This window comes from Ursus americanus, chromosome 10 (genome assembly GCF_024610735.1).
Source record: "Ursus americanus isolate L20-20 chromosome 10, mUrsAme1.1.p, whole genome shotgun sequence".
Classification (NCBI taxonomy): domain Eukaryota; kingdom Metazoa; phylum Chordata; class Mammalia; order Carnivora; family Ursidae; genus Ursus; species Ursus americanus.
This window is the reverse complement of record NC_142136.1, coordinates 56428944-56501032: the sequence shown is the minus strand read 5'-3', so window position 1 is coordinate 56501032 and position 72089 is coordinate 56428944. Positions and strand designations below refer to the sequence as shown.

General features: G+C 43.2%; 1 protein-coding gene and 1 pseudogene across 6 annotated transcripts; one reads left to right on the top strand and one right to left on the bottom strand.

Moving 5' to 3' along the window:
* Window positions 1-22875: 22875 nt before the first annotated feature.
* CYSLTR2 (cysteinyl leukotriene receptor 2) lies at window positions 22876-52954 on the bottom strand. 6 transcript variants are annotated; one of them, XM_087865152.1, is made up of 6 exons: window positions 52666-52954; window positions 41516-41616; window positions 40860-40987; window positions 40501-40646; window positions 30250-30318; window positions 22876-27080 (listed from the first exon to the last, which is right to left on the bottom strand). In XM_087865152.1, the coding sequence occupies exon 6, from the start codon at window positions 27077-27079 to the stop codon at window positions 26042-26044; it is 1038 nt and encodes a 345-aa protein (XP_087721278.1). In that variant the 5' UTR covers window position 27080; window positions 30250-30318; window positions 40501-40646; window positions 40860-40987; window positions 41516-41616; window positions 52666-52954; the 3' UTR covers window positions 22876-26041. The 6 variants fall into 6 exon arrangements, 5 of the variants coding, with proteins under 5 accessions (XP_087721278.1, XP_087721279.1, XP_087721280.1 ...); XM_087865153.1 differs by lacking the exon at window positions 41516-41616; XR_006779516.2 differs by lacking the exons at window positions 22876-27080; window positions 30250-30318 and adding an exon at window positions 37124-37567.
* Window positions 52955-56716: 3762 nt separating this feature from the next.
* Window positions 56717-56947, top strand: LOC123791761 (NADH dehydrogenase [ubiquinone] 1 subunit C1, mitochondrial pseudogene; annotated as a pseudogene).
* The last annotated feature ends 15142 nt before the right edge of the window (window positions 56948-72089 follow it).

Genomic DNA, 72089 nt, shown 5'->3' with positions numbered 1-72089 from the left:
GTTCGCAGCAGCAGCATTCCTTCACAGTGACTTCCGCAAGACTCGAGAAAGCCCACAGGACAGTGTGCCCGCTCCCCACTCATTCCTCCTACTCGACCAAATACGCTCTAGTTTCTCTAGGGCCACCTTCCAAAGGCCCAGCTGAAGACTGTTCTGGGTCTTGTGCCCATTTCATCTTTGGTGTTAGTTCTGAGCCCTCTCAAGTAATCTCGAATAGTAGATGTAACTAGTTTATGTTAGATGGTGTTCTATTAGAATTTGTAATTTATGCTCCTGTAGACCAACATTCTAGTGTGCCATTTTCCACGTTTTGGTCCTGCAGTCTGCTGCACTCATTTGTGGGTTTCTGAATGGAATTGGGATAGATGTCTCTGTTGGTGTTCCCCATTTATTGCATAAACCTGAACAAAAACCTGACATAGCACTGTATGCCCATTATTCCCTTCTCTTCAGGAATGGCTCTGTGCAACAATAAAATGCTATTGTTTCTTAGCGATTTATTTGTGACAAAAGAGCCCAAAATTATATCCTGCTGGAGAAAGATAATATTTGCCTTTAAAAACAAAATTCTATTTCTTTCAGATATAATATAGTTTGATCTGTCATTTTCTTTATGGATATTGCATTTTCATCTTTGTTTTTCTGTATTCTAATATTCTGGTTCTCTCTGTTTATCATGGAGAAGATGAGAATTGAAAGCAAAAACTCTCAACACTTGAGCTCTGCTTTACTTTTATCTTTGCAAAAGTGTAAGAGATAAATGGCTTTTCCTGTTGCTCACTCCCCTGCCCTGTAGGAGGGACCACTGTAGACTTAACTGGAGTCCGTGTCCTGGTGACTTTCAGCTAAGGACTGGTAAGAGTAAGTAATGGCACCTTTGTTCACTGCCACAGCTGTTGGCAACAAGGAGAAATACTCTGAGCTATTACGAGGAGTCCTTAACACAGTGCATGTGACATCTGAGCAGGTTGCCATAGGCACACTTTCAAGGACTGAGTCCCCTAGTCATTGGGTGGTTTCAAATTCATAACACTAGCTTTCCATCATTACATGGGAAACTGAGACTCTCATATAGGGCCTCCTTGGCAAAAGGGCTCCATGCCTCACCCTGAGCTGGTGGTGGCCCTGGGCGCTCCTTGACAGCACACTGCAGTAGGTGGAGGTCTTGCTCCTCCACATCCCTCTCAGGGCCCCTTCGTCCCATTCTGGGCTCCCTACTCCTGTGCAGTCAGGGGCTGCCCAGAGCCCTTTGTTGTTGGGCCTTACCTTTGGCAACTCTTACTTCTTTCGCTTCTTTCTTGCTGCCTTGGAGAGAAAAGATAAATATGGAACATTTGCTTTTGACACCTAATTCCATTTCAAAACCCTTTGTCACAGTACTTATAATCTATATCAATGATTTAAAAACTACTTTATTGGATTTTTCCAATAAAATAAAATATGCATAGGACTTGCATGCTGAAAACTACAACTTACCAATGAATGAAATCAAACAATACTTAAACAAGTAGAGAGACATATCATGTTCATGGATTGGAAGATTCAACATAATAAAGATGTCAGTTCTGTCCCAACTGATTTATTAACACAATTCCTATCAAAATCCCAGCAAGAATTTTTTTGTAGATATAGACAAGTTTATTCTAAAATTTATATGAAAAGACAAAAGAAGTAGAATAACTAGAACAATTTTGCAAAAGAACGAAGTGGGAGTCACTCTACTCAACTTTAAGACTTCCTACGTACTATGGTAATCGACCGTGTGGTATTGGTGAAAAGGCAGAAACAGATCAATGGAATAGAAGAGAGAATCAAGAAAGACACCTACACATATACTCATCTGAGTTTTTTATAAAGATGCAAAAATAATTCAATGGAAGAAGGATAGTCTTTTCAACAAATGGTACTGGAACAATCAGGCATCCATAAGCAAAAAAAGACAGAAAGACGGAAGGAAGGAAGGAAGGAAGGAAGGAAGGAAGGAAGGAAGGAAGGAAGGAAGGAACCTTGACCCAAACCTCATACTTTAAATGAAAATTAGCTCAAAATAGATCATAGATTTAAATATAAAACATAAAACTATAAAACGTTTAGAAGAAAATATAGGAGAAAATCTTCAGGACCTAGGGCTAGATGTGAAGTTCTTAGATGTGATACCAAAAAGCACAATTCATAAAAGAAAAAAAAGCAATACATTGGACTTCATCAAAATGAAAAACTTTTACTCTGCGAAAGATTCTATTAAAATGATGAAAACCGAAGATCCAGTCCGGAAGGAAATATTTGCAAACCACATATCTGACAAAAGATTTACATCTAGAATAAATAATCTCAAAACTGAAGAACAAAAAATACAAAAAGTCTGATTAGAAAATGAGCAAAAGACATGAACAGACATTTCACTAAAGAAGATATACAGATGGCAAATAAGAACATGAAAATCTGTTCACTATAATTAACCATTAGGGAAATGTAAATTAAATATCACTGCACACCTATTAGAAAAGCTAAAAAGAAAAAACAGTGAAATCAAATGTTGGCAAGGATGCCTAGCAGCTGTATTACTTGAACATTGCTGGTAGGAATGCAAATGATACAGTCACCCTGGAAAATAGTTTGACGGTTTCTTATAAAACTAAACATATACTTAACTTGTAACGCAGCAATCACAAACCTGGACATTTATCCCAGAGAAATGAAAAATTATGTCCACACAGAAATGTGTACACAAATGTTGATAAAAACTTTCTTTGTAATAGCCCCACATTGGAAACAACCCGTATATCCTTCGGTGGGTGAATGGTGGTTCATTCATACCAAGGACTACTCGTCAGCAAAAAAAAGGAATTAACTACTGTTACATGCAACAACTTGAATGAATCTCAAGGAAGTCAGGCTGAACAACAACAACAAAAAGCCAATCTCAAGAAGTTACATGTGATTCCATTTACAAAACATTCTTGAAATGACAAAATTACAGAACTGGAGAACAGATTACTGGTTGCCAGGTATCAGGCAGTGGAAGGAGGGGCAGGAAATGGGTGTGACAATGGAGGGGTAGCATGAGGGAACCATGGTGTATCTTGATTGTGATGGTGATTACACAAATCTACACATGTGATAAAATTGCATAGAACTATATACATAGACACCCGCATACACAAGCGCTTATAAAACTAGTGAGAACTGAATATTGTCTATGGATTGTGCCAATGTAAATTTCCTGGCTTTGATATCGTACTATCATTATGTTAAGACATTACTATTGGGGGAAAGTAGATATATGGAACACAGGATTCTCTGCACTATTTTTGCAACTTCTGATGAATCTATAGTTATTTTCAAATAAATATAAAAGGAAAAATACTGGCTCAGAGTAACCACTTAAATACTATGAAAGCATCTCTTAAAACTGTGATAATTTCCTACCTTCCTTCGGTTCCAGTCTCTGAAGAAGCCAAAGTCTACTGTGTAAACTTCCCTATCTCGCTTATCAACACGAATAAAAACACGCGCTTCTGTTTCTTTGGATTGGAGGGGGTAGGTGTCTTTTTGCTTTTTGTTTGTTTGTTTACAAGGATACATACCACACGCATAATTCTGAAACTTGTTTCTAGCCCTTAAGAACATCGCTCTGCTGTGAGGACAATTTATACACATAGGTCTAGCTGATTATGTTTAATGGCTGTGGTGTTTGGGGCACAATAGTTCTGCCACTGTTTCTTCGATTGTTCTTTTAATGATTGACTTTCAGTTCGTCTCCAGTTTTTTGTCACTAGCAATAGTAATGCCTCTGTTTTTATTTCTGGTGGGCCAGATCCCCCACCAGTGATTTTCAAACTTTATTTTAGTAGTGAAGCCTTCTTTTCAAAATTAAATCCTATCACAAAACTCAATAAATAAAACCCAAAAACCTGCTCAGGTTGAATGGGGGTGGGGAGCTTGGAGCCCTTGAAGCCTCGCTGAACCATTAGGGCTTAGGAAACAAAAACAGAAAACCAGAGTCTTACATCTTGTGATTCCTGGGCCATCACCTGCTCTTCTCCGACCTGAATTCTGACCCTGTCCATATCCCCACTTCCTTCTGGGGTCCTGTTTTCTCGGACAGACGAGCTGAAGCCTGGATGCTTCAGCTCCAGCTCCTGATTCCATGGGTCCCGCCTCCACCCAACCTCCCGGGACACCCTCACACCATCATCAGCCCGAGCTCGTCCTCCATTTGCCACAACTCTTGGAGCACCCTACTTAGGAGGCCAGCCTCGCAGCCAAAATAGTTTTGTAGCCTGCTTTCTTTTCCTGACTTCCTGCCCTCTCTCTCCCCACCCGCACCCCGTGCTGCCGCCAAGGGCCCAGCGTGCCTTGCCGTGAAGCCCTCCTTTTCAAGGTTAATGCCTTGGCCTATTTTCTTCGTCCCATCCTTCTGGCTTTTCCTCCCTGCTCCTTCCATTACTCTGATCTCTCTGAAGACTTTCAGTATCTCCTCAGTCTTCTCCTCTGCCTTGAATCTCACACAGGCACACACAATCTAGAAAAAAGCCAACATAAAACGTCACCATCCGCTCCATGCAAATGCCACCCAAATCATGTTTGCAGCCCAGAATTCATTCTCAACCCCTGTCTCTTATCTCCAGTAACTTGCTGACCATTTTCACCTTTACTTGCTGGTCATATCACCAGACCTCAGATTTAACTCGGTTAAGCAGACGAGGCATTGCCTGTAGACAAGCTCCAATTTTCTGCTTTCACCACAGGATGCTATCACTTCTCCTATCATCTAAGTCCCTAACTTTTTGCCCTCCAATTTGTATTAAACTTGCCCCTTATTCCCCTTTCCCTCCACAGGTATCCTAGCTCAGGTTCTTATGACTTTATATCAGCTCCTGGCAGTAGACCTCAAATTACTCCCCCACCCCCGGTCTCCTCTTGTGCTCCTTGATGACACCCCTCCACACCCCGCTGCCAACATCACTTTCCTCAAACACCACTTCGAGTATGCCCTTTGTCTGCTTGAAACCTTGCAGTGACTTCACTACCTAAAGGAATAAACCTACACTCCCCGGCGTAGAACTCAACCTCCCTTTCACTGACCCCAATTTACCTTGACCAGCTTGATTCCCACTATTCTAAAAGAAAGGAAGCCAAGACGCAGGCACCCTCTCCACGCCCTAAACACAGTGGGCGAGTTCTCACTTTGGTGCCTTCACTTGACCTGTTTCTTCCACCCAGAATGCTTCCCCACGCCGGTGTTGGTTTCCTCGATTCCTGTAGATCCTTGAATACCCCTCACGTAAGTCTTAGTTTCCAGATACCGTCCCCGGACCTGCACGTGTGTTGCTTTATCTCTCAGTTTGCACACCGCAAACACGGATCAGGTTTGCCTTCTCCGCTTCCACGTGTCACATCTGTGTCCACACCCTATCACAGGTGCCTGAGGTCGGGAACCACACCGAACAGAAACACAGTCACCACCTTGCCCAGCGCAGCCCTCTGCGTGTAACCAGAGCTCAGGACATAGCCCCCGCTCACTGATGTGCCTCAATGATAGACATTATCTCAGGGCAAACTGCTGCGTCCTGTTTCAGTTCTTCCTCAAACTTGAGGCCAAAGTCATGCAGACGATGATGAAACCACAGAAAACCGGGTATGAAGTGAGGGACACTCAGGCTGATGAGGCTGCTTCCCAGAAATTATTTCAACACTGCTTCTCAAGCAGCGCCACGGTTCGGCCACACGGCGTCTGCCTCCGTCCAGCCGGAGAGCTGGCAACTGGCGTTCACACGGCATTGGCAAGGGAAGCAAAGCCTCTTCCAGAAATCAGTTCGATGAAGATGTAGGACTTAAAAATTGCACTTCCAGCCATTGAGTAGACAGAGGCTGAGTCAGCATTATCAGCTCGGAAGCAGCAAGTGGACACTTCAGGAGAGGCGACGAGGGAAAACCCAACATCAGACACAAGAGGGTCCCTAGGATGTGGCACAGAAACACTATGATGAGGGCCTCTCTGTGACCTCTGACACACCGGGCAGTCCCCCCGTCCTGAGGGAAAATGGGAGTTTGATGCCAGCATCCACTAGGGCTCACCACACAGCCGTGTCCGAATTAATACAGGTGCGATCTCATTAATACAGGTGCGTTTGGCCCTCTTCGGCAAATCCCTTAGTCATCTTCATAACCTGTCCAATCTGGGCGGAATATCTGAACAGGGTGGACCCAGGCGACTCTTCCAGAGTGGACAGAGCCCAGGAAGGATCCCCTCCCACAGGCTTTCTTCATCCGCTGCACTTTCGCCCTTGCGTCTGTTCCAGATGCATACCTCTAAACGTGGGCGTGAGGGAGGGCGCAGGGGCGGGGGTGGGGGACAGAGAGAGGGGGAAAGAGAATCCCAAGCAGACTCCCCGCTGAGGGTAGAGCCTGAGGCACGGAGCTCCATCTCCTGAACCTGAGATCGTGACCTGAGCCCAGATCAAGAGCTGGACGCTTAACCGACGGAGCCCCCCGGGCGCCCCCAGACAACCCTTACTAACGACCCACTATATTCTGGGCATTTTGTTAGGCAGTTCATTCACATTATCTGCCGTCCTACAGGTGTCCTGAAAGGTGGCCAACTGTTAAGTTCATTATGTAAATAAGGACACTGAGGCTTAGAGAGGCAAGGCCAGCTGGGCTGATAGTCCTGCTGGGAGACTACGGAGCTGGACTCCACCGATCTCAGAAGCTCACACTGTGTGGCCTCCTGTCCCTCGAGTCCTGAAAATCTGCACGCAGCCTTCCTCCTCCATGCCCTCGGGGCCTGTAGAACGGGAGCTGTTCCTGAGATTAGCTGAGTCGTTTCTTAACACAAACAACAGCTATTTTTTGAGTCGTTTCTTAACACAAACAACAGCTATTTCACGTAAGGGAGCTTCTTGATGAAGAGGTTTGGAACTCCCGCAGGAAATGACACGTCCCGGCAGAGCACAAGCCTGCCAGGAGGCCGCGGGAGAAAGCCGCTGATCGTGGGCCTGCCCGGCCCTCAGTACTGTGTCGCTCCGAGGGCTCCGAGGGCTTGCTCAGAGACTGAGCCCAACATCTAGTTTAATTCGTGTTTTCCTTACCCGAGAGGGTAAGGAAGTCGTCAAGGCCACACAGCTCCTAAAGCACAGGGCCCCTCACACTCAAGTGTTCGTCTCTAGAACTCATGGGTTCTCTGCTGTGGGGAAGATGCAGCACTGTTCACCTTCCCAGAGTTGAAGTTGCGCCCCCGGGAGCCTCAGGCTGGTCAGCTATCTGGCGTGATTCAGACACTAAGGGAGCTGTCCGCTGACCCTCCGACTCTCCGTGCCACCCATCTCCTGAGGCTTGGATTTTTTTTTTCTATTAAGGAACAAGTCCTTTTATTCTGTAACTAGACATGTTGCAAAAGGCAATACTGCTCTAGGAGGTAGCAACCTCAATTTAAATTTGCAAGAACGTGCAAAGAGGTTAGCCAGTCAAAAGAGAAGAGCATGGGCTTTGGAGTCAGAACAGAGTTCAAGCTTGGCTCTACCAGACGTAAGCTGTGTGGCCTCAGGCTTGCTGGTTCCCCTCTCTGAGCCGGAGATGCCTCATCTCTAAAGTGAGCAGGAAGATCACTTGAGATGTGCGCAGAAGTGCCCAGTGCAAAGCCCGGGGGACAGCAATATGTCGAGTCAGTGATAATCATTCTTTTTAGGGCCATCACAACGTCTTGATATTTTTGAGTTCCAGAAAGGTGTCACCATACGGAAAAAATGGCAAATCTTGTTTGCTGACTTCAGCTCCACCGTTTGGTAGGTCTGTCATCTCGGGCACAGAACTTACCTGCTTGGCCTCAGGTTCCTCACTTTAAAACCAGACTGTTGTGAGGACCGAGGGAGATCATGCATGTGAAAGGGCCTTGTCACGCGGGAAAGCCTGCGTCAGTCTGCAGCTGTGGTAGATATTCGAAGTGCAGGGTGAGCCCAGAGTTTGTGGCAGTTTACAGTTAACAACGCTATTGATCCGAGTACTAATCACCGGTTCTAGAATGTTGATGGCAGATTCTTACTGGAGCAAAGAAATTTTGCCTCAAATTCTCTATATGTCTAGCAGTGTGTATATATGTAAATAGACATGTAAATTTTCTAGGTAAGTGTAATAATATGTTATATGATGATATCAGTCTAATTATGCATCATGTAAATCCAGCAATAGACTGGTTCTTCTGTGTTGAAGCATTTTCCCGCACTACCCTCAGGCCAATCTGGGAATAAGTCCTGCTCTCTATGCTGATTCACAAAAATAAACCATGACACTGCAAGCTGGGTCACCAGACACCCTGACAGAGCCCCGAGGTCACAGCTAGCCTTGAAGGCAACATGTCCCTGAACAGGAGAGCTCAAATGGGCACGATTGGTATGAAGGCATTCACAGACATGAGCTTCCTCCGAGGTAACTGGAAAACAAGTATGTAAAATCCAGTTGCAAGTTTCCCCAGATAAATAAGCTCAGGCATAGGCTCCGCAGAGCGAAAAGCACCTTTGAGGTTGCTGGCAGATGCTGGTGGCAGCGGTTTCTGCTCGGCGGCCTGGCAGCCCAGCTCCACCCGCGGGAACCTCACAGAGCCTAAAGGGAAAGACGCTGTGCCCTTCCCGGAATGCCTTCCCTGCGCCACCCTCTTCCATCAGCTAACACAGCGCTCTTACTGTTCATCGGTTTGCCACACATTCTTGATCTGTGTTTTACTAGAGGGTTCTTGTCCCACCAGAGAATTTGCCAGTATGGCCTGGCATACAGAGCAGTTTTACTCTAGAGAAGTCAACATAGCCTTTCAGAATGCAAATAAACGCAAGAGGGAAAAACCCCAGATGGTTTATGGAGCTATTGGCCAAGTGGATATAGTTAGCAGCTATCAGGCCCTTGAAATGTGAAAATTAATTAAATTCAATTTGATGAATGACAATAATCACCTCAAATGAGATAATGTGATAAATAACCCCTTACATAAGGAAAGGAATCATTTTAGTCCTACCGATGCCTAATTTTGAGGATGGCTGAAATGCAAAAAAAAAAAAAAAGAAAAATAGAGTTTATGATGTGAATATGGTGTTAATAATTATAAAGTGCTGCCCTGAAGTCCCCATCGGTGAGACTCCTGCTTCTCGACACCGGGTTGGTTCTCACAGTCCAGCCACCTGGGCTGTTCTGATCTCCAGAAGCATACACTTCTCCGAGTATTCGATTCCTGTGATGGCTGTGCCAAATTACCATAAATCTGTTAACAACACAGACTTTCTCTCCCTTTCGCTTCTGTAGATCACAAGTCCTGGTACGAGTCTCCCTGGGCTAAAATCAAGGCAAAGCTGTGTTCCTTCCGGAGACTCTAGGGGAGAATCTTTTCCTTGCCTTCCCAGCTTCTAGACGCCGTCTACATTTCTGGCTCATGGCCCCCTCTTCCTTCTTCCTCCTACAGCTTCCACTCTCTTCTCATTCTGACCCCCTGCTTCCAGTTTGGCCCACACGCATCTAGTGGACACACATCTGCCCAAACCCATAGAAGGTACGACAGTAAGAGCGAATCCTGAGGTAAAGTGTGGACCTTGGGTGATTCTGACGTGCCCATGCAGCTTCATCAGTGGTAACAAATGCGCCATGTTGGTGCCGGGTGTCGGTGGGGGGGGCAGCCATCCGTGTCTGAGCGAAGGGAATAAATAGGAACTCCCTGTACTTCCTGCTCAGTTTTGCTGTGAACCTAAAGCTGCTTTAAAAAAATAAAAAATAGGGGCGCCTGGGTGGCGTAGTCGTTAAGCGTCTGCCTTCGGTTCAGGGCGTGATCCCAGCGTTCTGGGATCAAGCCCCACATCGGGCTCCTTCCTAAGAGCCTGCTTCTTCCTCTCCCACTCCCCCTGCTTGTGTTCCCTCTCTCGCTGGCTGTCTCTGTCAAATTAAAAAAAAAAAAAGAAAAAAAAAACTTAAAAAAAAAATAAGTTAAGTCTTTTAAGGAAAGAATGATCTGAGCAATGTTCCCGTAAGGGTTTATGGGCACTAAACTGTAAGCTCCTTGAGAAAGGAGACCTAATAATTCGACTTTACATCCTGGGAGCCACACTCCTGTGTGGGGGGAACTAAATCCATGAGTGACGACCAGAGGGTGACTGGGTGGTGGTGAAGCTTCACGCAGCCCACGGCCGCCTCAGTGACAGTGACTCCTTTTGCAGTGTGACAGCTCCTTCTGCAGCCCAGACCGGAAGTGGGAAACCAGAACCCAGCACTGTTCCTTCAGCCCTGTGCCAGGGGCTTCGGACTGTCCCACGTCAGGCTCAAAAGAACCCCACGACGTAAATTTTAACATCTCTATTTTGAAAATGAGAAGAGTGGGGTCCAGAAAGTTTCAGTAATTTGCTGAGCTACAGGTTGAAGGGCCTGGATTCAAATCCAGGTTTGTGTGGGTCCAAAGCTCATGCCACGCAGAGTAGAGAAGAGCAGTTCTTTGTATGTTTTGAGCTTCGGATGCGGGGAAACGATGAGGCAAGATGGCCCGGCAAACCAGGAGAGGTTCCGAGGGAAGGTTCGCTGTTGAAGGCAGCCTCGTGTGGTCACATAAAAGACTGGTTGCCACTGGAGGCATTCCCAGCCTTGTAAGAGGCCAGCCGCCGTCCCTGAGGGCTCTCCCCCTAAAGGGGAGCCAGAGCTGGGGCCGCCGGACCAGACCCAGCAGTGCTGGAGCCGAGAGGGGCCAGCAGAGGGCACTGTGCAGATGCGGTGGCCCGGGTCTGTCCCAGGCCTAGCCCGGCGCAGACCCAGCAATGTGCAGAGCAGGGGCTCAGAGCGGAGCCAGGGATGGAGAAATGTCTTTTTGAACTAAATTGGTTTCCCTCCCTTGAGACAAAGTAACACAGAGAATATTTTTCGGAAGCAGTGGAGAGTGAAGTTTGTCTCTTGCAAATCACGAATTGTGGTTTTCTTGCTCTGACTTAAAATGTCTTTTCTCTGCAGTAGACGCTGGGGGCAGGGCGGAGAAATGAGCACGTGCACTCCCAGATCTGTCTCTTATTAGAGGCGTGGGTTTTGTTTTTCTGACACTCCTTTTTGTTTTCTGTATGCTGGAAATCAAAGGCTTTATCATAGGCGTCTGTTCTGAAGACTAAAGATAATGTGCAGAAAAGGTAAGTCCACGACCTTAGGCACTTGGAATCATTTTGGTCTTACAGTCCTTTTCCACTCTTACAAGTTACTGAAGACTCAAAAAGCTGTGTTTATGCAGATTCTACCACTCAATATTTACCCCATTAAAAACTAAAATTTACTCTTCAATTAAATTTCTCATTAAAATATTCATTTCATTAGAAAAATATAACAATAATAAGCCCATCACACGCTAACTCTAAGTTTTTTTGAAAAATAAATATATTTCAAAATAAAAAAAACTAGGGGCGCCTGGGTGGCTCCGTCGTTAAGCGCCTGCCTTCCGCTCAGGTCATGATCCCAGGGTCCTGGGATCGAGCCCTGCATCGGGCTCCTGGGAGCCTGCTTCTTCCTCTCCCACTCTCCCTGCTTGTGTTCCCTCTCTCACTGGCTGTCTCTCTCTCTGTCAAATAAATAAATAAAATCTTTAAAAAAATAAAAATAAATAAAAATAAATTTAAATAACTAGAAGAGTGACAGTGTTTTCCATTTTTGCAAATCTCTTTAAAATCTGGCATTCACATATATGTGCTCATTCAGACTGTGATATCACACATCATATAGCCTCTAGAAAACTCTTCCATACAGTCATGGAAGAATGAGAGTGAAAAATGCAAATAACATCTTCGTGTTCTATGAAAATAGTTTCGATCTAGAACTCAGTAAGTGATAGTGATTACATTGTTCCCCGAGCAAGTTCATTCCAAATTTCTGGGTGGCAACTCCAGCCTGTAACATGGGATGTTCCTAAGAGGTAACCTGGTCCTTGGACAAAGCGTCTGACCACAGGGTTATGAGGATTATCACTCAGCACGAGAGGCGGACTCATCTATGAGATGCGTCAGACGTTGCAGAGTTGGACAAGCCTGAGCTCACGGGCCTTCTAGCGTATGCCAAGGTGAGGTCCCTCTTGAACGTACAAAATCAAGAAGTCCCCGGAGAGCAATGGGTTAACCAAACACTTTATTTCAAATTTACATAAAGTCTGTCTTTCAGTGACTTCCAAAATGTTTCATTTCCTTCCTGCTTTTGATGATGAGACGCATTAACTGTGTTTCCATCTCCTCCCCAGCAGGCATCTAAGCCTGATGAATCCTTGCTAACGAACTTCTGCCTCCTGCAGAGACCTGTGAGACTTCCCTGGGCCTTCATTGCCCTGCGTCTGCCCAGGTGGGCGCAGGGCTTCTCCAGGCACCTTCAGCAGGGGGGGTGACACCAGCCAGCAGAGCCAGGAGGCAGGGGTGTGACGCCAGCCTGCAGAGCCAGCCCTGCAGTAGTGTCCGTGGGTCTCTGCCAGATTCTCTCTTCCTCCCTCTCCGCTCCGCTCCACTCCTCCTCGACGGCTCCGTCCTGGCCATCCCTGTACCAAGCCCCCTCTTCTTGAGCCTTTGGAGGCTCAGCCCTCTTTGTGACCCTCATTTCTCCAGAGTTTCTTCCGTCTGCCCTACCCGAATCCTCCGTACTGACCCACTGCTCTCTCCCCGTCCAGTCCCACCTGTCCGTTTAGACCTTTCTTCTCTCCTCTGTGCTTTCATGCACTGCAAAGCACTCCTTCCTGTGCTGGGGCCGTGCGGGACCCTCAGCGTGATTCGGATACAATCTACCAAGACAGGAGCATTCGTAGTCCCTTTCCAGATGAGAGAACTAAGGCACGGAAGAAGTAATTAGCTTGCCCACGTTCCCATAAACAGTTACTGCTGGGACCAGGGCCGCCTGGCTTTCCGTCGCATCCCTGATCTCACCTTCTAAGTCGCTTCTTCATTTGATGCCGTCCATGTTCACGGTCTTTCCCATGCGCCGTGTTTGCTAGGTCTCACCACACACGCGCCTACGATGTGCTCTCTGGACGCATCTTGAAGGAAACGACAATTTCACCGGGTAGCTGTGATGCGCCAGGAACCGCTCTAGTCCCCAGGGAGAGGGCAGTGAGCAGGCCTTGCCTCATGGAGCTGTCACCCTCTCCTTCTGCACTGACAGTGGGGCTCGTCCAGGCTCCTTTGCTTCATCTGTCTTCTGCCTTTAGCCCCGAAACACTTTCATCTTGAGCACAGAGTTCAGCAGACCCCTTCCAGCCTTTCTTCTTGCAAAGGCCACTCTGCATGCAATGCCCTATTTGGTTCCCAGCCTTTAAGATATTAGCCGTCCCTGAGCCACTCTGCTTTTCCTCACCTATACCCTCTGCACCATTTGGGGGCAGCTGTCCTTTCTGGAACCTCTCATGTGCTCGTGGCAGCCTGGCCCCCCACCGTCTGCTGCAAGCTGAAAGCTACCGCAGCTGGCATGGCTGTGGGAGCTGCAGGGTGGTGGCACCTTGGGGGGCCAGTGAGATGCCCGCACCCATGAGGCCAAGAACAGGCCGAGGCCCCCCTTACTAGGCCTGAGTAAGGAAGAGCCAAGTTAGGGAAGCAGAAACTAAGGTTAGGTGCCTCATTCATTCATAGTCATTCATTGAAAATATGTACTGAGTGGCTTCTTTGCTTCTGGGCTGTTCTTGGCATGGACTGCAGCACCAAATGAAACTATGAGCTGCCCTGGTGGAGTTTGCAATATATTGGGGAAAACAAGCCACAAACAAATAAATGTATATGATAACATCAGATGGTGATAAATATTGTACAGCGGAATCAAGCAGTCTCAGGGGATGGACCGGATGGAAGGGAGGAGTGGCAGCCTTTTAGATAGTATGGCCAGAGAAGAGCTTTCTGGGAGGGGCAGCATTTAAGTAAAGTAAGAAATGAAGTGAGAGAATGGTCCAAGCGAATACCTGAGGGAGCGATTTCCAGACAGAGGAAACAGCTGTAGCAAAAGCCCTGAGGTAAGAGTGTGCTTGTTTGTTTTGAGTAGAAGTAGGGAGCCGGCATTCCTGGACGGGGTAAGAGAGGAGGGGGATAGGGAGTGAGGAGGGGAGAGCCAGAGCTCCAATCATAAGGGAGCTTGCAGGCCATGATAAGCTGCTGGGATTTGAACCCGGGACTTCTGAGTCCAGATATAAAGCTCTTTATGTTGCACCACACTGCTTCTTGAAGGAGTTTTCCTAAGAGATAGTCCAGTTTTGAAGGTCAGCACAAGTGATGGTTTGGACTGTCTTGACGTTTGCTTCCCTTCAGTTCCCTTGCAAGCCAACCAACAATCAGCGGGAAGGTCATGCACAAGATCAAGCATACAGAGGACAAAGCTTCCTAACACCTCCTAACGTCCTTCCTAACGTCTTCCTGTGGGTGTTCCCCAGGGTCTGAGTTCACATAGCCCATGAGGAGACAGGAATTTGACCTGAGGAGAGCCCGGAACCATTGGTCCGAGGAGGGTCAGGTTGCCTCAGAGGCATCGCTGCGTTCTTCTGTGGACTGAACTGTGGCACCCCCCAAAATTTATGCTGCGGCCCTAACCCTCAGTGCGACTATTTGGAGATGGGGTCTTTAGTGAGGTCATTAAGTCATAAAGGCAGGGCCTTAATCTGATAGGACTGGTGTCCTCATAAGAAGAAGAGGCACCAGAGAGACTTCTCTCTGTCTCTCTGTCTGCCTTTCTGGTCTGTGCTTACAGAGAAAAGGCCATGTGAGGACACAGGGAGGTGGTAGCTCTCTACAAGTCTGGTAAAGAGACCTCATCAGTAACCAACCCCAAGGGCACTTTGATCTTGGACTTCTAGCCTCTGAAACTGTGAGAAAATAAATGTCTACGTTTGAAGCTGCACCGGCTGTGGTATTTGTGAGGCGCTCTGAGCAGACTCACGTACACTCCAACGAGTTACTTCTGTTTTCCATCGCATCGCTGGACCTCGAGCAGGCCTGGCCATGCCTACCTCACCTTAGACTGGAGAGGAGCATTCCCGCTGACGCCTGCGAGAGGCAGTCTTGCTTGCAGAAGGGCTGGAGGGGATAGTTCAGAACCCAAGATGCCTTAACTTGTCCGTGGCTCTGTATCTTCATCTGCAAAATGGAGTTGATCCTACCAAGCTGTGGGGGAGACTTAAGTATAAAATTCAACGGAATAAATAGTTGCTGACATTATATATGCATAAGCGTTGTACTGGCGAGGATTTAAGGGTGCACGTGTTTGATCCATTATTGGAAATTTTTCTCAATTAATACTGTATGTGTATAAAATAGTTATGAAAGCATTTTGGGAGCGTCACATTTTTAGATGAGGAGGGTTTTTTCCTATAACGTTAATAATCTTGTTACTGCGTTTAATGTAAATGCACTGATTTTTGTAATCGTTATCGCCTTCTAAGTATTGTCTCTTAAGGTGGTAAAATATTTACAAGACTCTAATATATTTGTGAATTTAATTAAACATTTAAAAGTATTGGATTAGGTTTGCAATGTTGAAATATTTAGAAAAAATCACTTCGTTCAATTTATATATTTTATTCGTTATGTACGAAGTCCGAGAATATTTGGGAAGCTGTTGATTATTTAGTGTTCGAGGAAATGCTAATCATTTAATAAATGTATACGTAAGATTACAACATATGCACCACCCCAAGGTAACAAAACGATGGGAAGAAGTGGGGGGCTGTTAACAGCGCAGAGTAGGGGTGCATAGAGAAGAGAGACTCTGGAGCAGAGGCCAGATGTTTGAGAGATAATGACACAGAGAAAGATGGGGGGAGCCTTGCTGTGTGCTAAGAAAGCAAATCCCCTCGGGCATTTTCTTGGAGGGATGTAATAAAGATTCTAATTGCTTAATTACTCCTTCTGGCGTTTCTTTGAATGTGCCCCCATGCTGTAACTGGGCCACACGAGTACCTGACGTCACACATGTTACAGGAACAAATGTGCAAGGTAAATGCACAGAATTATTAAAATGAAGCAGTCTTCTCTACAGTATTATTCAAATAGCCCCAAGGCTTCCCTTCTGGGAAGTACAAACAGACTAAACTTAAAAGGTCTGCAAACCGACGTGTCCAAGTTGGCTTATGGATGAAGGATGGCGGTGTTTAGCAGAGAGCATCTCAGGGAGGCCTACCTGTACCCAGTATTTTGCTAGATGATTTACGTAGGGGGTCTTATGTAATCTTCACAAGCGCTATGAGATAGATCTTAATATTTTCAGGCTTACCGACTAGAAAATTGAAACTTTGAAAGAGTGCCTTCCCTGCCTGAGAACTCCAGAGCCAGCGTTTGGACAGAGGACTCCCAGACTTCGAGCCCACGGCCTCCCTGTTGCACTAAACTGCTTCCCAAAACCTTAGCCTTGACTCTTGTTTGTGACCCGTAGCCTGGTCCTCACCATTCTGTGGCTTTCTCTTTCTTGTGGCCTTGTGGCAAAGTGAAACAAACCACCACAAGGTAAAACCCCTCACCTTTAGTTTAAGCTTGTGAATTTCAACCATCCCTAAACAACAGGTGGTCAGGACTGAGTTCAGGTTTTGGGTTATTCTTGATTTCTTTTTTTTTTTTTTAAGATTTTATTTATTTATTTGACAGAGAGAGACAGCCAGCGAGAGAGGGAACACAAGCAGGGGGAGTGGGAGAGGAAGAAGCAGGCTCCCAGCAGAGGAGCCTGATGGGCTCGATCCCAGAACCCCAAGATCACGCCCTGAGCCGAAGGCAGACACTCAACGACTGCGCCACCCAGGCACCCCTGGGTTATTCTTGATTTCTAGCACACATCTTTGATCATCTAACCTTTATCTTTTGAGACTGGCTTTGTCCCCATATTTCTAGAAGTAACAAAATATATTTATGTAAGAAGTTGTTTATGGATGTCTGCATTTGAGAGGTTAAGGAGACCCAGAGTTGGTTTGAGTCACGATGAATTTGGCTTCCATGACATCACTTCTTACGCAGAGGATTAAAGTCCTTTTTTCTGACAGCCTCGGGGTGGGGGTGGAGGGCCACCTGGAGCAGTTCCAGGATGCTTGCGTCTCCCTCATCACAAGGGCCCTGGCTGTCTTCTGGGCTCCCTACCGTCCAGCACTGCATTTTGCTCAGCATAATCACTGCATTCTTTCAAGCAGGAGCGTGAGTATGCGGTTTCAGAACACTCAAAAGAGCAAAATTCAACTATGAAGAACAAATTAGGGACTGACTCATAATTAATTAAAAGTAAATAATTAATAAAAGCTCACAGTTTACACAAAACATCTAGTAGCACATGATAGGTTGCATTTCTGTAGGGTTTTATAGGTTCCAAGCATGTGTTTTCAGATTTTATTTTGTCCTCACCACTACTTTGCAAGACGGGGCAAGTATGTCACTCCCATGTTACAGATGAGAAAACTAAGGCAAAGACAGCTAAGTCCTTTGCCCAAGGTCACATAGCTGGAAAGTGTCAGAGCTGAGGCTCGGTCTCAGCTCATTTGACTCGGTGTTAGAACACTCTACCCTTTATAAGCATCCTTCTTTTTCAGATTTGTATTTTCCTTTGAAAGAGATCTCGATACTCAGGAGCTATTTTGGCATATATTCAAATCCGAAATGGAGAACTGTTTCTACAAAATGATTTGACTTTTTCCAAAGAGGGCAGTTGGAGATTTGCAACATTCTGAAAAGAGTATCTGAAGATATACACCATCAGAAGCATTGGCGAAGCTTTTAAAAACACAGATAATCAAGCATGACTACAAATATATTCAATAAGAATTTCCAGGTGTGGGTTTGTTTATTTGTTTGTTTGTTTGTTTGTTTTACAAGCTGAAGAGTTGATTCAGCCCAAACTAAAGAGCACAAGTTCAAATGTGACCAATGTTACCCAATCTGACTGTTAAAGAGAATCTTTGATTTGCAAAGTGAATGGTTCTTTTGCTCAAAGACTTATACCATTTCATGGGAGGCCTGGGTGACTCAGTCGATTAAGTGTCTGCCTTCCACTTGGGTCATGATTCTGGGGTTCTGGGATCGAGCCCTGTGTTGGGCTCTCTGCTGGGGGAGAGTCTGCTTCTCCCTCTTCCTCTCCCTCTGCCCCTCCCCCTGCTTGCACACTCTCTTTCAAATATGAAAATCTTAAAAAAACAAAAACAAAAAACGACTTATGCCATTTCCTTGCAGGCAAACCTAATAAAATTAATTTGTAACTTATCTCCTCCAGCAGGGAAGACAGAATGAATCATATACAATTAAAGATAATCAAGAATAAACTCCCCTTGGCTGTAGGGCATTGTTCTAAATTTATATTGAAGATCTAGTCTACATGTTCCTTATAGAGAAATGTTTCTCATATGCAGATGACTCTAGTCATTATGTAGTCTTCCTCAGAAATCTTCCACGACTCCCCAGTGCCTCTTGAATCATGTTCACAATCATCTGTGATCCCGCCCAACCTGCTTTTACAGCCTTTACGCACTTCCTCTGCCCCCTCCCCCAGGAAGCTATATGCCCACCAGTCCACATCAGAGTGCTTACAATTTTCAAAAAGCACTAGGTTTTGTTGGGTTGGGTTTTATCCATGTCCCTCAACTGAAATGCCCTTCCCTTTTCCCTTCCTCGATGTCTGTTAAACTCTGCCTTTTCTTTAAGGGTTAAGATAAATAGTTCATTTTCCATAAAACCATCATTTGAACTAGAATTCTTTCTTCTTGGTGTTCCGTTGGTGGTTCATCTGTCTGTTCCTTGCTTATAACACCTATCAGTTTCTGACTTACGTCTTGGTGTTCTGTGGTATAAAAAAAATCAAGTGGTGAATTTAATTTAATGTGGTCCCAGGATTGGAATGCATCCAAGAACCTGGCAGAAATAATCATAAAACCTCTCTGGAGGAAAGCCATATAAGCCTCAAAAAATTCCCACTCGTCAAGTTCCAAAGAACAGGGGCCCAGAGTCAAAAATCACAAAACATACCAAATCACCATGGATGAGAGGCAGCAAAAATGATATACATTAAAGTAATATTTCAGAATACGAAAGATAGAGAGAAGATCTCAAGACCAACCAGAAAGTAAGTCAACTTACCTATGAAGTAATATCACACTATAGTTTAGTGCAGTACCAAAGAAAATAAGGTCTAAGTGGCAAGTGTAGTGGCCAAGGGCACGAGCTCTGGAATGTGCTGACTGGGTTTCAATACCGGTTCTATCCTTTGCAAGTACATTTTGACAAGTTACTTTACCTCTCTCTGACTTAATTTTTTCATCTATAAAATATGATTAATACCATTTTCAATTTCTTGTACTACATGAAAAATGTACATAGATTTCCTAGAAGAGTATCTAGCATTCATAAATGGTAGCTATTATTACTAAAAGAATTGGACAGCTGACTTCTCATTAGCAACAACAAAAAGCAGAAGACAGTCAATCTAGCTATCAACCTAGAACTCTTGATTTACCCATACATTTATCTATATCTTTGCTCACCATTTCTTCTTGCATTTCAGAATGCATATCTGTTACCGTTTTTCTCTTGCCAAAAGTATAATCTTTAAATTTCCTTTTGTGAGAGTTTATTGGTTGTTAACTAAGTGTAAATAATATATGAAAATCCCAGTGAAACATGAACACCACAGTGAAAGTCACTTGAAACTCACCAGGTTTCAATAGGTTAAAAGTCTAACCATATCAAATGCTTCTCAAGAGACAGATACATGCAAGTTCTCATACACTGCTGTCAGGGGTTTGAATTGGTAAAGCCGGTTTGGAAAAGAGTTGAGTATTACATAGAATTGTTGATCACGAACACATTCCTAAGTATATCATCTAGTCAAGTTTTTACATGTGTGCACTGAAAACATGTATGAGAGTATTCGTAGAAGCATTGCTTCTAATAGACAAAATCTGACAATAATCTCTCTCCATTAACAGAAGTATGGATAATTAAATGTTATGCTCATACCAGCAGCAGTATCATGATTGAACCTCAAAAAGATAAAGCTGAATGGAAAAAAAATAGATACCATATGATTCCATTTCTAGAAAGTGCAAAAACATGCAAAACTAAATTCAGTTGACCCTTGAACAATGAGTATCACAAGTGCTGACCTCTTGCGCAGCTGAAAATCCACGTATAATTTTGACTACCTCAAAACTTACCTAATAGCCTACTCTTGACCAGAAGTCTTACTGATGAAATATAAACAGTGTGTAATATATATGTTGTATGTTATATGTATTACATATAGTATTCTCACAATAAAGTAAGAAAATCTTATTAAGAAAATCATAAGGAACAGAAAATACATTTACAGTACTGTACTGTATTTATAGAAAAAAAACTCCTCATATAAGTGGACCCACAGGGTTCAAACCTGTGTTATGGAAGGGTTGCTTGGAGATACATTTATATGGTAAAAGAATTATTAACACAAAATTCCGGATAATGGTCACCTCCAGGATCAGGGGTGTAGTGGTACTAATAAGATTTTATTTCTGGGGCGCCTGGCTGGCTCAGTTGGCGGAGCACGTGATTCTTGATCTCGGGGTTGTGAGTTCGAGCCCCACGTTGGGTATAGAGATTACTTTAAAAAAAAATCTTAAAAAAAAAAAGATTCTAATTCTTAGGCTAAGACTAAGAACAGAGGCAACGTGTTTTTTTTTTTAAAGATTTTATTTATTTATTTGACAGAGATAGAGACAGCCAGCGAGAGAGAGAACACAAGCAGGGGGAGTGGGAGACGAAGAAGCAGGCTCAGAGCAGAAGAGCCCGATGTGGAGCCCGATGTGGGGCTCGATCCCACAACACCGGGATCACGCCCTGAGCCGAAGGCAGAGGCTTAACCGCTGTGCCACCCAGGCGTCCCAGAGGCAACGGTTTTATTCTTCCTTAGTTCAAACATTTTTGTTTGTATGAAAGATCTTGTGAATAAAGAAAGGGTCATGCTTCGTTTTAAGAAAATTAATTTACATCAGACTTGAAGCACCCATCCCACAAGGTTAATAGGAAATTCCTTCTTGGCCGTTTGAAGGGTTCTCCAGTCTGAGAGTTCCACACCAGTTTGTTTTTCCCTAACTTGAGGGTTATGCAAAGGTCCTGATGCTCTACATGCGCCAACACATCAGGGAGGCCCCTCGGGCCCAGGCTCTAGTAGCTTCCTTCCATGTCCCATAGGCCCTGCTCTGTCTGCCCCATGCTTGGCATGCAAGATCTTTGGGAACAAGGGAGCAGGAGAAGGGCCAGGGGTCCCCGGGCTTAGAATTTAGCTTCCTCAGCATATCATGCAGCTAACCCTTCTGAGACCTTCCCGACTCCTCACATAGATTAGCCTCCATTCCCAGCTGCGTGTCTTTGAACGCTCTGTGGATTCTTATGTCAGTGCCATACTCTTTGCTTATTAGAGTTGTCAAATCACACCAACTTTTTAACAAGTTCTCTATTGTTAAAATTCTCCTTGTGGCTTTTATTAGCCTTGAGCAGCTGCCCCTATCTACTTGGGGACAAAATGTCTCAGAGGAAGGATCTCCCATCACCATATCCTCTGGATTATCCCCTCCCCACCTCACCCCCATTCTCCCCTGAGGGGGTCTCTATTTTCAAGCCCTTTTCCAGGAAGAAAAATGAATGATCTTTAGAAAACCTTCTCCCTTGTCAATCTCCCCTCCTAAACCTGTTTTTGGCCAGTTTGACATCATTTTGCAGAATAGATTGTAAGTCATCTTAATTAAATCCAACACAGAGAATCGGTCATTCAAAATAGTTACAAAACTTAATGGCATTTGCTTCTTAGGTCTGCACTGAAAAAGCAGGGTTGCAGTATCATAATTCCTCTAAAGCTGACACAACAGACATCCTTTCTCCCGGCTGAACAATTTGCGTACTTGCCCGACGGGCTAGCTAATCTCTCCAAAAGGAACTGTATCTAAAACTTCGGGACACTCTTGGCTTTCAGTTTGGTAAATAAAGAGTTCCATTTTGTTTTCTTCCTCAAGGACAACATTCTTTACCAGATGAGATGCTTCACCCTGACTGGAGAAAGGGAAAATCTTGGGAAAAGAAAAAGTAAGTCATTAAGTGTGTGTTCTCTCTCTCTCTCTCTCTCTCTCTCTCTCTCTCTCTCTCTCTCATACACACACACTGAGCACCATAGATCTAAAGACACAGTAACTCACAACCCCTCCATTACTGCTGACCCCAAGGACGTTGGTTGCTCTCAGGTATCCCAACTTTATTGGGGCTACTTTACCTTTGGAGAGTTGCTGAGATTTCTAATCACCCTTTGAAAATCCTTATGACTTTACAATATGAACTCGTATTTTAGCTTTCATGCTTCTTCTAACACATCACGCCGTCACCCTCCTGAGCCACTGGGGCTGCTGCGCGGGTACCAGCCACACTGGGCTTGGATGCCTGGCTGGCTGGTAGTTCTTTTCCACCTCACCTGCAGTGCAGGATACGTGGCCTCTGCAAGTTCCATTTCACCCTTCTCGCAGCTGAGATTTCAGTGGGTTTAACCCTCCTGCGGGTGTAGACTCTGACCATCCTTGCTCCATCAGAGAGATCCCTTCCTTAGTCTAGTTTAGGAGCCAGGGTGTCATCTGAGTAGTTCTGATCAAAAGGAAGCCCAAGGGGGCGCCTGGGTGGCACAGCGGTTAAAGCGTCTGCCTTCGGCTCAGGGCGTGATCCCGGCGTTCTGGGATTGAGCCCCACATCAGGCTCCTCCACTATGAGCCTGCTTCTTCCTCTCCCACTCCCCCTGCTTGTGTTCCCTCTCTCGCTGGCTGTCTCTCTCTGTCAAATAAATAAATAAAATCTTAAAAAAAAAAAAAAAAAAAGGAAGCCCAAGGACTTTGGTTAAATGCTTGGAGCAGGAGATGCCCTGTTTCTTCTCCCGGATATAGTAAGGAAGTAGGTAGCCTCAGGCTGCTCGCAGTCAGCTTGTCCCCCTGAGAGGATTTAGCCAGCAGACTAAGCCAATACCTGGGGAAGAAGGCTCCCAGAAGCCCCTGCTAAATAGTGCCTGAAGTCTAACTTCTCTCTGGATGTTAAGTTATGTGAGATAGTGATTGTTTAAGCCACTTGAAGTTGGGTTTTCTGCTGCTTGTGATTAAAAAATATCCTGATATACTAAATCATCTCTGATCCCAGCAAGTGACTCCGATCATCCCAAGAGGGGTCTCCCCTCCCATGACAGGGCCAGGTGGGCCTCCCTCAGAGGTCCAAATCCAAGTCTAGGCATTCCCTGCTTTCCTTTCTCCTGTCAATGTTCAGTGCCCATTTCTGGTGACCTTTCTTTTCTGTCTCATTTCTTAAACAAACAAACAAAACCCACAGAATTAATTTGACTTTTAAAGCTTAATTTCAACTTAATTTTTATTTCCACAATACATATTTACAAGTTAGATGGCTAAAAATTCTTAAAAGGAAAAGAGAAATCTCCACCCTATTGTCCCACCCCAAACTCTCCCGAGGCCATCCCTGTCCATCCTTCCCACTCTTTCTTCTGGACTGTAGTTCCTATTGCTAAATAACATTTTTCTACAGCTTTGATCGTTCTCTAGCTTTAGTTGTTATGCATTTTCTGTGATGGAAGATGGAGACCTGGACTTCTTACACCCCTCCCCCACATACATTTCCTCTCATTTCTTAAAAAAGTTCTATCACAATATTTTGTTATTTACATTATTCTCTGTGTAAACATTATTCACAGCCAAGCCATGTAGTGTACTGAGATTATATTTCTGTTTTGTTTTTTTTTTTAAGATTTTATTTATTTATTCGACAGAGATAGAGATAGCCAGCGAGAGAGGGAACACAAGCAGGGGGAGTGGGAGAGGAAGAAGCAGGCTCATAGCGGAAGAGCCTGATGTGGGGCTCGATCCCATGACGCCGGGATCACGCCCTGAGCCGAAGGCAGACGCTTAACCGCTGTGCCACCCAGGCGCCCCTATATTTCTGTTCTTAAGCAACTGTTTCTTTCTGCTAGCATTCAATGATCACAGTGTCTTTTCCCTTGCTTATTTTGCTATGTATTTTCTCTGGTTCATCCCAAGTTCTTCAAGAAAAATATAAATCCCTCCAATGTGTGCAAATCAATTAGTTTCTTGTTTTTCTGCTACCACCACCATCTCATGTTGTTCACCTTTCTCCTGTGTTGGATTCCTTGTTTCCTAGATGCCATGTTTTCCTCTATCTTGGCTTAATCATGTATTTTGGAAGAGCACATCCTCAGTGGGTTTCTGATAAAAAGTGCAAGGGTGATAAAAGTGTTGAGACCTTTCATACCGAAAATGTCTCTATCTACCCTCTCATTTATTTGTAGGTGTTTTTCATGTTTGGGCCTTGACCCGTGCCCCCCCTCCCTGCCCCCAACGTGTAGTGGTCATTGACTGTTCATAATTGAGAGTGAGGATCTAACAGGTTGACTAGATACTCTCTGAATGGAAGGGATTAGTTGCAGTGTGGGCTTCCCTGTCAGGTAGGTAATAGGGTAGGTGCTGGCTTCTGTGTTGGGAAATCCTCAACAGTCTGTATCTATTAGTCTTTTTCTTGGGTTGGATAGTTTCCCCACAGGGGAATCCTGCAGGTTCCTGTTTTGACAGGATATGAGTCTGTCAGCTTTCTGACGGTGAGTAAGGGAAGAGCCCTACGGTTCTTGTTTACTATGAAGACATTCCCTTTCTCGCTAGCTTGAGATCACCACCTCCCTCCCACACTCCACTCTGCCTGAGGTCAGTAACTCCCAAAGAGAAAATCTGGTGAGAATGAGGAGGACTAGGTGCCTGGTGGGGAAAGGGAAATTTTATTCAGACTTTCAACCAATCTTCCTGGAGGTTTGTAGGGAGAGTGGTGGCTACCCTACTCCACGGCTATTTTTTAAACTTTGACAAGCTTTGTGAACTTGAATAAGCTTCTTAATTTCTCTGAGCTATAGTTTCTTCATTTGTAAAGTAGAAACACAGGCTTTGGTGAGAGAGTTAAATGGGGTTACTGAATGTGAAGTGTCTGGCACAGTCTGCCCCGCACAGAGAGGGCATCCCATCGTTGATGGTACAGTGGTCTGGGAGGTAGCAGTTGGTAGTCTCCCTAGCTTTGTTTCAGTGGACAGAAAGAACCCCTTTCCACTATCCAGTTTTCTATACTCCCTCAAAAGGAAAACAGCCTTATTCATGTTTTGCCAAAATACTAATAGAATTTCAGGGGTACAACAACCTTTGCAACTTATCCTCTACCCCACCCTCTCTCTCAGTGCCCAAACAAACACTTACAGCAACCGCCTCTCTTCTGGCTTCCATCTTGATGGATTAATGTGCAAGACTGAGGACTGCAGTGAAGTCAGTCCAAATCCAAATCCCAAGAGTAAAATCGACCTCCTCTTCTCAGCTATTTCACACATAATCCCTCCACCCCTAGGCAATGGCCCAGTTCCTCCTCCTCCTCTTCCTATCCTTTCTGGCCTCCTGGCAAGAGAGAGGCAAAGAGAACCTTCTTGCCTTCAGTGTGCTAGAGCCTCTCTCCCCATGCAAAATGAAATTTCTCCTTTTCCCTACTTTTCACCAGCTCTTTCTTGCCCCAGTCCTTCTCTCCCTTTCTCTCTCACTGCTCCTGTTTGGGACCTTGACTCTGCTTCATTAAAGGGCAGCCTTCTTCACAGTCTTTTCAGTGAATTCTTAGGATGCTTTTCTTATCTGCTCTGGAACCTCCTTTAGCTTTGTTAACCGGCTATATCTTAGGGGATTGAAGATGGAAGAGGAGCTGGAGAAGCTGGGGAGCTTGAGGTTATTTTAAAGTTAATTTAGAATGTCTGGTGGGACCAAGATCTGCTGCAGAGTCTGATGAAAAGAAGCACACAATGTGCTAAGCTGACATCTTAGGTTGCAAGACCAGTAGAGATTTGGCCTGCTACATTTCTCATCTAGACTCAACCACTGCAAACACACCTAATAAAATGTTTGAAGTAGAACGTGATTGACCTTTGATGGAAATGGTGTAAATACACAGTCATCTGAGACTATGTGTGAATGAAGGTCAGCACAACCATACAAGACCAGGCCTCACCTACTGACCCCTTAAACCTGTGTTTCCTTTTTCAACCACGTGCAGACAGGAATGCTGCACTTTGTCTCCTGTAGGTGATCTTTTCTGAGTGTAGACCTTAGTTTTTCCTTAAAATTTTCCCCAGCAAAGTAGTAGAGCAAAGGATTGAGGCAGCTATTGGCTCCTGCCAAGGCCAGCGTGATGACCACAGCTTTATGCAGCTTCTCTTCGCATATCTCCACTTTCCACACAAGCAGGTGGAGGGTCCTCAGTATGTGATAGGGCAGGAAACACAGGAGGAAGATGATCAAGGCAATGATGATGGTGATAAGTGCCTTCTTGTGAGAAACCCGCAGACCCAATTCTGGGACCTCCACCTTTAATAGAGCTCGAATGATCAGCAGGTAACAAATGCTGAGCATGCAGAACGGCAGCAGGAAGCCTATCACCAAGGCGATGTAGTTCATGGTCTGCAGTTTAACAATTTTGTTGATATTCAGCTCCAAGCACAATACGGCACTGCCCTTCCGCTCAGAGCCATTGTTCAGAAGCACTACTGCGGCAGCCATGATAAGGATCCATATGATCCCACACAGAGTCCAGGCACTCCGGATGCTGGCGACGTGGAGGAGCCGGAAGGGGTGAACAGTTGCCAGGAAACGCACGATGCTCAGCACAGTCAGGAAATAAATGCTGCTGTACATGTTGACATACAGAGAATAAGACATAATCCTGCAGGCCAGGTCCCCAAATATCCAATTGGAGCCTCTGAGGTAATAGTCAGCTCTGAAGGGTAGTGTACTTGTGAATAAGAAATCTGAAATGGCCAGGTTTAGCATGAAAACATTCACAGATGTGGACTTCTTATAAGACTGCAGGAAAACATATATGGAAAAGCCATTTCCCAAGGTTCCCCAGACAAATATTATCAGGTACACAGTGGGGTAAAAGTCCTTTTTGAAGTTTTCAATTGTACAGTTCCCGTTGCTGTTGTTACTGCTGAAGGTGCCATTGGGTTCCATTTCTGGCATGGAGGTGGATGGAGGCAAGGACATAAGTTTTCTCTCCATGCTGGATTAAAAAGGAACAGACACAAAACATTACTTCTTGCTCATTACTTACATCTCTCCAGATTTTAATGAAAAGGAGAAATACTTGCTTTCCTTTGCTACCTGAGTAAAAAAAAATCAGAAAAGTCTTTACTGTATGTTCCATTACATTTCATGATAAATTTCTAGAATGCAAAATGAACGTTAATTTATTTGGTTGAAGCTGAAGCCTCAAACTTGGGAGACCTTTGGCCCAGTGCTTATGTTAATACTGCAGTTTATATCTACCAGAGAGCAGATGTCTCATCTCAGAATGCATGGAAGACAAAGGAATTGACACAACATTTTCAAGTGCTGAAACAGAAGTCTAACAACCCAGAGTTCTATATCCAGCAAAAATACCCTTCGAATATGAAGGAGAAGTCAAGACATTCTCAGATGATGGAAAACTAAGAGAATTTGTTGCCAGCAGACCTACCCTAAATGAATGGCTAAAAGAAGTCCTCCACACAGAAAAGAATCAATAAAAGAAGGAACCTAGGAACATCAAAAAAGAACATGAAAAGCAAAAATATAGGTAAGTACAATAGGATTTTCTTCTCTTTTTGAGTCTAAGTTATGTTTGATGATTGAAACAAAAACTCTAACATTGCCTGATGTGATATAGGGGAATTTTTAAAAATAGTTATATTGTTGGGGCGCCTGGGTAGCGCAGTGGTTGGGCATCTGCCTTGGGCTCAGGGCGTGATCCCAGCGTTCTGGGTTCGAGTCCCACATCAGGCTCCTCTGCTATGAGCCTGCTTCTTCCTCTCCCACTCCCCCTGCTGTGTTCCCTCTCTCGCTGGCTGTCTCTCTCTGTCAAATAAATAAATAAATTCTTTAAAAAAAAAAATAGTTATATTGTAAATGGAGGAGGTTAAAGGGACACAAAGGAGGTAAAGTTTCCACGCTTCCCTTGAGTTGGTAAAACACTGATGCCAATAGACTGTGGTAAGTGATGTATGTGTAATGTAACACCTGGAGCAGCCATTAAAAAGCTATACAAATAGATATGCTCAAAAACACCAGAGATAAATCAAAATGGAATTCTGAAAAGTGTTCAAATAACCAACAGGAAGATAGGAAAAAGAAAATAGATAATGCAAACAGAAAAATATAATAAAATGGCAGACTTATCCTTAGCAAATCAATAATTACATTAAATATAACTAGTTTAAATATACTAATTAAAATACAGATTGGCAGACCGGAATATATAGATATAGATATATAGATAAAATATGCTGTATATAATATATGCTGTATATATTATATATATTATATGCTGTATATAAGAAATTCATTTCAAATAACAGTATTGGCAGGTTGAAAGTAAGAGGATGAAAAACATATATGTCATGCAAACATTAATGAAAGGAAATCAGGGATGGCTCTTAATATCAGATGAAGTAAACTTCAGAACAGAGAAAATTCTGAGAGAGGGACATTATATAATGATAAAATAGTTAATCTGCCAAAAAAACCACACCAGTTCTGAATGTGTATGCACCAAACAACAGCGTTGCAAACCATGTGAAGGAAAAACTGATAGATTTGAAAGGAGAAATACATAAGTCCACAGTTATAGTTGGTAATTTCAAAACCCTGTCTCAATAACTGAGAGAGCAAATAGACAAAAACTCAGCAAGAATATGGAAAACCTCAAATACAACGTCAACCAACAGGAACCAATCGAAATTTATAAACTACTCTATTCAACAAAAGCAGAAGACACACTCTTTTCAAGTGCCCACAGAACATATACTCAAATAAACCACATCCTGGGCCATAAGACAAACCTCAACAGATTTAAAAGAACTGAAATCATACAGAGTGTGCTCTCTAACTACTGTGGAATCAAACTAGAAATCAACAGCAGAAATACAGAAAATCCCCAAGTGCTTGGAAACTAAACAACATGCTTCTAAACATTCCATGGGTCAAAGAGGACGTCTCAAGGGAAACCAAATAATATACTGAACTGAATAAAAATGAAAATGCATCCTATCAAAATTTGTGGGGTATAGCAAAAACAGTGCTGAGAGGAAACCGTATAATACTAAATGCATATACACTACCAAAGAAAAAGTTTTAAGTCAGTCATCTAAGCTACCATCTCAAGAAGCTAAAAAAAAGCCCTTGAAAAGTGAAATAAACTCGGGGAACGTAGATGGCTCGGTTGGTTAGGTGTCTGAATCTTGATCTCAGCTCAGGTCTTGATCTCAGGGTCATGAGTTCAAGCCCTGCGCTGGGCTCCAAGCTGAGCATGGAGCCTACTTTAAGGGAAAAAAAAAAAAATGAAATAAACCCAAAGCAAGCAAAAGAAGGGAAATAAAAAGGTAAAAGCAGAAATCAAGGAAATTAAAAACAGAAAAAAAATAGAGAAAAATAGTGAAAGAAAGAACTGGTTCTCTGAAAAGATCAATACAATTGACAAACCTACAGCAAGACAGACAAAAGTAAAAATAGAGCAGACACAAATTGCCATTATCAGGAATGAAACAGGAGTTATAATTATAGACACGCAGACATCAGTAGTATAAGGGAATACTATGAACACCTCTACGCACATAAATTTGATAACTTAAGTGAAATGGACTAATTCCTTAAAAAAAAAACCTACCCCAACCCACTAAATACAAAATGATAATTAGAACTACCGAGATAATTACAATTTAAAACTCTAAAAAGGAATCTCCAAGTCCAGGGGGTATCACTGGAGAATTCCACCAAATTCTACCATATTTAAATAAGAATTAACACCAATTCCATACAATCTCTTCCAGAAAATAGGAGAGGAGGATACACATCCCAATTTATTTTATGAAGCTAGTATTATCTTGATATTAAAACTAGACATAGTATAAAACAAAGGACTACAAACCAATATTCCTTATGAATATGGACACAAAATCTCTTAGCAAAATATTAGCAAATAAAATTTAGCAATATTACAAAAAGAATTATGCACCACAACTAAGTAGAGTTTATTTCATGCATTCAAGTCTGGTTCAATATTCAATATAGTTCATGTAAAAATTGTCTTTTTTTAGTATTAATGTCATATTCATGTAAAGCAAGTTCCCCTTCCTTTTTTTTCTTCCTTCAATTCCTCTTTCTCTTTCTCCCTCTCTTAGGAAATGAATGATTACCTGATCAAAAGAGTCCTTCACTTTTTATGTGCATATTCTAGGAATGTTTGGTCTAAACAGGCAAAATGTCTGAAATAAAGGAAGACAAAGTTATTAAGATGTATTTCATTTTCTGGACAGTAAAAGTGTATTTACATATAGCTTTTATTATTACAATTGCAAGAAAAAAAAGAAAGGGCATTATTTTCAAGTTAAAAGAAGATATCCATTTTGGCATATTTCAGTCTTTTTAAAAAATTAATTTAGTATATGATAACTAGTGTCAGCACAATATTTTGATCTGAACAAGGCCAGGGTTAAATTTCCTTTGATTAAACGGAATTTCCTGCATGGGATTTATGAATTAAGCAATATTCCACTATTTCCATAACTTGTTTAAAATTTAAAATTATATGCATAAAATTGTATTTAACTAAAAAGAGTGATAACAATGAATCCTTTTTAAAGAATTAATTTTATGACATTCTTTGAGACAAATCATAAGAATTTAATGTTTCAGCCAAAACTATAATTTCCTGAAACTTAACTAACTTGAAGACCTTAGACAAATAGTTAATAAATAATCTTTGGATGCCTAAACAATTTCTAAATAAGAAATAGATACAAAACTGGTTATTCAATATAATGAATTGAACTAATATACATTTTAATTTATTTTTTACAAGGGTAATAGATGAACAAAATGTGTAAATGCCTTTGAATTATACTTTTTAATTATATTATACTTCAAAACTGTTTAAATTGTATGACAAATGCTAGTAGACAGAAAAATATCTAAATTAGTCTTTATTTTCTCTCCTCTAATTGTTCTTATGCTTGATGAAAAGGAAGGTTGATTACTTTGGTCAAGGTGATAATTAATATAAATAATTAATACGGAGAAATACAAATACGTATACAAGATAATGAATATGATTTTCTGTTTGTTTATTAAGAAAACTGAAATAGTTTATTCAGGGTAAATTTGATACACACATTGTTTTATTTAATAGATTTAATTTTAAAGCTATAGTTTAATATTTTAAATTCATTACTTATTAGTGTATTTATACATTTGTGAATGCCTAAATGCATACATATGAGGGCATATTAATAAATCCTTTACTGTAGCTTGTTTAACATGAATAATGTACAAAAAGAGTAAAATTAGAATTAGAATCTTTTTAACATAAAATAATTAGGTTATTTTATACTCAGTAGTAAAGATTTCTTTTTGTCAATAAAATATTCTGTTAAATTTCAGTGCTCTGACACACTTTCAAATCATTTTTTAAAAGATTCCTTACTTTCAAAATGCTGGGGATGGGTAGTAAGGAGGGCACGTATTGCACGGTGCACTGGGTGTTATACGCAAGTAATGACTCATGGAACTTAAAAAATAAATAAATTAAATAAAAAACAAAACAAAACAAAGTTTCTAGAAAGTGTTTTAACAATGTTTCCTATAATTATTTCTTAACTCTAGGTACTTATGAGTTATATCTTCTCTCTTTAAGCAACTACTCCTGATTCTTTCTTTCCCAAATTCAAGCCCCCAAATTTAGGATAAAACCATTAATTTGTCTTTTGTGCCCAAACCATCTTGGGGTTTTACTACAATGGTCAAGGGGTTTACAAGCTTTGTTCTTTCATCCTATGAAAGGAAGGAAAACTGGGAATAATTAGATTTCTAAAAATCCTTTGAATTTTAATTAATCTAAAACTATTACACTGTTTTGGTTTGTCAAACAAGCAATAAAAAAGCTGTAAGTTACCCCTAAAAAGTTGATTATACTTAGGTAAAATATGCTAATATAAATATCTTTCAGTGATTACATACTTTCTAAGTTAAAAGAAGCATGTTTGTGTTTAAATGCAAAGATTACTATAAGTGAGTGTAAAAAGACTTTTTCCCAGGGTTCTAGATTCACAAACCTTTTCTCCTTTTTGGTCATGACAAATCTGAACAAGCACTAGACTTTCTGACTGGGTTACATGGGAATCATCAGAGATCAACTTTTGATTTGTCTTTCATTAGACCTAGTAGCCACTGTGTAACCATCTTGTTTAAGGGCTAGAGCAGCTCCAACAAGGCTTCTAGAAGCTTTAAGTCAACTTTGTCAACTTAGTTCTGTGGTCTCCACTAAACTTAATAGTCTCCCTGTTGGAGGCACCTGGCTGGCTCAGTAGGCAGGGCGTGGGACTCTTGATCTCTGGGTCCTGAGTTCAAGCCCCATGTTGGGTGTAGGGATTACTTTAAAAAAGTAGTTTTCCAGGGGCACCTGGGTAGCGCAGTCGTTAAGCGTCTGCCTTTGGCTCAGGGCATGATCCTGGCGTTCCGGGATCGAGTCCCACATTGGGCTCCTCTGCTGGGAGCCTGCTTCTTCCTCTCCCACTCCCCCTGCTGTGTTCCCTCTCTCGCTGGCTGTCTCTCTGTCACATAAATAAATAAAATCTTAAAAAAAAAAAAAGTAGTTTCCCTGTTGTACAGACTTTCCTTTGATAGAAATGACTTGGGACTTTTCAGCCAATCACATAACCTCCTACACAATTTTGTTGGTTTCCTTTAAAACATCACCATCCGTTGCTGTAACATTAAACCACGCCAGCCTCCTTTTCTCATTTATTTAAACAAAAAATTGATTATCTTAGTAACCAAGGTGTTCATACCTTGCATGGACCTTCTAGATTCTCCCTTGCATATCCCTGATTTAATTTTGCTGGTTGGTTGGTTCATACTTAGAAAGAAAAACTAAAATTGCCAAGTAGGCTATGCTATCAATGACTTGAATTTACCCTTGAAATATAAGGTTTACCTTGAAATAAAATAAATTCAGATGACTAAGTTAATTGCCTTTACCCAAACTTGCTGACAAAAGGATAAAAGAACAAATATTTATACTGATATACAGAATATGATTTTGGATTCATCCTTGAATTCAAAATGCTTTAGAAATAGAGATTTCCTGACACTACAAGACTCCTATAAACAATGAATCAAAGAACCTTGAGATGCTTTGCTATTACCCAAAGAGACAGTCATAATAAAAGTAGAGTTTAGCAAGGCTGCTTCATGATATTACCTACAACAGCAGAGATAAACTGGCGATGGTATTAAACCAACACCGACAGGGTAACCTGAAGGCTATCGCTAAGAATGCTCCCATGCATGCCCAATCTGCCATCAACACAATTCTAGCAAGTCTGTAAAGGTAGAACATGGACAACCATAGTCCCAAGGCTCCTTTTGAACATCTCCAGAAGGTCTATGGATGTGCTCTGAGTATTGTTTATTCTCAGAATGTGTTAGGGCTTTTCTTTACTACAGAGCTCTGGCTGTATGGTAGGGAAAAAATTGCTTAATTTGGGAATCCCAACTTGTCTTTTCTGTAAGAGACACACATTTCACTGACAGAGTCATCAAAGAACAGTAAAGCTTTAACTTTTACTTAGAAACCTCACTGTCCTTATCCATAAACAACAGGGAGAGTAACAAGAACTAATGGAATTCTAACACCCTCCAACTTCTAATGATTGAAGTATTTCCATTGGCCTTGATTGCAGGCAATGAGATCAATCCCCCCAAAACCCACAAATTACCTCCTCCTGAGTACATAACAAACTGCCTTATGCATTTGGGAATTACTTCCAATCCTTCATCCTATTTTATTGTGATCTACTATGATGATTACAGGAAAGTTGCATTTCCAAAATATTCCCAAAGCAGTCTCTGTGTGATCTGAAACATAGATATTTGGTCTTCTGGAAAAGACATCAGAGAAAAACTTCTCTTGAACCTAGATGGAGAGGACCCTATTGCTATCTTTAAACAACTGACACTGCATTAACACTCCAATATTTTAATTTTTAGACTCATGTCTCCCAACTAAAAAGACACACAGAACTTCCCCCCGAACACTGGAAGTCCATTCCTTTGAAAGACCTCAAACTGAAGATTTTTAGAAATCCTCCAGAAGCTGTTGATTTACAGGAGGACAGATTATTGACTACAGAAGCAGACAGCTTTCACACAAGACAGACAGAATTAATTTTCTTATTCTTTAGCACCCTTTTCTTTCCCTTTACTACTCATTTCATTGATCATTGTATTTTTACCCTATTAACTAATATGATTTCCTTTATCTTCATCCTGTGACCCATTTCAGTCTTTGCCACGTAAGAGAAAACAAAATTCTCTGGTTTTTCTTTTCTTTTTTTCTATTCTTTTTTTTTTTTTTTAAGTAGGTTTCACACCCAGCATGGAGCCCAATGTGGGGTTTGAACTCACAACCCTGAGACCAAGATCTGAGCTCATGGGTCAGACACTTAACTGAGCCACCCAGACACCCCTCTGGGATGTTTTTTCTTAGAACATAGCTACTGTTCTGAATTTAACGGATTACTGACAAAATTTAATAACTAAAACCAAGCAAACAAAAAACAAATAAAAAAACACTTCAAGATGTAAATTTTCTTCTCTATATCCCTTCTGAGAGTTAAGTTTCCCTCACATAATTAACCCCAATTTCAGTCTTATAAAAATTGTGTATTGACCCCATATCAACAAAATGCTTCTGCTGAGGTCTTTACAACCCTATCAGCAAAACCTAACCCTTTGGGAGTGCGAATGAAGATTGGATCTAACCCGGATAGAAATCACTACTTTATTTTCTTCAGCAACCTTCCAGCCTGCTTTGCAGGACCTGTTTGACTCCATTGAAGGAATCTGTCCACCTCAAATCCTCTCCACCACAGATGCTCAAATAAAGAAAAAGACTCATTCCTATTGTGATAAATGATTCTTAAATTCCCAGTTACCACTCGTCTACTTCTTATGTGGACGTCGGGCTGACACTCACCTGCCACACACTGACTTACCCTGTGTTTTCAAGATCATTGTTAGAGGATGTCAGATGTTTAAAATTACCACCCCTCCATGAATCATGTTTTCTTAAAAAGAATACACAGACATCTGACCGAGGCAGGCACAGGTTAATTGAGAGAAGTCTCTCTCAGGAGAGATAATAGACTGCCTGGTGTGTATACCATGCAAGCTACAACTACCAGAGTTGGAATAATGTGACTGGAAAGAATCACTCATAACTTATCTCTGACCCTGGCAAGAGTCTTATTTATTTAAAGTGTACAACTTCTGCTCTGGAAGCTGGCAGAGACTCGCTCCTTGATCAAACTCTAGCCAGGCTCCTCTGAGCCCTCTTCTTGATAGGCTTCCAACTTGGTGCATAAAGGCTTGAATAAAGGACTAACCGTTTTTTGCTTTTTTTTTTTTTCCAGTGTCAACATTTTTTTAAATTACAAAAATGACGGTAGGTTGTAAATGCTGTTTTGTAATCTGTAAACTATTTTCCTATAAACAAAATGTCATGATCATTTTCCCATTCAATAGATTTTCTACTACAACATAAAAAAAATATTTGCTTATGTAAACGGGAAGGATATAACATGACTCTAAGCCAGAGAATTTGCCTCATGCCCAAACACATACAAATTAGTGGTAGGTGGAGGAGAAAACATTTGTGAAGGGAATTTTAGCCTATTTTAGCTAATAGGCTATTTTAGCACATAGTTATGTGGTTAGGTTTTAGCCTAACCATATAAATATGCAACAACTGTTCACACAGTTTATGAGGGCTTCTCAACCTGTGTTTGCCACACTTTCTTTTTTTAAAAAAACATTTTTTATTTAAATTCAGTTAATCAACATATAATGTATTGTTGGTTTCAGGGGTACAGGCCTGTGATTCATCAGTCTTAAACTCGGTGCTCATTACATCACATGCCTTCCTTAATGAAGGACTAACAGCTTTTTTTAACAGTTCAAGGCAACATCTCTAGGATGACCATAACGTCCCCCTCTTGTAGAGCCTGAAAACACTCAAGGCTATCAAAAGAACCTACTGTTTGTTCCAGCCAACACCTGAAGATAGGGCTCCTGTCTCCCAGCCTCTGTGGGAGGGTAGGATCCTAAGCTTCAAAAGTGTCAGTTAGCAAACCCAGATGCATTTCACATGGGCCAACCTCCCCTTCCCATTTTTTGTAATTGTTTACTTCCCTGACTCCGCTGAGCATCTGTTTATCCCTTCTCTATTCCTTCATTCTTCCTTAAAAACATCCACTCACCTCTGTAAAAAATGAAATTGAGTTCAGTTCATGTCGGATTCTTTTCTCCACTGCAACAGTATATTACCAATTAAAATCTGTCCTTCCTTTAACTAGCATCTGGCTTTGTTTATCTTTGACAAAGCCCAGGTTTAAATGTAAATTTGTTGGGCAGAGTTGTCATAGATAATAACATAGTCCTTAATTTCTCCTTAACTAGCCAAAGAGAATTTTCTGCTAGAGTAAACACTTACTACTGCACCTGTATAAATATTACATAACAGCCTGTGGCTTGAGGTATGGGTGGAGGGAAGCTTCCTGGGTGTCTAGAAAAGAACAGGAGGATTTCAGGGGACCTGTCTTCATTATCGGAATATGATAGTATGGATCTCTGTTTTTCAGAATCTGTTATACAAACTAATAACCCTTTTTGTTCCTGCAAAGTCCTGCTTCCTTGAATCTTACCCCAAATTATCTAATGCAAGCGTAAATCCTATTATAATTCCTAACATCCTCTTTCTGAGATGCTCCAGTTCCCCTTCATGTGCACTCCCCCTTCACACAAGTCAATAGTCCCAACTTCGTTCATCTACAGGTATGTTCCCAGTGGTCTTTGACTAAAAGACACTGACTCTGAGAATACACATAATGATCTAAAGAATAAAAAAGGTATGGAAAAATATTAGTTAAATTAACCTACCCAAAGAGATGGCTTGTAAATATATATATATATATATATATATTTTAAAAGATTTTATTTATTTATTTGACAGAGATAGACAGCCAGCGAGAGAGGGAACACAAGCAGGGGGAGTGGGAGAGGAAGAAGCAGGCTCATAGCGGAGGAGCCTGATGTGGGGCTCGATCCCAGAACGCCGGGATCACGCCCTGAGCCGAAGGCAGATGCTTAACCGTTGTGCCACCCAGGCGCCCCATAAATATATTTCTGATGCAGCAAGGATGTTTTTCAATTCTCCTTCAGACACTTATGTGAACGTGTAACTCAGAAAACATGGTTGACATGTAAATGATGTCAAAAAAAGAAAAGCGTTTTTCTTTAATTCAGCACTTCCCAAAGTATCTTCCACAGAATATGAATTCCATAAGATGCTTTGTGAAAGACAAGCCTCCCACGATTAAATCAGCTTGAGAACTACTGTAAGCTCTAGTATTCTTCTCTTGGAGAGTCATAATGCACGTTAAAGTCTCTATGAGTGTCCTGCAGGAAGACAGAAAAAAAAAAAAAAGCCTGATTTACACACAGTATCCCTCCCTTTTTTTGATCCTGAAAACTTTTGTGCATTAACACATTCTAATACCCCATAGAACTAATGTTCTACACAATCCTACTTGGGAAATGCTGATGTTATTATATAATTTTTCTGGAACAAGATTTTGGATAGATGAGAAAGAGAACCCCCGCCTAATGGACCAGTTCAACGAGCAAGTGTTCAAGTGTTTGGGAGTCAGGGAGTTCTAAGCACGTACTTTTGGGTAAATTAGCATTTCTGAGCATCCATTACTTCATTTGCAAAATGGTGATTGTATTCATTTCCTAGGGCTGCCTTAACAAAGTACCACAAACCCAGAGCCTTAAACAACAGAAATTTATTCCCTTGCAGTCTGAAATCCAGGCGTCAGTAGGGCCATGCTCCATTAGAAGCCTTTAGGGAAGAAGTCTCCCTTGCCTTTTCTAGCTTCTAGTGGTTACCAGCAACCTTTGGCATTCCTTGGCTTGTGGATGCATCACTCCAAGCTTTTGACTGTCCCATGGTATTTTCTTCTGTGTCTTCACATCATCTTCCAACTATGCATTCTGTGTTTCTGTCTTCTCCTCTTACAAGAACACAGGTCATTTGATTAAGAGTCCATCTTAATCCACTATGACCTTATCTTAACTAAATCCATCTACAAAGATCCTATTTCCAAATAAGGTCACATTCAGAGGTACCTGGGATTAGGACGTAGACATATCTTTTGGGGGGACATAATTCAAACCACTACAAGGATATATATAACATCGATTTCATGGGGTTGTTATAAGCATTAAATGAGATAGATAGATAGATAGAGCACTTCACATAGTACTTGGTAGTGGGTAAATGCCCCCTAGCTTCTCCACCCTCAGGAATGTATGTAGGAATAACCTCTGAGCTCGCTTCAACATCTGTCATCCCATTGACCAGGAGGTTGATGACCTCAGTTCTCATGTTCATATGAAGTATAAAAAGTAGACTCTTCTTCTTCATGTTTGCTAGGAAGGCATACTGTACAGAAATACTGATAACTCTTGGATTATTCTGACATGTTTAATGAAAGTCTCTCAAAACCACTCCACTTCTTTGCTTTCAGTCTGTTTCTACCAGGCAACCTTCTAATAATCCATCCGCTTCATCGGGCCCCTCTGGAAGGGTGGACTTCGAATCGTGAACTGGAAGATTACAATAAAGGGAATGTAGAACCCCCCATTATAAATGTTCAAACCAGAATAACCAGAATTCTGGGTTAAAAATTATTTCCCTGTGAGTTTGACTTGTGTAGATTGATTTCTTTAGGCCTAGGAGTAGACTGACAAGATGAGAGTTCTCATATGCAGAATTGTGGGCCACCTCTTAGGGCCTTTGTTGTGATGACATGAATAATGGCTCTCTGCTTTTGATCTCTCTCAACAGCAAGTCTGAGTTTCCTTGCTTGGGTTATAGGGAGAATGCATGGAATCCAGCAGGTACAACCACAGACAAGAGGTCATCAGAAAAGATGGTAAGAGGTGTTCCACCAGGAAGTTGAGGGGTGTGGGGGAACCAAAACCAGACTTCAGCAGCCGGGATTCCTTGAGCAACTGGGGACCAAGGCAGAACTCATTAGGAAGTTCGTCTGTAAGCTGCAAGACCATTTAGAGCCAGGCCACAGTGCAAGGAGAGGGTCAGTACAGGCAGGCCCTGAATCCTGGAGGCCCTGAGTTCTAGAGGTCCTGAGTCCTGACGTCCTTGATTCCTGGAGGCCCTGGGTTTTGGAGGCCCTGAATCTGGAGGCCTGAATCCTGGAGGCCCTGAATCCTGGAGTCCCTGAGTCCTAGAGGCCCTGAGTTCTAGAGGCCCTGGGTTTTGGGAGGCCCTGGGTCTTGGAGAGCCCAAGGGCTTGGGCACAGAGACTCAGGCCAGGGATGCCAAGATAGGGGTCCATTTTCCCTAATGAGGAGGAGACCAAAGCTCAGGAAAAAGAGAGATGCCCAACTTTAGAGTCAAGGCACAAAGTCAGGATCAGATCAGCCTCCAGGGTAACTGAGTTCCAGAGCTGCTTCTATACCTCTGCCTGAGATTGGGATTGGTTCTGGGCCCTGGAGGGGACTGGAGGAGGGTGGGAGTGGTCAGTGGCTAACAAACAGCCTCAGCTGCAGGGAGAGGATACCCTACAGAAGCTAGAGCTTTGATTCCAAGAGCATCTTAATCCCTGGAAAGCGTAAGAAAGAAAATACACTGATTCCCTTCCTAGAGCCTCGTCTAGCTAACAGCCGCAGGCTAAAAGCAAGACCAGCTCAGTTCCAAAATTTTATTTAGCTCAATACTTTCTCTTGAGAATCCTTTAAAACATTTTGATTGTTCTTTCCCGCCCATATAAAATATATCTGACCACATCACACTTCAACCTTTAGACTGTTTTAAAAAAGAAAAAGAAAAAGAAATCGCCTGCTATATGCGGCTGTAAAAATCAGCTGGACCAATGAAGTATGTGACAGGAAGCTGAGAAATACATGAAGAGTTAAGTTCAAGGAAAATCAGGAAATAAATGGACAACCTAATTTCTACTGCCTTGGTGGGAGAGGAGAAAGAGCACGTGAACAGCCTCCTGTACTGAAAGGGGGCTGGGAACAAAGAAAGAATTAAGGCTTTGTCTCCTGTGGCTTTACTGGTGATGAAACAACAAAGAAGAAACAGTGAAAAGATGGGGAGATGGGGGCGCCTGGGTGGCTCGGTCGGTTAAGCGTCTGCCTTCGGCTCAGGTCATGATCCCAGGGTCCTGGGATCGAGTCCCACATCGGGCTTCCTGCTCCACGGGGAGCCTGCTTCTCCCTCTCTCTCTGCCTGCCACTCTGCCTACTTGTGCTCTCTGTCAAATAAATAAATAAAATCTTAAAAAAAAAAAAAGAAATACCTTAAAAAAAAAAGATGGGGAGATGGGGATTCCATATTTCAGTTACAAAGAAAACCAAATGTGTTGCATGGCCAGTTAAAATCTGCTGTGGATGAATAGCTTCCATTGATGCCTGGAATGTTCTCGTGGTCAGAGCAAAGCTGCAACTGTCCAAAATGTCGCAGAGATTAGTTTCACCTGTACTTAGAAAAATACCATTTTTTTTTTAAAGAATAACACATTTTAAGGACCCCCTGTCACAGAGTACCTCCCCCAGCCCCCCACCTCCTGCCCCTCCTCCCCCCTCAGCACTGACTGGGGCTGTGCGCCCCCCACACGTGTGCTCACCTTCCGTGCTGAGATCTGGGCCTGTGACCTACCTCAGAACCTGAAGACTGAGGCACTCAGACACACCAACACAGACATCCCCCGAGGAGCAGCAAGCGATAAGCATTACACAACCGGATGCTGCGAGATGGCGATAAACCGCTGAAGAACAGAGAATCTTCTGGAGAATAAAGGTCAGGGCAGTCTGCATCATCTTTACAAGGAATTAATGATGGGACTTTTGTGCAGCACCTAAGCTGTCAGCACCAGGACAGGAGAGCTAGACCTGCCGGCCAGCAGCCTCCCATGTTACCACTAGGTGACGTTCTGGGTCCTCTGTGTGGCCACCGTCTCTGGGACTTCTAACTCCCACATGAAAATCCTTCCAGCAAGTTAACATCAGGCCCCTGGCTGGCTGACTTCATCAGCTACCCTCACTTCCTTCACTCAAGCTACCCGCCTTTGCCAGACCTGCCTGCGGGTTCTGGAAAAGCCCACGTCCTCCATCAGCCACAGATGTTCGTTCACTCAAAACGAGCAGCAGCCGACCTGCGTTGTGTTTACTGTGCAGTCGGCACTCTGCAAAGCTCCTTCTGTGTGCTAACTCAATTAGTCCCCAAACAGCCCTAGGTAGTCTGAATTGGCCATTTGATAGATGAGGAAAACTAACGTGCAAAGATAACGGAAGAGCTCGTGTGTCCACGTTCACCTGTCAGTTAGTGGTGGGACGGCACTTAAACCCAGCTCCCAGCTCTCTGTCACAAAGCTCTTCTGCCTCTCTCTGCGCCACAAATACTGGCTCCTGTGGACCTGACAAGGAGGGAAACACAGCCTCAGACCTAGAGGAACCTCCAGAGTGGTGACTAAACCAGACAACATAATAGACAAAGCCCGGTGAGAAGGGCCATCAGAATGAAATGCCACTGGGAACAGCCTTAGGGAACAAGGGCGTCTTTAAGGTACTGAGGGGAAAGGTTGGCTAGCGAGAGGGGCCAGGGGTTTCAGACAGAGGACCAGGCTGTATGAAGACTGGTTGCTGAGGGCACAGGGCAAGTTTGGGGTGCTGCAAGTGATACAGTCTAGGTGAAGCATGAAAGGGAGGATGAGGTGGACAGAGGGTGGTTTGAGAGTGACCTACCTCCACACAAAGGAGTTTGGGTTTTATTCTGAGGGCAGGGAGAGTCCTTGAATTGCCGACAGCGGATGTGCATTTTTAGAAAGGGTGATTCTGGCAGCAGGTGGAGGACAGTTGGGGAGGAGACAAGCCTAGGTTCAGACAGACTGCAAGGAATGTTCCTGTGATTGTCCAGGGCAGAGGGGGTGGACATAGCTGGATGGGACTGAGAGATATAAAGAAAACTGAGAGGTTGCCAGAGCTGCGGATGGACCAGTTATGGAATGTCAAGGAAGGCGGGGGAGGGTATCGTCTCAGGTCTTTGGTGGGAGAATTAGTGCCTTCCACTAATAAAAAGAACATAAGAGGAAGATGCTGTTTTGGGGGGGGAATGAGTTCAATTTGGGACATTTTGAATTTGAGGCTTTTGTGACACATGTAAATGGAACTGTCCCCTGCAGTCCAGACCTGGGGTGGAGGGGTTCAGGAAGCCTGCTGAATTTATGGCTCATCAGCATCTGATGGTGACTGAAGCCAGAAAAATTGGATGAACTCACACAGGTGCGTGAGAACAGAGAAGGAAAGAGGGCCTGAGATAAGACCTTAGGGGGACATCACCAACTAAGACACAGGCAGAGAACAGGAGCCTGGAGAGATGGTTGACTAAGGCTGGCCAAACCAGAAGAAACGAATCAAGAATGTAGTGTCAAGGAGGCCAGGAGAAAGACTGGTTGAAGGAGCAGGTGGTCCAGGTGGTCAGCGAGGATCAAATGCCTCAAGGGACTCTGCAATAAGAAGGTTATCAGTGACCGGAGGGGTGGGGTGGAAGCCTGAGGACAGGTGCAGCAGTTGAGAGTGTGACTGCTGTGCTGGGAGAGGACACGTTCAAGTTTGGCAGCTGAGAAGGGCGTGTTGTTGGAGGAAGGTTTTTGAGTCCGGGAGGGAAGCTGCATGTCTTCTTTTCTCTAGAGACACCTTGATTGTGACTCTTAGCCAAACTCCCTCCAGTGACTTGGGTCTCTTCCTCTCTTCATTTTTCCTTCTCTCTTCAACTTCATCCACCTGAACCTCTAGACTAGAATGTACTCTGTACCTGACGTCTAGCCGACGTGGTCTGACTCTCAACCCTCCCACTTTCTAGCTGCAAGACTCTTCCTCTCTGACCTTCGGCTTCCTCACCCTCCAAGCGAGGCTAAAAAAGAGAGCATGTAGGATTGTTCTGAGTTGTAAATGAAAGAATGGGCTTGCTCCATATAGCCGGTGGTCGACCAAATGCCAGCATTCTCTTCTACCGAATTCTGTGACCTATTAAAATTTTTGTTTTTGCTTGTCCTCTCACACTTCAACTCCTTGAAGTCCTGGGCTCACTGTTGTCATTTTGTTCTCAATTTCCTCTTTTTAATTTACAGCAATAGCTGCCCTGCCCCATCCCCACCACCTCATGAGAGCCACCTGTGAATCATACGGGACTAGGATGAGGTCATCCGTTCCTGTTCAACAGTTGCGTCCACTGCTCTTTCTCAAACTTCCTTCTCGGTTACTCTAGAATTTGATCCTCAGGTCTTATCAGTGAAACCTCTACTCCTTCTCTGTCTTCTGTGCTCCTGAGTACTTGTGGTTTTCCATTTCCTGATTGTTCAGCCCTTCTGAATCCGCTGTTAGTTCTTTACCCAATTGTGGACCACCACTGGAGCGCCACCGGGGTCCTCAGCTCACCTCTCTCGATAATCCCCCAAGAACTCAGCCGCCACTGAAACTTTACCCCATCTCTCTGCCTCTGACTCCCAGATGTCTTTTACATATGAAAATATATTTTCATCTTGTAATTTACAAAGAATTTTTTCTTCTCGGTTAATCTCATTTGCTCCACTTGGCTATCTTTTAAGATAGGCTGAGTTGGCATTTTATCTCAATTTTACAAATAAAGAAAAAACCTCTGAAACCTAGAAGATTTAAGTGGTTTTTCCTGAATTCTAACCTAAGCTATACTCCTACATTTCTAGTCGTCTACAGGATAGCCTTATTTGGGAGATTCTGTCTCTAGTTCAAATCTTACTTGGGTCTATCCTTCCTCTCAAATCAATCCCGCTCAGCTGGTGTCAGGGACTGAATGTTTGTGTGCCCCAGAATTTATATGTTGAAGCCCCAACCTTCAATGTGACTGTATTGGGAGACAGGACTTTTATGGAGGTAATTAAGGTTAAATGAAGTGATACGGTAGAGTTCTGATCCGAAAGGACTAGTGTCCTAGGAGAAGAAACACACTGTGCCATGTGAGGACACAGCCAGATGGTGGCCACCTACAAGCCAAGAGGAAAGGTCTCAGAATAAAACCTATCTTGTCAGCATCTTGATCCTAGACTTCCAGCCTCTAGAACTGTGAGAAATAAATTTCTGTTATTTAAACTACCCAGTCTGTGGTATTTTGTTAGGGCAGCTGAAGTGGACCGATTTAGCTGGTGACCATTTGGGGGATGTTTTCTTTCATTTTTCTCTTTCTTATATCTCACATCCAGTCAATGGGCAGAGCTATCGCCATTGTTTTTATATTATGTGGCTTGAATTCTATCCTTACTCTCCACGTACAAAGTCACCACTGTAACCTTGGGTTTTGTTAGCTGGTGCCTAGAAACCGTTAGTATCTCCTGCCTTGTATACCATTTCGAGATTAAACCAGCTAAAACATCACAGAACCATGGGATTCGATGGTCCCGGTGAATTCTTGGCCCCTGTCTGACCTCTCTTTCTCCCCTTCACTTATGTCTACATCCTCCCACCATGTCACTGTGGGTTTGAAGTTCTCCACAGTATGAGGCTTCTGCTTTAATAACCACCCTGCAGGTCACGACTCCCCGCCCCCCACAATAATGCTCTTCGTTTTCTCTGATGACTTCAGAGTAGAACTTAGATTTTAGCCCCCAGAGCTACTGTATACTGTGGAATGGCAAATAGGGCACTCTTTTTGTAGCTTACAGAAATATTCAAAGGAGGGACTTGGGGTATGTTCATGGGGCCAGATCTCCCACTTACGAGCTTGGGGATCTTTCTGCAAGTGATTTATCTTCTCTGCGCCTCGCTTTCCTTGTCTGTAAACGGCACGATGAGTGTGAAGTATTTCACACCGTTTGAGCACTCAACAATGTTAACTAGTATGATTAACCTTCAAATTTGGGGCCTAGGGAAACAATTTAGAAGGCGAAAAGCCTCTCAGGGCATTAATAAAAATACAAAAGCAAGGCTGAGAGGTGATTTGATTTAAAAAATAAATAAACATGGCGTCTCTGGCATGGGGAAGCAGCGGCAGAGCAGCAGGTGTGGCCGAGACTCCAGGTGTGAGCGCTGGTTCTTCTACTCACTAGCGTTGCGACCCTGGGCAAGTAACTTCATCCCCCCCGCGCCTCCAGGCCTCCTCGGTAACTTGGGGGCAGTGATAATAGCAGTCATTCCTTCACAGGGCTGCTGCGAGGATGAAGGCCGATGATGCATGAATGGCACCCAGGCCAGGGCTGGGAGGAGAGACAGCACCGTGTGGGAGTCGGTGTTGCTGCAAAGGATCACAGACTGAGCCCCTGCAGAAATCGTGCAGAGAGGATGCAACCCTTTGGGTCAGAAGATTCTACAACGTGCGTGTCCCTTGAAATCCCAGAGGCCCCAGAGCGCTGATCTGATACATCCCCCCAAACAGGGAAGTATCATCAGGTGCCTGATCCTTGAAATGCAAGACTGTTAGCTTAGTCCTTACTTGAAACTGCCCCCAAATGTCATGGCAGACACATAAAGCTTCATATACTTTCTTGCCTCCTCAGAATACTCTTGTACTTTCAGATTTTTTTCCAAAGGGAGAAAGTAAACTAAATTTTGGAGACCAAAACAGAAATACAGACAAAAAGAAGTGAGATTACAACATCTTTTGAATGAGGAACTGAGCTGGTTCCCAGGGTTCCAGAATAAATGGGGGCGGGGAGGGGTGGTGAACCACAGAGGGTCCTGTTTCTAGGGAGTCAGAACTTTGGAGCATTCTGCTGCCCCCCTCCCTCCTCTGCCCTGTCTCTCCCAAAGTGCCTCAAAGTGCCCCAAAGTCCAAGTCACTTCATGAACCTCCAGGCTAATGCCCCTTTACCCTCCAAATGCCCTTTACTTGCCCATGCCTCTTAGCCGAGGAGTCAACACCTTGGCCCAGATCTGCTGTAAACCAGTAAACGCTGAATAGTATTTATGGCTGTGCCAATTCCCTGAGGAGGAAATTCTCTAATTCATTTTCTCTGTACTGCAGAGATTCTCCTTAACAGCTCTGGAGCCAGAGGGACTTTTCAGCCAGAGTCCTAGGACCTGATAATTCACCCTGAAGAGTAATTGGAGTTTCTGCTCTGTGGCCAATGCAGAGTTTTACTGTCTAGTTTTTGTCCTCTGGTTAAGACTCCACATTTGGAAGTTGCAAAGCTCACAGAGCCCTGTCCCCCCGGATGCCACCAACCTGTGCCTGACTCGCCCTGGAGCTCGGCAGGCAGAAAATTCAACGTGTGGCTGTTTATAGGATTGCTGCGGGTTTCTGGAGTAGCTTGAAACCCCTGAGCAAGAGTTTTTGGATCTGGCCCATTTCCCATCTGGAGAAGACCTGAGTGAACCCTTACCGCAAGGGTGGGAAGGCTTTCACAAACAGTTGTCACAATAGGCTGAGCAGCTCTGTGGGCTCTTCAGTGCGCTGAGCACTTTCTCCCTTGTTATTGTCTGACCTAAGTGGTTTCTTTTATAACCAGACTTTCCAGCCCCCATCCCCATCTCTGCTCAGATTCTTCAGCAACCTGCCAGGATCAGCAAGAAGGATACTGCTGATTGGTCTGTCTCCCTGACCTGCCTGCTGACTACATTCCAGAATGTTCCGAGAAAGTTCAGAAACCCCCAAAATAAATTCTGCATTTCATTAATTTGGTTTCTTCTTTTAGCTCTAAAGACCAGACACCTTATCATATTAAGTTTCCTAATTAGCACATTTTCTTAAAATCACAGCAGTTGGGTTGTCAGCTTTTCAGTGATTTCGCCCAGCTGCCGATCCTCATGTGCCCTTCAGTCTGCATCTGCCTTCCTCTCCTTCTAGCACTTTCCCCGACTCCTGAGAGCTCAGGGAAGCCACTAGAGCCTTCCTGGCCTGGGCTCTGCCTAAAGCTGCTGGGCCTTCTTGAAATGTTGACTGTTAGGTCCAGTTTGGGGGTGGGGCTGGACAGGCAGCACCCACTGGCTGCGGTCTTCTTCCGCTGAAAGGAGAACTTTGCTCAGACCACAGAATGTTCGGTAAAATGACATCCACCACCACAAATGTACATGGACAGACAGAAGAAGAGGCACCTTAAGAAATTGTGTATTGTCAGAGCCACCATTAGGGCAAAGGTCTGCATGGATGAAAAGTGACCGTTTCAAAAGTGTCAGATGACAGATATCAGCATCAGACTTATGAGTTAGCAATATTTGCCTTTTTTCTACCCTTTGCTGACAAGCTTTTCTTCACTGTTTGCTTGCTTGCTTTTCTCCTCTTGTTTGTACATTCTCCCTGTGAAGTTCCTTTCTGGATAATTTTCCTGAGCAAAAAGTTGCTTAAGGATTTTGGACACATTTGGAGATAACTGCCCCTTAAAACTGGACTCTTTTGACAATTTCATTCTTTCTTGTGTATTTTGAGGGTACAAATGCTTCCAGCGAACTATTTATCCCCAGGGGCATAGCAGGAGCTGAACCCTAGGAGAAGGTTGGCATCTGAGCATGTGAGGGGGCCTCTCTCTGCCCCCAAGGGTGAGATGCATGGCATTTTCTCTGGCATCCTTCTTCCCATCTCTGTCTTCTTAATCTCCTTGTTTCATTCTCAAACGTTCTCCCAAAGCTAGCTTTTCTTCCGTGTTCTTCCTAACCAGTAACACTCAGCCACTACAACAAAGACAGACTGAATGTGAAGAACTGAGTAAGGACGGCTCTGAGCTCCTTGAAGATATGACTTCATTTTCTTTAAGCATTATTCTAAGTGCTGTCTTTTCTCTGGCTCTTGTAACTTCTCAGCTCTTACTTGTTAATAGAAATTATGAACCTCTGACACTGACTATGGATTTCATTTTATAAAAATATCTCAACAATTTTTTGTCCCATAGTGCACTTCACCAGTGTATCTGGGAAGATTGACGGTATCCGTGACTAACCCAGTCTCTGACCTCAGGAAGGCCGCAGGGCCACTCTACATCTGCCTCTGATCCTCCAGTCTTCTCATTGCAAAGACAGAAGGTCAGCAAGTGTTATCTCAGAAGCCATCACCCAACACAGTCCAATAATTTCCTAGGAACTGTGTCAGCATTAGGATTATCCTTGCCCACAATCAAAGTGACTACATGACGACTCAGGGGCTCCCCCAAAGCCCATTCATTCAAATTAAAACTGCCTGTCTTTCTCTTCCCTCCTACTGAGGCATTTCATATTCTGCCATTAAATTCACTTTTTAGAGCAAAGAAATTATTTACAAAGGTAGCTTGTTAAACATCCTTTGCTTCCTGGAATGATACAGAGGCATTGTGATATCATAGGAAAGCTTTAAATCACAACAGGAGCCAAACCCTAGCTCTACGCCTTGCTAACTGTGTGAGCATTAGGAAGTACTCAACCCCTTGGAGTTATCCAGAAAACCAAAGGAGGTGACACAGGCGAAAGCCTCCAACACAGCTGCCCCGAGCCTGGTACTCATACACAGTCAATGCATTATCATGCTTGATACAACCCTGTCTGTTGCCAAGGGAAGAAGAGCCTGAGAACTTTTTAGTATGCCAGGTGTAGGATACCTGTATAGGAGAGTAAGAAACAAGCAGATAAGGAGAGAATGTTTCAATATGTCTGGAAAAAATGGAAAACCACAGGAATTGCTCAGGAAAGTGCCCTAGGAAACTGCCAGTAGCATGGGGACAGTAGGCATCTGTAATCTAAAGAGGAGAGAGGATGGAATGGAAGCAAACCACAGGCTTCCCTCCTTCCCCGGCCTGCCCTGCTGCCCAGTGTCTCCTCCGAGGCAGACCCGGCCTCATTATCCAGCCGTCTCCACCAGCTCCTCTTTTCCATCACAGTGATCAGCTGATGGTGGTCCCAGTATAGGTTGTCATCTTTCACCTGCACAAAGGACACAGTCTCCTGCCTCCACTCTTGCTATTCTCAGGCCATGCTCTACACAGTGGCTAGAGTGACCTTTCCAAAATGCATATCTGACCATATGACTTCTGCTTAAAACCTACTATCACATCAGAATGAAGTTCAACTCCAGACATATCACAGTGTGGATCTCATCAACCAGCATATTCTCTCCCCACAACTTCCTTCACTAAAATCCATTCTAGCCTCATGGAACTCCTTTCAATGCCCTAAACACTCCCGGCTCTCTCTTGCCTATTCACTCTGAGCTCCAGCTCATCTGGCCATCTCTTACCCAACTTCGGGTTTCTTTCTAGACATCACTTCTTTCAGGAAAAGCCTTCTCTGACCCCTCCAGGTCTTGGTTGCCCGCTGCCCCACCTTGCCCTGCAGTGCCATGGGATTCCTGTCCCAGCACTTACCCCTTTGGGCAGCCATAGTTCCCACCAGACTGTTCACAACTAATGGCAGGAATGGGGTCTCACCAGTCTACTGCCGCATCCTTAGGCCCTAGCACAGCTTGTGGCACAGACATGTGCTCCCACAAATGACCGATGAATGAGCCGGGGAAGGTATTATTCACCTCCCTCATTTTATGTCTCACAACAAATATCTTCTAAGCAAAAAAATCCCCAATGGTCTTTGGCAGCAAAATGATGTTTGTGTATTTTTCCTCACAAACTGACTGTTTCTTAACATTCAAATATAGATTCTAGGGACAAGAATACAGAATCAAAGGCATGAGAGTAGCGGGGTGTTGACAGAAAAGACCCAAATGGTGCTCTGCGCTAAACACTGTAGAAAGGGACACTATTTATATATCTGAGGGTTGACAGTTGTTTTTCTCACCCTGCGCCAAACGAGTTTCTGGTAAGGATTTGTGTCTGCTACAGCTAACAAGGAAAACTGCCTTCAATTCTCTCAGAAAATTTATAAAAGGACAAAACTATTGTCAACGTAAAATGCAAAATAAAAAGAAACCAACGTCCTTTAAAGAATGTGCGATGCCCCCAAGTACTCTGTAGACAATCACGTCTTCTGTACCAGAGGTGCAAATGGGGCAAAATGCTATCTCCACAGCCTCATAGGAGGGCCCTTATATGGGACATAGATTTTCTTTAGTGATAAAAAATTCTTGTTTCTATAATGTACAATAATATGGATACTTTTAAATTTTTCCAGCTTAATCTTTAAACTTCTAGAACAAATAGGCTCTGCTCCCGTCCCTTGCCCTCCACTTGCTTCTTTTCTCTGTCCCTCCCCTGGCCTGTCTTCCCTCCCCTCCCCTCTTTTCTTCCTTCTTGTTCTTCTTCAAATCTGCTTCCCTCTTTCCTTGAAACCTCTCTTCAAAACACTAGAGATGCAAAAAGCTTTCTTTCCTGAACCTGACTCTTCCTAAGGACCCTTCCAACTTAGCGATTCTTTGGTTCCAACTCACTGCTCCAGCTTCCATTACTTTCTTTGTCAAAGGCTTCATTCAGCCCATACCACCACCAAGTCATCAATCCAATAGGAGAAGTTTTCCTTTAAATATTGCCACACATTGTACCATTTTCTCTACAGATGAGTTAATAAAAAGAAGTTAATAGGTTCAACAGAGATAAACATAAGCTGTTAACTCCACATTTATTGATGAATTAATTTATTTATACCTTTCCATCTATTCTTAATGGAACCCATGTGCTAGGTTTTCTGTGAGGACTCCATCCTCAGGCGTTCTTGGTCAGCAGAGGGATTGAGACCCTGCACATAAGTAACTCCGGTACAAAGAAGGCAGTGGTCAGTGCTCCGAGAAAATCACAGATGCAGTGCTGGAGGTTCGGACATACATTTGACAAGGTGTCATAGCAAAGCTGAGCAACCCAGACAAATGCTTGCCTTTCTCTGAATTATCCAGCTTCGCTGCTGCATTAAGGAGAGCCCACTGGGTAACAAGCCCTTGTTAGGCTCTTATCTTCCAGGCTGAGCCTTGGAGGACTATTGTGCCTCAGATGTCTGGTGTGTAAGACAAACTTGAAAAATGGGAGTCCTTGAGTCTGGAATACACATGAGATATAAAAATGCCCAAAGTGATCCTGACGCATGGCAATGAGCACATTGCAAAAAGATGTTATTTTTCTTCCAGAACAGGTGTTGTTTATGTTGTGTTGTACCCCTGATGACCCCAGGCCCATAGGAAGGCAGAATACTAACAGATGCTGGGCATAATTTTGATTCCTTTGGAACAGTCTGGAGCCTCAACCTCTCTAACTTTTAACCAATGCACTGGAAACAAATCCATCTCTTTACAGCCTCAGTAAATTGAAATTCGTAAGTAGATTCTTATCTCAAGAGTTTATGTGGTTAAGGTGGATGATAGAAATTTCTAGAGGTTTGGGGGTGCCTGGGTGGCTCAGTTGGTTAAGCGTCTGCCTTTGGCTCAGGTCATGGCCCTGGGGTCCTGGGATTGAGCCCTGAGTTGGGCTCCCTGCTCGGGGGGCGGGGGGAGTCTGCTTCCTCTGCCTGCCTCTCCCCCTGCTTGTGTTCTCTCTCTCACTCACTTTCTCTCTCTCAAATAAATAAATAAAATCTTTTTAAAAAATTTCTAGAGGTTTTGTTTATTTTATGTTTCCACAAATTACTTCTATATTATTAATACAGTATTCAAAGGGAGATTTGGGTCGCTTGCCCGAAATTCTACCTCTCCTTCCCTTAATACGTATTGATCTCAGATATGTGTCAGAGATAGGAAAATATTTCAAATGACCTAGGTATAAATGACAGCTATTATCATGCTGGCCATCCATTAGAACAACCTGGGAAATTTTTTGAAAAAAACAAAACAGAACAAAAACTACTACAGATGACTGGCTTATCTCCAAAAGCAAAGTTTCGGTTATTCTAGGGATACTTTTTAAATTTCCTCAGAATCAGGTGATTCTGGCTGAATGTGCAGCTAAACCAGACGCAGGCCCAAAGGGGCAATAAACAGATACACACATACGTTCTCACACATGCTCTCCCTCTCATTTAACCTCCAGGTAAAACCACTGACACCTACATTCTCAAATTTAACCTCCTGTCCCCCGAAAAACCTTCTCTCCCCTGAACAGGAAAAAATACATTTTACACAATAAAATGATGCAGTCTATGAAAAATAGGAAAGATGCTATCTGGTCAAAACCAGGGGAATGCTTGACTAAGGTATGGTAAATCTCCTCAATGCAACAGTATCCAGCAACTTAAAATTACGATTATGAAGAATTTATAGCAATGTAGAAACAGTTTATGCTCTATGGAAAAAATGAACATCAAGTAATCCACGCCGTATGGACACAACTGTGGAAATCAAACTAAAGTTATATGCAGACATGCAAAAAAAGAATGGAAAGAAATACCCCCCAAGATATCAATGGAGACTAGCTCAGTGGTGGTTTTACTTTCTTCTCTTTTTTTGTACTTTCCCAACATCTTTTAAATGGCCACGTATATGGTAGAAAAAAATTTACAGGAGAACAAAATTAACTTACTTTTCAGAAAGCATGCTTCCGACTATGAAGTGATCAGCAAGGTCTAATTCTCAATAACGAATTAACAAAGATAAAAATGCTCACCCGAGGGTTTCTGTGCTCCAGCTGGCTTTGCTCTGTCTCCTCTATTCCTCCCGCTTTCCTCCTCCAAGTAATTCAGCTTGCTTATTTAAAAGAAAAGCGAAACAGCAAATTTATTTTATAAAAAGTTTCATCTAACAGCAAGAGAATAAGGAACTTTGGCCAGCTGGTCTGTCTGGTGTGGGTGTTGGTCTGGCTTCCTTCTCAAAAAGAAGGGGGAATTATTTCAGTTAGGGACTATATCTAAAAGGAAGAAGCCTGGATTAGCCCTGTCCCCCTAAGGACTGTTTCCATTAGCATCTTTCACAGCAGATCATGGGAATGTGATGCGCTAGACTCAGGGGTATGAAGTGGCTGTTAGTTCTCCTAAGTGGTTTTTGTTTCCATGACAACAGTAACAGCAATGCTGCATTATACGCCTTATAGGTATAGCACTGTAGAGCTGTTTAGAGCACTTCCCATCACCCACTTGCTTTTACAACTTCTTGCACATGGGCAGAGGCCTTCCCCAATCTGCTGCAAATGCTCTGTTGGAGGTCACCAATGACCTCCTCACTGCTCACATAAAGGGTCCTTGCTCAGTCCTCATCTTCCTTCCCCAAGTCATTGTGCAATTTAGGCCACTTCCTTGAAACTTTCTCCTTTTTGTTTCTCTGACTCTCCTCATTCTTTTCTACCCCTTAGGCTGCTTCTTTTTGCTTTCCTTTCCGATGCCTCTTCTTCTCCTCCTTTTCTAAATGTGAGTTTGCCTCAGAAGTCCTCTTCTGACCTCTTCCTACCATATTCTCTTGCTTTTATTTATTTTGTCCACATCCTCGGATACATGTAATATGGCCCCTCCCAAGCATATACTCCCCCATCTACCCCAGCTAATCAAATGGCACCACAATGATTCAGCCAGTTATTCCATCTGTAAGCCTAGAAGTCATTCTTAACTCCTCTCTTTCTCCCACAACCAATATCCAAGCCAACCAATTCTGTTTGTTCTACCCGCAAAATGTGTCCTAAATCCAACCACTTCTTACTTCCCCTGCCCCCATTAAAATCGTCATCATTTCTTGGATAGAATGCTGCAGTAACATTAAGCAAGAACTAAAAGACATCCAAATTGGAAAGAAAGAAGTAAAACTATGTCTGTTTGCAGATGATGTAATCTTATTATGTAAAAAACCCTAAAGATTCCACACACAAAAACTGTTGGAACTAATAAACAAATTCATCAGTTGCAGAATAAAAATTAACACACACACAAAAAATCAGTTGCATTCTATACACTAACAATGGACAATTCAAAAAGAATTGTTAAAAAATTCTAATTACAATAACATCAAGAAGAATAAACAAATACAATACTTAGGAATTAACTAAGGAGATGAAAGACTTGTACACTGAAAACTACAAAACATTGCTGAAAGAAATTAAAGAAGACATAAATAAATGGAAAGTCATCTCATGTTCATGGTTTGGAAGACTTAATATTATTAAGACATCAATACTACCCAAATCAATCTACAAATGCAATACAATCTCTATCAAAATCCTAATGATGTTTTTCTCAGACACAGAAAAATCTATTCTAAAATTCATATGGCCAAAGATACAGAAGTAGTGAAGAGAAGGGCCATATGCACCCCAATGTTCATAGCAGCATTGTCCACAATAGCTAAATCATGGAAGGAGCTGAGATGCCCTTCAACAGATGACTGGATTAAGAAGTTGTGGTCCATATATACAATGGAATATTACTCAGCTATCAGAAAGAACGAGTTCTCAACATTTGCTGCAACATGGACAGCACTGGAGGAGATAATGCTAAGTGAAAGAAAGACAATTATCATATGATTTCTCTCATCTATGGAACATAAGAACCAGGAAGATCGGTAGGGGAAGAAAGGGATAAAGAAAGAGGGGGTAATGAGAAGGGGGAATGAAGCATGAGAGACTATGGACTCTGAGAAACAAACTGAGGGCCTCCAAGGGGAGGGGGGCGGGGGAATGTTATAGGCTGGTGATGGGTAGTAAGGAGGGCACGTATTGCATGGTGCACTGGGTGTTATACTCAACTAATGAATCATCGACCTTTACATCTGAAACTGGGGATGTACTGTATGGTGACTAACATAATATAATAAAAAAAAAGAAAAAAAAAGAAAAAATTAAAAAAAAAAAAAAAAGAAGATGTGGTCCATATATACAATGGAATATTACTCAGCCATCAGAAAGAACGATTACTCAACATTTGCAGCAACATGGACGGGACTGGAGGAGATAATGCTAAGTGAAATAAGTCAAGCAGAGAAAGACAATTATCATATGGTTTCACTCATTTATGGAACATAAGAAATAGCAGGAAGTTCGGTAGGAAAAGGAAAGGAAGAATGAAGGGGGGGTAAACAGATGGGGAAATGAACCACGAGAGACTATGGACTCTGGGAAACAAACTGAGGGCTTCAGAGGGGAGGGGGGGTGGGGGATTGGGATACGCCAGTGATGGGTATTAAGGAGGGCACATATTGCATGGTGCACTGGGTGTCATACGCAAGTAATGAATCATGGAACTTTACATCAAAAACTAGGGATGTACTGTATGGTGACTAACATAACATAATGAAAAATTATTATAAAAAAATAAAATAAAATTCATATGGAATCTACAAGGACTCCCAAATAGCCAAAACAATCTTGAAAAAAAAGTTGGAGTACTGATACTTCCTGATTTCAAAACTTACTACAACACACAGTAATCAAAACAGTATCATCTTGACATAAAGACAGATATATAGCCTAATGAAGTAGAATAGAGATCCCAGAAATAAACTCTCACATATATGTTCTAATAACTTTTGATGAGGGTGCCAAGACCATTTATGGGAAAAGACAATGTTTTCAACAAATAGTCCTGGGAAAACTGGATATCCACATGCAAAGGAATGAAGCTGGACCCTTACCTCTTACCATACAAAAAAATTCAAAATGGATCAAAGACCTAAATATAAAAGCTAAAATTATAAAACTCTAGAAGAAAATATAGGGGAAAGCTTCATGGATTTTGCAATGATTTCTTGAATATGACACAGGCTATAAAAGAAAAAATAGACAAATTTGACTTTAACAAAACTATAAACTTTTGTACATCAAAGGACACCTATACAGAGTAAAAAGATAATCCACAAAATGGTAGAGAATATTTGCAAAACACATATCTGATAAGGGATAATATCCAGAATAAAAATAGAACTCCCAAAACTCAACAACAACAAAAACTAACAACCCAATTTAAAAATGGGCAAAGAACTTGAATAGATATTTCTCCAAAGAAAATATACAAATGGCTAATAAGCACATGAGAAGATACACATCACTAATCATTACAGAAATGCAAGTCAAAACCACAGTAAGATACCACTTCCTACCCATTAAGATGACCATTACCAAAAAAAGAAAAAGAAAAAAAAATAACAAGTGTTGACAAGGATGTGAAGAAATTGGACTCTTGTGCATTGCTGGTAGGATGTGTGTGGTTTCTCAAAAATTTTAAAATAGAATTACATTCCACATGATCCAGCAATTCCACTTCTGAGTATATACCCCAAAGAACTGAAAGCACCTATAGCATACCCAGGTACATTTGAAGAGCTATTTGTGCACTCATGCTCATAGTAGCATTATTCACAATAACCAAAAGGTGGAAGTAACCCAAGGGTCCATTGATGGGTGAATGGATAAACAGAATATACTATATACATACAATGGAATATTATTCAGCAGTAAAAAGGAAGGAAATTCGGCTCCCTGATCAGCAGGGAGTCTGCTTCTCCCTCTGCCCCTCCCTTGGCTCATGCACACACTCTCTCTGTCTCTCATTCTTGCAAAAATAAATAAATAAATAATCTTAAAAAGAAAAGGAGGGAAATTCTAGTACATGCTACAACATGGATGAACCTTGAAGACATATGCTAAGTGAAATAAGACAGTCACAAAAAGACAAAAACTGTATGATTGCACTTACAGGACCTATCTAAAGTAGTCAAATTTGGGGGCCCAGCCCAGCAAGATGGCAGCACCCGCATTGTCGCACCCCTTCTGCAAGCTGCTGGCTCTGGCCAGGCTCCCAAGAGGCTCTTCAGCGTGATCAAAGTTCTACACATGGAAGCCACCACATGATAGACCTGACCGGCTGAGAGTTGGACCGACCTTGGCCACCTCCATCTTCTTGTGGCTCTATCTCATCAAACAACATAATGAAGATGTTTTAGAGAATCAAAGAAGAAATGGGTTGGAATAAACTATTGAAATACTAATGCAGTAGGCTCCATATAATGAGTATACCAGCTCCTTCAGGTCCACCAATCTGTTGAGTCATAAACGTGACAGAAAGAATGATATGTGAATGGATGTCAAATCACATTTGTGTTTTGCGTCATTAAATGAAAAAATAAAAATACTTTTGTATTCTTAAAATAAATAAATAAAATTTAAAAAAAATAGTCAAATTCATAGGGACAGAAAGTAGAAGGGTGGTTGCCAGCAGCTAAAGGAAGGGGAAATGAGGGGTTATTTAATGGGTATGGAGTTTCAGTCTTATAAGATGAAGACAGTTTTGGAGATGGATAGTGACTGAACAACAATGTGATTGGACTTGACGCCACTGAACTGTACGCTTAAAAATGGTACATTTTATGTTATATATATTTTACTACATTTTTAAAAATAAGCAATTTTTAAAATAAATTGGAAAAGTCTTTAAAAAAAAAAAAGAATGCCAACATCCTACCTAATTGTCTTCCCATTTCCACTTTTGTTACTCTACCATCAAGCTTTTGAAGAGTAAATCAGATCATGGGAGTCTCCTGCTCAGGACTCCTCAATGATTTCTTGAAATTCTCAGAATAAAAATCCTTAGAGTCAAAAAAAAAAAAAAAATCCTTCCAGTCTACAAAGGCCGGACCTATCAGTCCGTCCTACATACCTGTCCAACTTCCTCTCTCTCCCTGAGTCTCCTGCTGCTATTCAAAGCACCTGTGCCCAAATGTCCCTGCCCCCAACTCCCTCACTTCATTTGGCTCTCTACTTAAATGCCACCACCCCAGAGATGACTTTCCCGATCTCCCTTTCTTTTTTTTTTTTAAAGACTTTATTTGAGAGAGAGAGAGAGAATGAGCAGGGAGTAGGGGCAGAGGGAGAGAGAGAGGAAGAAGCAGGCTTCCCAGCTGAGCAGGGCACCTCAGGCAGGGCTCGATCCCAGGACCTGGAGATCATGACCTGAGCCGAAGGCAGTCGATGAACTGACTGAGCCACCCAGGCGCCCCTCCTGATCTCCCTTTCTAAAAGAGCTCCCCTCCATACACACACTCTCCCTACCTTAACCTGCTATATTTTGCATTATACTATTCATCACCATCACTATTTCTTTAATATCATGTATTTGTTCCTAAATTGTTGAACTCCTATGTTTGTGTAGACTCGTCCTACTCCTTGGGGTTCTGGCCGCCTCTGATGTCTGCAACTGCCCACGTTCTGGTCCTACCCTTGGCCCCCTCACACATTATTAGGAGTCCCACATTTAGGCCTGTGGACAGTCCACCTTTTTTTGTCCATATCCCTGCCCCCGCCCCTGCAAACAGCTGCCCTTGGCCACCACTAGGACAGAAGCTCCACTTCTGACACATCTGGGGAGGCAGTTACACAGCCCTTGGGGACATTTGGCCGGTGAATTCTCAAGTATCCTGAGAAAATTCTAGACAGCAAAGTTGGGGGAGATTAGCTCCACAGACTCCAGGCGCCCTTGGGACAGAAAGGGCTGGAGGAGGACCAGAGAGGGGTCCTCCAAAGCATGACGCCCAGGGCACTGGTTGCTCTTGCCCATGTACAAGCAGTCTGCCTCCATGGACCCACTCCAGCCTCCCTTTCAAGTCACATTTCCTTCAAAGTTCATGGCTCTCTTGCTCCCTTCCCATGTACCAAACTGAACTGTTTGTTTATCTCCCAAAATAGAAAACACTATTTTAGGGCCCAGGAGTAGCACAAAATTGTAAGTTTAGTTGTGTTGGATAGAAAACAGCAAATGCTTCCTTGAAAGTAAACAAGGAAGGCTTTGTTTGTTTCTCCTGTTTATAGTTTGTTTGCTGGACCTGTAACAGACCTTACACATCATCTCGATTCTTTGAAGCAGTGGAGGCTCGGACCTCCTAAGGAGCTCAGGGCTAGCAGCTGGTGCCACAGCAGCCAGAACCCGACGCGGGGGCCTGAGAAGCTGCGGACAGTTCCCAGGGCCCATCCATCTGACCCCACTCTACCAGTGTCCTCTGCCAGTCCAAAGGTCACACGAAAGACAAGCTGGCTCTGACTACACCCTCACCCTAGGTCTCCTAGAACCCTGGAAACCACTGATTCTAGCACCTTGCCCCATCCTCTCCCAGCCTGGACCCTGGCCTGGTGATAGGTGCTGGAATGGCAAATCCTTCCTCACCCCATCTGTGGGTCCCACAGGTGACAAAAATCTTGAAACTTGGAGGGGAAAAGAAAAAGGTCTTCCTCAAAAGCTCTAGGCTGCTGCTGCTGTGAACATGAAGAGGAAAGAGGCTTCTAGAACCACTGTATGAATGTCCCACAGCTCTCCAGCAATGGCTGTGGATGGGAGAGTGTGGTGATGTGACCTTGACACCGCAGAACCTGGGGGTGAGGATGGGGGTTTATCTGTGCTGCTTCTCCGTGGAGCTCTGATGGGGCTGGTGCCAAGGCTGCTGCTTGGAGAACAAGGTTATTCCCAGGCCTGGGACTCTGTTTCCAGCATTTGATTGACCCAAGTGGAAATTAACAGTGTATAAATATTACATTACTATTCTCACCTTTGGAAAAAAAAAGAGGTTGAGAAACAAAGTCTATAAGCAATCACTATAGGTTTTCATTCTCCTCCCCCCAAAATCTAGCAAATTGATTAATGTCCAACTCATTAAAATAAAAACAGTGAAAAAAATTTAACCCTACACACCCAGAACTAACTCTTGCATATCAGGTTTTCAAGGAGGAAAATAAGACTTTCTTCAATGGTTAGAAAGATAAGAAAGGAAAACCTTTTTTCCCCTCTACCGCTGATTCTGTAAACCTCTGGTAGAGGAGAAATCTCATCAAGACTTTCTTTTATTTTTAGACCATCTGGAATTTCTAAACATTCCAAAGGCAGGCTGTCACTTCACTGGAAAGGACCCATTAGAAAGTCTTTCTTAGTACCACTTTGCCTGATAACATGGAGATGAAATCTCATTGTAATACGAGATTTCCAGGATGGTGAATGAAGAAACGGAAAGGATTCATCACTTTAAATAGAAAAATAAAATCCTGAGACAGCAGAGAAATAAATCGACATATTTTTCTAATTTGTTGTTCCTGACAACCTTGAGAAAAAAAAAGAAGTCAGACTGTTTCATGTGAAGCATGTTTCAGTGCCCAGAGAACTTGTCTGGAACTCTTAAGGGCCTGCAGAACTCCTGCAGGAAAGATGGGACTCAGCTCTGATTTCGAAGGAGATCTCAGTGGGTCCTGGATAACAAAGTGAATTAGGGAAATTCAGGGTCAGTTTCTTGCTGATTACACTGATGCACCAGTCACAAAACGTTTTACTCGAGAGTTTTAGAGACATAAGCTTGAACCTAGCAGGTATGTTCTTGTAAACACAATCCTGGGATTCCTAAAAAGTCAGAACTACCGTTAAACACGCTAGGGCATCAGAGAAAGTAGCTTATTTTCATAATCCAAGATTAAACACCAAGGAAGAAATCCGTGGGAGTCATGTTTCTATTTAGGTCATTAACAAAGGGAAAGGATAGAAGCCAAGCTCAGGGGATTTAGAAAGCACCAAAGTTTATGCACAGGAGGTCTCATAAGACAAACATAAAAAAAATTACCCAGTGTAGTGGGCTGAATGGTGGCACCAAGGATATGACCCCATCCTAATCCCAGGGTATTCAGAATCAGAGTAGATTGTGTTCTCAGTGGCTCAATTGCTTACAAATCATAATCCTTGGATAGATGTTAACACTAAACAGTTGTAATGTTTATTCTGTACTTATACTGGATATACAGAAGTTTGTATACAAAGCCAGCATGGTTTACTAGGACGGGAAGTGCGGCCCCGCAGCTTTCCAGGGATGAATCCTCCTACATCCTACCCTCTAGGACCTCCTTCCCTCTGAGCCATCACTTGAGCAATCACTCCTCAGGCACTGCTTGATGTTGAGTGAAACAAAGCCTACCCCAGACTTTACTAGTTTACTATAGTGATGACTAATGACTGGGCTGCTCCCAAGCCTTCATGTTTCAGTTTAAAGACCAAAACCAAACCAAAACAAGAAAACCACCTACAAAGCATATGTGACTGTTGAAGTACTTCTCCTCCCCAGTGTGGATTCTCTGGTGCTTGGAAAGATTACCAAATATTGCCTTATGTGGCAAAAGCTGGGACTAACTGAAGAATCCCGAGAAGAGTCTCTCCTTTATTATCCAAGTGGGCCCAAAATGCAGTCGCAGTTGTGCCTGTAACAGAGAGGCTGAAGGACTTTTGACAGAGCCACCCAGAGGAGAAGGCCAGGTGGAGTGGTTACAGAGGTGCAACCACGAACCAAGGAATTCCTGAAGCCACCTGAAACTAGAAAAGGCAAGGGGGGATTTCCCCGGAGCTTCCAGACGGAGCACCTTGATTTCAGACTTCTGGCCTCCAAAAGTGTGAGAGAATGAATTTCTGTTGTTTTAAACCATCAACTGATGGTAATTTGTTCTGGCAGCCCTGGGGAACTCATATACCTAACCTTCCTCCACCATGAAGACCTGAAATTCAGGGAGAAAGTGATCAGTTGGCCAATAAGTTTAACTAATCTGTAGTGGATTTTTAAAATTTATTTTTACTAAAACAAAAATCCTTCTATTTTAATGTTTTGATTTTTAACCTCTTGTATTTGATTCTCCCTTCAAAGGAACAACTTAGCTTCCCCAGCGGGATCAACTCTCTGGAGAGGCAGTGACGCTGGAGTGAGCATTAATGGCCGCTCCAGTCCAGTTTTGATGAGGGGCAGGGAGGAGATGGGGAGAAATGTGCTATATGTTGGTCACGTGATACACCCTCCAACCCTCACACTTCTCCTTTGCAAAGTGCCTCTGAACACTTTGGTGATGAGTTGCCAAGTTAGACATTCTAAGAGGAGGCGAGTTTCCCTCCCAGAATTTGCATAAGAATGAGAGTCAACAGACTCCAGGTCTAGACTTTGAGAGACCCAGTCAACAGCCTTGGGGAAAGAGCAGGTCCATTTCCCACCGTACAGCTCTTAAAACTGGGTTGAAGCTGAGCTTTCTGTGTGGAGGGAACAAAAGTTATCTTTACCCCCTTCATTCCATCAGACCCCTTCTTCTTCCTTTCTGCCACCCCTCAGGGAGACCGTAAAATCTCCTGCTGCTTATCCTAGGCCTTTCAGAGGAAGCAAATAGTCAAGTCACTTGGGATAAATTAGTGCCTAACAACGCAGCATCCTTAAAAACAACAACAACAACAACACAGAATTAGAGCCTCAACAAAATGCATGGTACAGAAGAAAATTCAATGAAACTTGCTAGTTTAGTTTCAAATCTGTAATTGCTCATCAGTCCCTTCTGGTTTATTCCAAATCTCAACAGTGTAGTCATGAGCCCTGCTTAAACGGGATCTCAACACTCTCTCCCTGCCCTCCGTGGCTTTGGTCCAGGCAGGGAGTGCCTTCTTAATTCCCACCTTGGCCTGAGGCGGCAGGTGGCCAGGTGAGAATCCTGAAGAGAGTCAAGAGATAGTCTGGTCCAATCTTGGTAGGTTAGTTGTTCGGTCTTAGAAACACACTGGGACACTCTCCGTGGTGGAGGGGGAAGAAGGACACAAAGATAAGGAATACAAGGAATTTCTGGGCTATACTTAGTTTCTTTGCACAAAAATCAATCACAATGCCATCCCCTAAAAGGCAACATTGTAGTACAATCCCTTCTAGGCATTTTTCTGTGCTGTTATTTGCGCAGTTGGTGTTTCCTTTGTTTGACGTAAATTTGCATCCTGCTTTTTTCCACTAACACCTTTAAGCATTTTCCCACTTCAGATTAAATATTTTAATGATTGAATTCTATTCCGTCAACAGGATGCACTGTAGTTGGGAGAATAAACTGCTTTCAGGGTTATTTTTGTTCACCTGATGCATAAAGCTTTTCCCAAATTCAGGGTGATGGACCACTGTGGATGCTCTGGGTTAGTTTCAATAATAGAATGTAAGGGAGATTTTGTAACCTGAAGTTTAACAGGGTGGATTTTGGAAGAAAGACTCTTGAGAAAAATAGCAAATGTGCTACCAGAAAATCCTGAGGAATGTTCTGTTCTCTGCCTTCCCTGGGTCGAGTCTAAGTATGAAGCCAGAGCTTTAAGAATTAATGTAGGTGGCTAAGGGGTGGGGGACTCTCCTGATCTCCCACCCTATGCCCAGGCTCTGTGCCAGAGCCCCCGGCGTTCCCTGAGAGACCCTATGGGCAATTTCTGCCCAGTTCTGGGCAGAGTGGCAGAAGTGGTGGCGAGACCCCGATTCCCCTCTACGCTTGGCCAGCCCAGGCCCTGCCTGTGCTCAGGCATTTCAACAGCAGGCACAATGGCAGCATGATGATGGTCCTTTCCCCCAGACACAGAAGGATGGCCCAGCTTGAGCAGAACACCTCAGGGACATTTGGGACATAGAGAGGCATGGGAAGTTTGGGGACAAGAATAAGAGGGGAAGAGCAAGTTGGAAATAGGTGCCACCCCACCTTCTGCTCTGCTCTCTCTGTGGTGGGGAGGCAGATTCACCTGTGGAGGCTGCATGCTTCTGACCCTCAGGGAAGCCCAGCTTCTGGCTGGATTTGGCTCTTGTGGAAGGTGGGGTGTGGAGGAAGGGGGCGAGGAGCCAGGGTATCTCTTCCCATTTGCCCTTCCGGGGTTTTTCTGATGGCAGTTGTGTTTCTTCTGCAGCTCCACCTCCCACCTGCCTGGCTCACCATGGCCCCAGCTTCTGCAAGTCGACCTCTGAGCTTGGGGAAGGCCATGTCCTCCTTCTGTCCCTGCAGCCACCATGGTAATAGCCTCCCACTGTGCTAATCTCTGTGTTACTGTATCTCCCTCGGGTCTCAGCTCCTCCACCACAGAATAAACCTTCCCTGTTTTAAATACTCAGAGTGGACTCTGTGTTCCTGGTTGGTCTCTGGCAACTCTACCACCCCAGCCCGTGTGAGGTGATGGATGGGCTTCTCTGATGAGCTCCTTGCTCGATGAGGGGCATGTGTTCACCACACTCAGGTGGCCCCACACTCAGCAACTGGGCACCCTCCGTGCGCCTGGCCCATGCAGGCACTGCCCCACAGATAGCCACATAGTTGTTGCGATGACCCCTTGAGATATTGTTAGATGAGACATCACCTAAATAATGAGGTACCCACATTTCAGAGACACCGAGAAATTATGCATCGTCCTACCATTAGCAAATGCCTGCAATACCCACCATAGATCCTTTTGATATTATAAACCATCTGTCGATATTAAGGGATTTCTACTTATTCACAGAAATCATGGGCTCCTCTTAGCATTGCTAGGCTTTTCCATGGCACTCATTCATTTGGCACTACAGCTTTCTGAATTTATCAGGCTTCTCTCTGTTTCAACAGCCCTGAAAATGGGGCCAGCGTGTTCCTCTTCAATTGGGCATGCTCAGTAGAATTAGCACAAGTGGATGGCTCACGAAAACAGTAACACAAAATGCCTCATGCATTCAAGTATTTAAAGAGTACTTTGCAGTTGATTTAATAGCTGGAGACCTCAGAATTCCACAGAGCCCAGAGAATTGCATTATTTCATCTGAGTCATTAGGGAGGTCCAAAGAACCAAGACGCTTAGGAACTGCCCAGATGAGCCAATTCACTTTGCTTTTTGCAGATGAGCCATGAGGCTCCTAATGATGACTTCTCAGGGCCCAATTAGCACTACCCTGTGCTCCAGTAGGGAGGGAGAGATGCCCCAGAAGGAAGGGAGTTCTTCCTGGCAGTCCAGCCTGGGCTCTGTCCTGGTGGAGTGGAGAGAGGTGGGTTTGGCAGGGGAGTAGATGCTGTGGAAACACAAACAGATGGGAAACATGCAGTGAAGAAGGCATTCTGAAATCCAAATTTTCCTCACTCCAGGAATGTCAGTGTTTATAAATTCTTTCTCCTGGTGTATATAAAAAGGCTCTTCTGTTTTGAACATGTTAGGTAATTAGGAGCCTGGAAAGATGAAACCCCAGGAAACATAGTAGGATATATTAAGGAACCAGCTTGCTGCAAGGCTGTTGTTTTTCCTCTCTGTATAAAATAGTAGGAAAGAATAAAGGAGTTTCTCCAATAGGCCAGAATGAGAACTTCTCACATGTCTTTGTAGCCCCATTGTCTATACTGTGACTGGCCCATAGTAGATGCTCAATAATATATGTGTATGGGTGAAGAAAGAAACGAAATAATTTTGCAAACTTAAAAAAAATACATCTAGGTTCCTCCCTTTCTTCACTCTTTTTTCTTATCCATTTGTTCAGCAGACATTAAGCAGAGTTGTATCAGTCCTCATGCTGGTTGGAGGTATACAACGAAACCTAAGACATGGGTCCTGTCCTCAAGAGAGTCAGTGCCTAGTAGAGAGAGGCAGAAAGTAAACATTCCTGAGTGCTTGTGCTGGTGGGGCCCTGGAGGAAGGAATGGCTAATTTGAGGGCCCAGCTAACATTACAGGTGCCTCTGTATGAGTGACAACCCTTCTGGATCTGAGAATTATAATAAAGTGTAGCTTCATCAGCTACCCACAACCCAGGGCTCTCTAGTGGCCAGGGAGCAAGGGTTGAATTTCCATCCAGCTCCCTCTTGGTCCAGGGCACAGCTGGTGCTGCTGCCCTAACTGGCTCTGACAGGCTCTTCTTCCTACAGGAGAGCACTGCAGAAAAAGGCTTCTTGCAGGTTGTGGGGCAGGAGCTGGCTCTGGGACAGAAGCAGCGGCCCCAGGAGGAAGGAGGGCCTTCATGGCAGAAGGAAACTTGGGAGAAATGCTGGGTATCTGCCAGGAACAACAGATCAGCATGGGCTCCACCCTGCCTCACCCTTTCCAGCTCTGTGTGTGTGCATGTGACTCACCCTCTCTGAGCCTCTTTGCTCCCCATGAAATGATAACAATAGTGTAGCAGCCGAATGGGGCTGTTCCGCAGGATAATCAAGTTAATGTGTGTGAAGTGCTCAGCGCAGGAGCTGGTAATACACAGTATTGTGCTAGGTTTGGGGAGAGGGTGGAAAGATGAATTGAAACTAGAGCCTACTATTAACAATCTGAAAGAATCCTAGTTCAGAGAAGACACTTTCACAAAAATTATACATTCAATAGAGTAGAAACATTCCACAGAGAAAACAGATGACTCAAACTCCTTTAGTGTTACCTTCTAGGCAGGTATGATAGTCAATTTTATGTCAGTGTCAACTTGGCTAGGCTATGGTGGTCAGTTATGTGGTCAAACACCAGTCTAGAAGTTGCTGGAAGGTATTTTTTAAATGAGATTAACACTTAAATCAGTAGACTTTCAGTAAAGCAGAGCGTCGTCTGTCATGCAGGTCGGCCTCATCTAGTCAGATGAAAGCCTTGAGAGAAAGACTACGTAAGATTCCCCCAAATAGAAGAAATTCTCAAGACTGCAATATAGAAACTCTGTCTGAGTTTCTGGCCTGCTGCCTTATGAAATTTGGACTCAAGACATCATTAATTCTTACCAGAATTTCCAGCCTACCAATCTGTCCCATGGGTTTTGAATTTGGCCCCCACATTTGCACGAGGCAATTCCTTAAAATAAACTTGTGTACGTGTATCTGCATGTGTCTGTGTGCATATTCTCTTTGTTCTGTTTCTCTGGAAAACCCTAATATAGAGGGTATTGGGAAAGTGCAACATGACATAATTTTATGAGGAATGAGTAGGATTATACACAAGGAGAAAGACTGGGTTAGAAACTGTTCTTTTTGGGGAATACAGATTCGCGGCACTTGGGGGGAAAGGGATAATTACCAAGCAAACCACCCAACTCTCTCTATTTGTAAGTTTCTGTTTTGTGGCCCCCTCGGTCTCAGTTCCACATTGTATTAAAGCAGGCCTTCTTGAGACTCTACAATTTCAAACAAACCTCTTAAAGCACTCGTTTACCTGAAAGGAGTAGACAAAGCAATTTATTCTCACTGTTTGGTACTTAGCAGGAGCTCCCTGGCATTTTTATGCATGGTTTATACCCTCTCTCCAACTCAATTATAAGCTTTTCTAGGTACTCTCAGCATGTAGCCTGCCATTCTAAGCACACAGGTTCTCAATAAACATTGCTTGGACTGAACTGAGTCGGATATGTCCTCCGATGGACCTCAAATTACTTCATTAGAGGATATTACACTCCCACAAATGGCAGCATTCTCAGCAGACCCAAGGGGATAGTGACCATTTAGAAACTACTGTTACCTTTCTTCCTTCTCCTCCCTCCATCCTACCTATGCAATTCCTGCTCCTTGTTCACCTGCACCTGGCCTCATGCTCAACACGTAATCAACGATTACCAAGGACCAATAGGCTGTAGAGCCTCGTGCTTGATGCCTGGTGGAAAAAGAAAGGAGCAGAACTCTAGCCTCTTGGTTTCTTTCTTTTTTTTCTTTTTTTAAAAAAGATTTTATTTATTTATTTAACAGAGAGACAGCCAGCGAGAGAGGGAACACAAGCGGGGGGGAGTGGGAGAGGAAGAAACAGGCTCCCAGAGGAGGAACCTGATGCGGGGCTTGATCCCAGGACTCTGGGATCATGCCCTGAGCCAAAGGCAGACGCTTAACAACTGAGCCACCCAGGTGCCCCTAGCCTCTTGGTTTCTTGGCCTCTAACTCCAGTGGTCCCTTTCTCCACCTACCTCCACCATCTGCCCCCCCGGCACAGCCTTGACTTTGTCTTCGCTGTTAAGCACACCATCTCCAAATTCTCTATTTCAATATCCTGTTCCTTCTTGCAGCCACCTTCTCACCTCCTGATTCACTCCTTCGAGCTACCCTTCAAAATCACACTGCCAGCCCTCTAATCCCCAGAATACATGTGCGTGCGCTCACACATGGGCATACACACACATCATACAATTCCAGGCTTAGAGCCCAAGGTCCAGCATTCCAGCCTCACTCCTACAAACACCCTTGGCCCCCTACTTCTCCCGCCATTGAATTCACCTGGCAAAACCCCAACCCTAATTAAACCCAACTATCTGCCTACTACATGGCCGCATTGCAGCAGCAGAAACCGAGTGAAGCAAATCAAACAATCCTGCTGCTTGTTTTTTTTCTCTAAAACTTTAAATGACAGCTTTTAAATGATCACATTTTTCCCTGGTAAATCAAGTCCCCTCTCATCAGGGAGAATTTTTGGCCACTTCTCTTCGCTCCTCAAGCCTATAAGAAACTTCTTCCCTCACTTTCAGCTTGTGACCTCACCGAGACAATACAATTCACAGGGAAGACAATACAATTAGATGAGAACTACCTCATCTTCCCACTAACAAACTCAGAACCTATGTGGAGAGCCACACGGATTTTTTGCCTTCTCAACTGATACAAAGGAACAAAGATGGCTGCTCTTCTCCAAAGTCAGGCCCTCTCCTGTGCTCTCCAGCCAACCATCTCCCCTTATTCAAGCTCTTGTTACTACAGCATAAATTTCTTCCTTGCTGGATCATTCCAATCAACATATTAATATGTCTTATTATGACCCATTTAAATAGATTCCTTGACCATATGCCCTTCCAGCTAATTCTCCATTTCTTTGTTTTCCTTTAGAGCAAAGTCACTGTCTTTTTCATTCTACTCCCTCATTCTCCATTCTCTACACAACTCCCCCTCCCAACTAGGTTTTCATCCTCATCAACTCGGCCAATGACTCTTAATAAGACCACCAGTGACACCTATTTTGTCAACTCCAGTGGTCAGTTCTCTGTCCACATCTACTCTGTCCCCAGAAGCACTCACATTAACCACTACCTCCATGAAACACATTCATCCCTAGGTTTCATGATGTCACAAGATCCTGGTTGTCATCCTACTTGAGGGGCTACTCCTTTTTTTCTTTTTTAATATAGAAGGTTTTAAATATGTACGAAAGTAAACAGGATAATATAATCAACTCCCATGTTCTTATCACTCAGCTTCAACTTATGACCAATCCTGTTTCATTTATCTCCTACCCACTTCCCCCTCCCAAATTATTTACAATTCCCAAATATATTACTTCCTCCATAAATATTTCTGTTTCTCTAAATAAGGACTCTTTTATTAAAAACAAACAAACAAACATAACCACACCATATTGTCACGCCTAAAAAAATTAACAATCCTTAATATCATCAAATATCAATGGCTACTCCCTCTTAGCTTCCTTTGCTGACTCCCCTCCTCTACCTGCCCTCTAAATGTTGGAGTCTCACACTGTGTCCTCTGTTCTTTTCTTTTTTTTATACTCCTTCCCTAGGTGATCTCATCCAATCATAGCGCTTTGAATGTCAGCTATATGTTTATGACTCTCCTGAGTTCCAGTTTTCTGTAGTTGATGGCTTAACTTAAATTTCTAATGAGAACATCAATTTCGATGTGACAGAACAGGATCTTTGATTCTTTCTTCACCCACCCCTGCCCCAAAACCTTCTCAACTTCCACCTTTACCCATCCTACTAAATGACACTACCATCTATATTTGTTGCTCAGTGAAGAATCTGGCAGTTATCCTTGATTTCTTGATTTGACTTCTAACTGATGTAGGGACTATTTTTGGCTCCAGTGTTTTCTCTTCTTCCATTGTATAGAACTTTTACTGGGCACATGTGCACCCAGAATAAAGATGGCACTTCTCCACTTCCCTTGCACCTAACTGTGGCCCTAGGACTTGGTTCTGACCAACTGGATGTAAATGAAAGTGTCAAGGGACCGCTTTTTGTTTCTCTTTTATCTTTTTCTTTACCTTGATGTCGTGAAGGCAGAGGCTGTTTTGGACCATGGGAATGAGGGTCACACCCTAAGATGCCCCAATAGTGAGCTGTTAGTATGTGTATCATTCAGGGTCTTGTCTGGAGACAGAATTTATTTTTTTAAAGATTTTATTTATTTATTTGAGAGAGAGAGAGCATGAGCAAGAGAGCAGAAGCAGAAGGAGCAGCAGAGGGAGAGGGAGAAGCAGGCTCCTTGCTGAGTAGAGAGAGCCCGATGCAGGGCTCGATTCCAGGACCTGAGCTGAAGGCAGACACTTAACCAACTGAGCCACCCAAGTGCCCCTGGAAATAGAATTTAAACAGGCAAAGTTTAATATAAGGAATTAATAACTATTTATAGGGGATTGGGTACTAAAAGGGGATAAAAGAAAACTCTAAAGAATACCTGAGGGCTGAGCAAGAGTAGCCAAGGAAGGAACAAATTTGAAAGGGGGGAGGGGCTCAGAACTTGTTGGAAAAGGTATGCCAAAACCCACTAGAGCTGGAGAAGTTTGCTGGATTACCTTAGGCCAGTTACCTTAGAGGAGATTCACAGCCAGTGGATTAAAACTAGCGGGTGGGAAACTGTGGGCCAAAACTGGACAGTGATGGCCAAGGGGTGCCCCATATGCATGCCACTGGAAGTTATCTTGTACACACAAGAGGAAGAGAAAGAGAACCATAGCCAAGAAGAGAAGCTCCTTTTTCCTGTCATATCCCTATAGTACCATCTATTGACAAAGCTAACATCAGGCCAACCAGCAAAGGAAAAATGTTTACAGAATTCAGCTCCAATGCCACAAACAAGGCAATGAAAAATGGAATTGGAGTGAAGAAGCAAGATTTGTATTGGTTTGCTAGGATGCCACAACACAGACCAGGAGGCTTAAACAACAGACATTTATTTTCTCACAGTACCGGAAGCTAGAATTTCAAGATCAAGAAGTTCCCAGATTTGCTTTCTCCTGAGGCCTCTCATTGGCTTGCAGATGGTCCCTTTCTTGCTGTGGCCTCATGTGGCCTTTTCTCTCTGCACGCATACATGTGTCCCCTGGTATCTTCTTGCTTCTAAAGACACCAGTCATCTTGCATTAGAGCTCCACACTTATGATCTCACTTAACTTATCTCTTTAAAAGCCCTGTCTCCAAATATAGTCATATTGGGGGGTGGGGCTTCAACATATGAATCTGGGGAGAACACAATTCAGTCCAAAATTCTCCACCCTCTGGACGCCCAAATGTATGTCTTTCTCACACGCAAAATACATTGCTCCCATCCTAACAGCCCCCACAGTCTTAACCCATTTCAGCATCAACTCCAAGTTCAGAGTCTGCTCTAAACAGCATCTAAATCGGGCACAAGTGAGACCCAAGGTATGATTCGTTCTGAGGCAAAATTCCTCTCCACTGTGAGCCTGTGAAACCAAGCAAGGTATGTGCTTCCAAAACACAGTGGTGCTACAGGCACGGTACATTTCCATCCTACAAGGGAGAAACTGGAGAGGAGGCAGGTAGAATTGACAACTGGAACAGTGGGCTGCACCAGCCCTGGATCTCCTGCAAAGACTTGACTTCAGAGAAAAATAAATTTCTGTCCTATTCTTTTGGATAGAGCAGAACCTAATCCTAACTAAACCAAAATAAACATACAATTCATCAGCAAATCTTGTTTAATATCTGAAATATCTGAAATACAGCTCACCATCCCCACTGCACTAACCCTGGTCTGAGATTCTACTGCCTCCCAGCCAGCGTGACGGTTAATTTTATATGTCAACTTGACTGGGCTGAAGGATGCCTCAATATCTGATTAAACATTATTTCTAGATGTGTCTTTGAGAGTACTTCTGGAAGAGGTTAGCATTTGAATTGGTGGTCTGAGTAAAAATGACCCACCTCAATGTGGGTGAACGGCATCCAACCTATTGAGGGTTTGAGCTGAATACCGATCTTCTCCCCCCTCAGTGCACCTGGTTCTTAGGCCTTCGGACTTGGGCTGGGATCCACATTTCCCAGTAGATCTATCAGTTCTATAGTTCTCAGCCTTTCAAACAATACCCCAGCTCACCTGAGGCTCCACTTGCAGACTACAGATCATGGGACTTCTCAGACTTTATAATGGTATGAACCAATTCCTTTTAGTAAATATCTTTATATTATGTATAATATCTCTCTGTAAATCTCTTTATATATCTCCATCCTATTGGTTCTGTTTCCCTGGAGAACCCCGACCAACACAGTTAGGTTATGGTAACTATTTTCCTCCTAGTTGTATGATGTGTGTTGGGAGTAGAGTTTATGGTAAGGGTATGTTTCAGTCTTTCTTACCCAGTTTAATGTGGGTATTTTCTCATTCTTTTGAAGTGTACAG

Excerpts from the sequence above, each read along its gene's own strand:
- CYSLTR2 (XM_087865152.1), bottom strand. The coding sequence starts at position 27,079 with ATGGAGAGAAAACTTATGTCCTTGCCTCCATCCACCTCCATGCCAGAA.